This window comes from Mercurialis annua, linkage group LG1-X (genome assembly GCF_937616625.2).
Source record: "Mercurialis annua linkage group LG1-X, ddMerAnnu1.2, whole genome shotgun sequence".
Classification (NCBI taxonomy): Eukaryota; Viridiplantae; Streptophyta; class Magnoliopsida; order Malpighiales; family Euphorbiaceae; genus Mercurialis; species Mercurialis annua.
Window position 1 is genome coordinate 58,593,528 of NC_065570.1, and position 70,182 is coordinate 58,663,709.

General features: G+C 33.3%; 8 protein-coding genes and 1 long non-coding RNA gene across 14 annotated transcripts in view; 4 read left to right on the plus strand and 5 right to left on the minus strand.

Moving 5' to 3' along the window:
• The first annotated feature begins 579 nt into the window (after window positions 1–579).
• Window positions 580–4,452, plus strand: LOC126680244 (PKS-NRPS hybrid synthetase cheA-like). Its single transcript, XM_050375329.1, has 5 exons — window positions 580–799; window positions 1,473–2,824; window positions 2,913–3,136; window positions 3,215–3,580; window positions 3,662–4,452. Exons 1-5 carry the CDS (start codon window positions 725–727, stop codon window positions 4,264–4,266), a joined length of 2,622 nt encoding a protein of 873 aa, XP_050231286.1. The 5' UTR covers window positions 580–724; the 3' UTR covers window positions 4,267–4,452.
• A 270-nt stretch (window positions 4,453–4,722) lies between these two features.
• LOC126677896 (protein MAIN-LIKE 1-like) lies at window positions 4,723–8,222 on the minus strand. The gene is made up of 6 exons (XM_050372718.2): window positions 8,020–8,222; window positions 6,759–7,089; window positions 6,252–6,671; window positions 5,612–6,156; window positions 5,105–5,518; window positions 4,723–5,024 (listed from the first exon to the last, which is right to left on the minus strand). The coding sequence occupies exons 1-6, from the start codon at window positions 8,056–8,058 to the stop codon at window positions 4,872–4,874; spliced, it is 1,902 nt and encodes a 633-aa protein (XP_050228675.1). The 5' UTR covers window positions 8,059–8,222; the 3' UTR covers window positions 4,723–4,871.
• Window positions 8,223–9,714: 1,492 nt separating this feature from the next.
• LOC126673897 (uncharacterized) lies at window positions 9,715–17,719 on the plus strand. 4 transcript variants are annotated; one of them, XM_056104266.1, is made up of 16 exons: window positions 9,715–9,900; window positions 10,301–10,641; window positions 10,758–10,843; window positions 11,573–11,727; window positions 12,130–12,194; window positions 12,284–12,469; window positions 12,566–12,620; window positions 13,331–13,576; window positions 13,656–13,780; window positions 14,320–14,509; window positions 14,609–14,668; window positions 14,759–15,013; window positions 15,955–16,213; window positions 16,293–16,498; window positions 16,649–16,699; window positions 17,224–17,719. In XM_056104266.1, the coding sequence occupies exons 2-16, from the start codon at window positions 10,571–10,573 to the stop codon at window positions 17,512–17,514; spliced, it is 2,301 nt and encodes a 766-aa protein (XP_055960241.1). In that variant the 5' UTR covers window positions 9,715–9,900; window positions 10,301–10,570; the 3' UTR covers window positions 17,515–17,719. The 4 variants fall into 4 exon arrangements, with proteins under 4 accessions (XP_055960241.1, XP_055960242.1, XP_055960244.1 ...); XM_056104267.1 differs by having other exon boundaries at window positions 16,033–16,213; XM_056104269.1 differs by lacking the exon at window positions 17,224–17,719 and adding an exon at window positions 16,851–16,920.
• A 981-nt stretch (window positions 17,720–18,700) lies between these two features.
• On the plus strand, window positions 18,701–22,753 carry LOC126664938 (xylulose kinase 2). Its single transcript, XM_050357575.1, has 11 exons — window positions 18,701–18,818; window positions 18,981–19,635; window positions 19,737–19,825; window positions 20,533–20,597; window positions 21,098–21,153; window positions 21,372–21,492; window positions 21,570–21,644; window positions 21,724–21,777; window positions 21,857–21,951; window positions 22,034–22,208; window positions 22,332–22,753. Exons 1-11 carry the CDS (start codon window positions 18,760–18,762, stop codon window positions 22,562–22,564), a joined length of 1,677 nt encoding a protein of 558 aa, XP_050213532.1. The 5' UTR covers window positions 18,701–18,759; the 3' UTR covers window positions 22,565–22,753.
• An 8,880-nt stretch (window positions 22,754–31,633) lies between these two features.
• On the minus strand, window positions 31,634–34,884 carry LOC126656185 (receptor protein-tyrosine kinase CEPR1). The gene is made up of 2 exons (XM_050350695.1): window positions 32,412–34,884; window positions 31,634–32,163 (listed from the first exon to the last, which is right to left on the minus strand). Exons 1-2 carry the CDS (start codon window positions 34,882–34,884, stop codon window positions 31,769–31,771), a joined length of 2,868 nt encoding a protein of 955 aa, XP_050206652.1. The 3' UTR covers window positions 31,634–31,768.
• A 10,071-nt stretch (window positions 34,885–44,955) lies between these two features.
• LOC126673905 (uncharacterized) lies at window positions 44,956–46,754 on the plus strand. The gene is made up of 5 exons (XM_050368224.2): window positions 44,956–45,210; window positions 45,295–45,518; window positions 45,599–45,970; window positions 46,059–46,333; window positions 46,425–46,754. The coding sequence occupies exons 2-5, from the start codon at window positions 45,416–45,418 to the stop codon at window positions 46,752–46,754; spliced, it is 1,080 nt and encodes a 359-aa protein (XP_050224181.1). The 5' UTR covers window positions 44,956–45,210; window positions 45,295–45,415.
• Window positions 46,755–46,842: 88 nt separating this feature from the next.
• LOC126673915 (uncharacterized) lies at window positions 46,843–48,138 on the minus strand. The gene is made up of 3 exons (XM_050368236.1): window positions 48,100–48,138; window positions 47,242–47,652; window positions 46,843–47,161 (listed from the first exon to the last, which is right to left on the minus strand). Exons 1-3 carry the CDS (start codon window positions 48,136–48,138, stop codon window positions 46,988–46,990), a joined length of 624 nt encoding a protein of 207 aa, XP_050224193.1. The 3' UTR covers window positions 46,843–46,987.
• Window positions 48,139–52,064: 3,926 nt separating this feature from the next.
• Window positions 52,065–55,439, minus strand: LOC126657569 (receptor-like protein kinase 7). Its single transcript, XM_050352278.2, has 2 exons — window positions 52,739–55,439; window positions 52,065–52,654 (listed from the first exon to the last, which is right to left on the minus strand). The coding sequence occupies exons 1-2, from the start codon at window positions 55,275–55,277 to the stop codon at window positions 52,272–52,274; spliced, it is 2,922 nt and encodes a 973-aa protein (XP_050208235.1). The 5' UTR covers window positions 55,278–55,439; the 3' UTR covers window positions 52,065–52,271.
• A 9,824-nt stretch (window positions 55,440–65,263) lies between these two features.
• Window positions 65,264–70,182, minus strand: part of LOC126665468 (uncharacterized) — a 9,435-nt gene continuing 4,516 nt past the window's right edge. The window contains exons 4-7 of one of the 3 annotated variants that reach the window (XR_007637643.2): window positions 68,311–70,182; window positions 67,998–68,079; window positions 66,984–67,068; window positions 65,264–65,726 (exon numbers count right to left, since the gene is read on the minus strand). The exon at window positions 68,311–70,182 is cut by the window's right edge and continues 1,009 nt beyond it. This is a non-coding gene — a long non-coding RNA (uncharacterized LOC126665468). The remainder of the gene's footprint in view (window positions 65,727–66,983; window positions 67,069–67,997; window positions 68,080–68,310) is intronic. The other 2 variants (XR_007637635.2, XR_007637627.2) reach the window with 2 other exon arrangements.

Here is a 70,182-nt window from a genome sequence, read left to right on the forward strand (position 1 = left end):
AATTTTAGTTCTCAACATATTTCTATTTAAAAACATACCTTTATTTTTTTTAATTATGTTCAAATATAGTAATTTAATGTGTTTTTTTACTTTTTATTTTTATTTCATTAAGACAAATCCGTTGCATGTAAAATAAAACTAAAATTAAAAAAATAGAATTAAATTTATATAATATTTATAACCTAACCACAAAATAATTATTTATTTGGTATTTTTTTTGGTATGATATATATTATTATATTTTAAATTAAATTTGTGCCCCACCTCAATTTTGGGGCTGGCTTCGTCACTGGCCAGATTGTTTCTTTCTTGAGATGATTGATCGTGACTCGCTGCAATCTTACTTTTGAAACCGATTATGAAATCTGTTTTGAATCTTTAAACTTCAAATTTCACATTAAAGTTCTATTGATATGATATTATTAGGGGCGGATCTACGTTCAGGCTAGGGTAGGCTAGAGCACGGGCTGCCACCGGAAAATCGAAAGCTAAATCGACGGAGGTGTGGTTGAAACTTTTGGGTTGTGGTTTGTTCAGCCATGGCTGACTTTAGCCAGAGGAAGAAGATAAAGAAAGGGGTTTACTATTCGCCGCCCCAAATTACTGCCCACCGCCCCAAAAATTATCATTTTACCCTTATTGTAAAAAAAAAAAAAATTCTGAACCAAAAAAAAAAATTTGTTCTCTCAAATGATAGTAATCCGCATTTACTATTTCGATTAAAATGACGGATAACGCTCGTAATTCGTCCGGAAACGAATATCCACCATCCGAAACTAGCGTATCCGGATTTGCCGAGGTATTTTATCTATTTTACGTTCGTTTAAATTTTTTTAATTTTTTTAAATTTTTTTAAATGGTCCATCGCCCACAGATGGCGATGGACCATATGGGCCATCGCCCAACGATGGCCCATGGCCGCATGGTCCATCGCCATCTGTGGGCGATGGACCATGTGGTCCATCGCCATCTGTGGGCGATGGACCATATGGTCCATCGCCCACTGTGGGCGATGGACCATATGGGCCATCGCCCAAAGATGGCGATGGCCCATGCGGCCATGGGCCATCGTTGGACGATGGCCCATGCGGCCATGGGTCCCTCAGGGACGATTCCGTCCCTGAGGGACAATATTTTTCTTTTTTTTTTTAATTTAAATAAATAAAAAAAAAATTTAATTAATGAAATAAATAATTAAATGTCTTTAAATTAATTAATTTTTATTAGTTAAAGATCAATTAAATTCTATTAGTTATAATATAAGTTTAGTGTTTTAATTAAATTTTATGTGGACTACTATTTATTTGTTAGTGTTTTTAATTAGAGTTTCGATTAAATTTAACTTTTTTTGTTAGCGTTTTTAATTAGAGTTTCGATTAAATTTAACTTTTTTTGTTAGCGAATTTTTGTATTCACTAGTGTAATTTTAATTTATTTTTCTGAAAATTGTTACAATTATTTTCGTTTTGCAGGTTCATTTAGAAGATTATGGCAGTGACGGTATCGATTACAGTGAACGGTTTTTTTATGAAAACGGGTTTGAAAGTGATACCGAAGCAATAAATTGGGCAAAGGGAATTGCTATACAGATTGGGTTTGAGCTGGTTATTTCGTCTCACAAGAAAGGGGGGTTGGTAAAACTTTTGAAATGTTGTCGGGGTGAGAGATATAGAGGGTCGCACACAGATTTAGATTCTTTTGCACGAAAGAATACGAAGACGAAGGCCTGCCAATGCCCTTTCAAGATTGTGGTGAAATTTATTAATGGCACATGGACTGTTCTTGCGAAGTCGGGGATTTCAAGTATGCACAATCATGCGTTAGCTGTGTATCCTGAGGGACACCGTCAGATGAGCGGACTGAGCGCTGCGGCCAAAATGATTGTGCGGGATATGAGTGCGGCACAAGCTAAGCCGTGTGCTATTTTGGCGGCTGTTCAAGAAAAATTTCCATCTGACAACCCTACAAGAAGACAAGTTTATAATTACAGAGATAATTTGAGAAAGTCCAGCTTTGAGGATAGAGATATGGTAGGTCAGTTTTTTCATTTGGCTCTGACGCACAACTATTTACACTGGACGCTTTCTGAGGAGAGCACAGGTGTGTTGACCCATCTTTTCATGTCGCATCCTGACTCCGTGCGGTTAGTCCGAACTTACCCCTGGGTGATCGGTATGGACTCCACGTATAAGACCAACAAATACCACATGCCTTTCTTTGAGATTATCGGTATGACTCCTTCTAACAAGAACTTCTTAATTGCATATGCAATTATGAAGGATGAGACTGAGGGGAGTTACAGATGGGTGTTGGAAAGGTTGAGGTTTTTGATTGGCGACCACCTACAGCCGACTTGTATTTTTACCGATCGAGAGTTGGGGCTGCTTAAACCAGTGAAAGAGATATTTCCACATACCCCTCATCTGCTTTGTACGTGGCACATAAATAAGGATGTAGAAGACAAAGTGTTCAAACTGTGTGGGAGAGACACCGCAATAACTGATACTTTCATGAATGGGTCGTGGAAGAAACTTATTAAGGCTCAAACAGAGGAACAATACGTAGCAGCTTTGACCACTGTGAAAATGCGGACTAGAGCGTTTCCAGCTGTGATGCAATATCTTGACCGTACATGGTTGGGGCACAAAGAGAAGTTTGTATCATGTTGGACAAACAAAGTCTTACATTTTGGAAACACCACTACGTGTAGAGTGGAGAGTGCACATGCTCAGCTAAAGCAGTGGCTCAACTCTAGTACAGGTGCTCTAGACACAGTTTGGACGAAGGTGGACTGCGTTATACAGTCCCAGTTGACTGATATTAGGTATGTTTCTATAATAATTAATATTTTCTTAATAATAAAAAATAACGTTGACATTATCATTAATTTAGTGTGGTGTCTATATTGGCAGGAAAACACTCGAGGGCTCCAGACAGACTATAGGCGTCCATCGACGAGGTTATCCATACGACCATGTCTCCTACAGAGTGTCCCACTACTGTCTTGATTTAGTGGCGAAGGAACTAAGGCGTATGAGAGAGTTGAGTTGCGATGTTCTAGTTCGTTGTGGTTGTGTGCTGAGAACAACACATCAGATTCCGTGTGCATGTGAGCTGAAAGCGGTGATTGATGCAGGTACAATGCAATACTTTTTATTTCGAGAGTAATGTTCTTATTGAAAGCTAATATAAGTGTCGTATATAATATTGTCAGGTGTTCCGATTAGTCTGGACAGTATCCATTCATTTTGGAAGACGCTTGTTATCGGTGACGGGGTTGAAACATCAGAACAAGCCGATTATGCCGCTTTTCAGTCAGAGGATCATCGATACTTTTGCGGGGTTGTGGAGGAGGTGATGTCTCAAGATCCCTCTATTGTGCGCGACATATCTCATATTATCAACGAGCGACTTCATCCCGAAGAATCTGCTTATCTTGAACCAGAAGTAAAGAGCACAGTGAGAGGTAGACCGAAGGGGAGCACATCCACCAAGCGGAACCCGAGTGTTTGGGAGTACGGTCGTGGTCGTGGCCGTGCCAAGTCATCTCAAGGTAGGGGCTACAGTGCTCCTACATCAGGTAAATATATTTTTTATAACAATAATGCAGCGAAGTTAATATATTGTGTATAACAATAATGTCAATATATGTTTTATGCAGATTTTATTCCGAATTCAGAGCTTATTCCTGGAATCATACTGCCATTTGTCACGAAATATGTGGACGTGGATGGCGACGGGAACTGTGGGTTTCGCGTTGTCGCAGATTACATATACGGTGATCAAAACAAGTGGGGTTTCATAAGAAGAAGCATTGCAAATGAACTAGCCGGCAACCCTGGCCTATATGACGGTCTTTGCAGTGATGGGATCCAAGCGGCCATTTCACGTATTAGGTGGGAAGGGGAGGCATGTGGGCGCGATCACTGGATGCAGGTTATAGATGACTTGTTCCCCATTGCCACTCTCTTCAATGTAGCTGTCATTTTCATAAATGGCGCGACGAACTCACAGCCGGGTTTTGGTACGTGTACCATTCTGCCTTTACATTCATCTGATATCGACTCACGGCCACTGAGAGAGATAGTGATACTATTTTTGGGTAGATACGCTCATTTTGTTCGTCTAGATTTATGTGATAATTTTCCAGTCCCTCCTATTGCCTCGTTGTGGTTCACAAACAGGGATGCTACCGTTGAGTATTTGGAGGGATTGTACGTTCTCAGGAGAGCGCAATGGCAGAGATTGTTAGATGCTTCTGTTTGAGGCCGTATCACTTCTTTTACTTAGTAATACATTTGGTTGGTGTTGTTGGCAAATATATATGTATTTGTGTTTTACAGGAAGTCCCTGAAAATGGGTGATGCTACTATTATAGAGGAAATGCTGCCGAATTTTTGTTAGAATTTGTTGCTAAAAATACTCTGTAAATATAATATGTGTTTTTTGGTTGGTGTTGTTGGCAAATATATATGTATTTGTGTGTTTTACAGGAAGTCCCTGAAAATGGGTGATGCTACTATTATAGAGGAAATGCTGCCGAATTTTTGTTAGAATTTGTTGCTAAAAATTATATTTTTCAAAATAATGTGTTTTTAGGTTGGGATTGATGCTATATATGTATTACGCTAGTAGTATAGAGGAAGTGCTGCCAAATGTTTAGATATAAATTGTTGCAGAAAAAACCAAAAAAAAACATAACATAATAGAGTACTAAAAACATAACATAATAGAGTACTAAAAACATAACATAATAGAGTACTAAAGAGTACTAAAAACATAACATAATAGAGTACTAAAAACATAACATAATAGTACAACAAACAAAATAAAAAAAACCATAATATCATAGAGTACTAAAAACAATAATCTCAATCTGCCAGCCGCCAGTCTGCAATGAGTCGCTCCAAGTCAGTGGTCGACTCAGATATGCTCTGATCTATCTCCGGAATGGCAAACGGCGCACTAGCCGCAGTGATACGCGTGAGATTTCTCTGGCTCAGGGAACTGAAACGATTTACCCACTACAAAAGGAAAGTAAATTAAGATCAGTTAAACAATTAAATATATATATATATTAATTACTAAGTTAATAAAGACTTACATAATCAATGTTGGAGCGAGAAGGACGGCCTCGTGAAGCTGTAACGTCAGAGCTAAGGACCTGCGGGTGGGAAAATCGTGCGTACCACTCCAAGTACGCGGGATGGCAAGCTCCAGCAAGAACAGTGGCTGGCTCGAGCAACGTCAAAGGAAGCATGCAAGTCATAGGAAAACCCTGCCACCCGTCGACCGCACCAATCTGAGCCATCTCCACATTGTACAACTTTGAATTCCACGCCCTAACGGCCTTTTCCGGCCGAAGAATAGGCGACGGTATGCTCTGCACATACCCCAGCTGACGTACAAATCTGGCGGACATGTACGGCTCAACAATGTCCCTGTACACTATCCAACCCATGTAAGCAGTCCGCTGAAGGACTGCAGCAGGGCCACCACCAAAGGGAAGCCACGACACCTGCCCAAAATATATAAAATTATTAAAAAATAACATGTTAATTTAATTCAACTAAATATAGAAAATTGAACTATACAATTACATTCAACGTACCTCGTCGGCAGTCAAACTGTCTATGCGGGCACGCAATGACTGAAGCCGGATCTCTGTGCACTCTGTCCCGGATACACTCCAACTGAGTGCTCGAGGAGTGCCAATCTCTGTAATCAGCCTATCTCGCTGGGGTCTGAAACATGGAAAATACTCGTATATCCAAGCCTGGAGAAGTGTCAGACACCCAGACAAACCGTGACAGTCGCCTCTGGAGGCGATTCCTAACTGACGAAATAAATAGGCCAGTGTAGCAGAACCCCAAGAATAATCCTTCGCGTCTGCGACTCCATCCCTAACCTCCCAAAGACAGGCTGGTTTAACCCGGTGGCCAGTCTTATCGACGAAAAGAGTGCAACCTAGCGTCAGCCACATCCACGCTATTGCCTCAACCTCAGCACTCAAACCCCGTCCACAATTCCTAAAAATGGACTCAATCAGAACCCCTCCATTTTCATAATGCTTCGTCGAATTAGCTAACAAGTCATCCATAGAGATCCCTAAAATCTCTACACAGGAGGCAAGCAACAACTGTTTCCCGGGCTTATCTGAAAACATATTGCAGTCATGTATTATTTTAAGGAATACAAAAAAAATTATTAAAATGAATATGTAATTTAAACAAAAATATAGTAAAATTTACCTGAAACCACTTTCCCGTCCACAGGAATACGGAGAATAATCCACACGTCATGCAGTGTAATGGTCATCTCCCCGAATGGCAGGTGAAAAGAGTTAGTATCAGGCTGCCATCGCTCCACAAATGCAGAAAGGAGCGGAATATCCAAGTGACTGAACATAATATCAGGGAGATGCCCCAAACCACTCTCGGCTATCAGGTGTTTGACCTCGTCTGAGGCGTCATGATGCCATGCTGACAGCCTCTTACAAACTGCATGTCTACTCTGACACTTCAGAGTGCCTCGCTCCTCCTTCCCTGTCCATATTCCATAAGCGACATGTCCAAGGAAACTGGGAATAATACTCCCGTCCTCAGGTCCACCTGGCACTGGATCACTAACAGTCCAAGCAGGTATTTCAGTCCTGGCTCTTCTACTCGTCACTGAAATTACAATTACAACAATTAACATAAATTTAATATCTTTTAACTATTATTATTAAATTAATGAAATAATTAAATTTTATTTACCTGATGACGTTTCAGCAATAAACCGTCCATCTTTCCCCTTTTTCCGTCGAATGTTCGCGATTGGTCCTAAACTCTCGTCCTCAGAAGTCTCAAAATCAGCATCGTCTATCCGACGGTCTTCCATGTCATCATCCTCCATCCGATCATCCTGTATCTGATCATCGACTGGCGTCTCACTAGCTCCCTCAATAGCAGGAGTCCCCTTCTTGTGACGTCGGACTGAGGCACTCACACCACGCTTTCGAACATTTCGTTGTCCCGACTCCTCAAAATCAGATTCAGCTATAATAGGCTTACTCTTTCCCCTGCCACCATTACCGGGTCCTTCTTTCTGCAATTATCAATTTTACAATTAATAATATTAATTAAATTATACTATTAAACTTAAGCAAATAAAAATATATTAATAAAATTCTAAATTGTAAATATCTAAATTTATTTAGCCCGTAAAATTAAAGATTATTTCTTAAAATCTAAAATAATATCACTATCAAAATTAAATTTAATCTATATAATAAAATTTAATTAAATAAAAAATTATATTATACAACCTAAAATTATACTACTAAAATTTAATTTAACTACACCTATAACTAATAAAATTTAATTTAATTACACCTATAACTAATAAAATTTAATTGTATTTTTCAATTAATTTTTTTTAATTAATTTTTAGGTTATTTTATTATTTATTAAATCCATTAATTTTAATTTTTTAAATTATAAACAAAATTTAAAACGGTTTACGGCCCTCGGACGCCGGCGGGTCCAGGCCGTCGCCGGCGGGTCCTGGCCATCGCCGGCGGGTCCTGGCCATCGCCGGCGGGTCCTGGCCATCGCCGGCGACGGCCTGCACCATCGCCGGCGACGGCCTGGCCGTCGCCAGGCGACGGGCTGGACCATCGCCTGGCGATGGCGATGGTCTGCTGGACCATCGCCGGGCGATGGCGATGGTCCAGCAGACCATCGCCATCGCCTGGCGATGGTTTGCTGGACCATCGCCATCGCCAGGCGATGGTCCAGCAGACCATCGCCTGGCGATGGTCCAGCAGACCATCGCCTGGCGATGGCGATGGTCTGCTGGACCATCGCCTGGCGACGGCGATGGTCCAGCAAACCATCGCCATCGCCAGGCGATGGTCCAGCAGACCATCGCCATCGGCCGGCGATGGTCCAACCGGTCATCGCCAACGCCGGACGATGACCGGTTTCCGTAAAAAAAAAAATTAAAAAAATTAAAAACTGAAATTAAATTACTTACCGGAGGTCCCCGTCTTTTTTCTTTCGCCAATTCCGACATAAATCGGCTTCGATTATTGCTTGAGATTTTGTAATGGATTTTGGTTTGAGAGGAAGTTGAGAGGATGAGTTTTTTGTTTTTTGAGTTGAAAAAGGAGTAGGGGTAGTTTGGTCAAGATTGGGGCGGTGGGTAGTAATTTGGGGCGGTAAATAGTAGTCCACTAAAGAAATGAATCACTTTAGGGTTAAAACTTAAAAGTGGTCCCTTCTCTTTTAATTACTAAAGGGCCAAATTTGGCCCTTCTTTTCCTAAAAACAAACTAATGACCGTTTGGCCCATTGTATTTTAATTTACATAATTACAACAAGCAAAGCACAATTTTCATAAAAATAAAACTCTGAAATCAAACCTAGTTTTCAAATTTATTGTTTTTTCTATCAAATTATTTCACTGTCCATCAATTTTTTTAATTTAATTCTTTTATTTTTTAAATTAATTCTGTAACCTAATTTCTTAATTCTTTTAACATAATTTTCAAATATTTTAATTTAAATATCATTAATATTTTCAATTAAAAGTTTAATAATTCTAAAATTCGTCTAATATTTTGTTTTTCATGATCAATCCACATTCAATTTTGAGTAAGCTCTTTTTATTTTTATGCATTTTATTAATATAAAGTATTTTTATTTATATTTTTATATATTAATTATAATAAGATCTATTAGTTATTTTTATTTTATCAACAAAATCTATCTTGCAACACTTTTAAAAAAATGTATACATGAATAATACAATTGACTGGTGTTAAATGAGGTTAATATTTAAAGTTATTATAATATTTGTTGTTACTTTTTGTTACTATAAATTTTATGCATACGCTATTGTATACATTTATTATTAACATATATCGTTTAGCCCGGGCTGAAATTGAATCCTGGATCCGCCACTGTTATTGTAGCTAAAATAATGAAATTACATTGCAATAATTGTTGGTCCACACGCTCATCATGTTTGTTGAATCACATACATAATAAATATTGAAAATTAAACTTCACTGCATAATGCTTGCCTAATTAAAATTCAAATGTTAGTTTGATAATTCTATCATTAGTTTAATATTTATTTCATTCTTTTTTACAAATTTATCAATGTTTTATTTATATTTTCAATCTATTTTAAATACCTTTAGTTTCATGTTTTATTTTTTGTCAAAGGCTAAATTTTATATATCAAAATATGAAGAGTACAAGATTAAATGGCACCTCAACAATTTTGAGTGAACCATTCTAAAACAGAATGATGAGAACTGCTGAAACAGTCATCGACAAGAGCTTTTTTAGCCACCAAATGGGCTACCCAATTACATTTGCGGTTAAATATTGAAACCTAACCGGGAAACTAAGCTTAGTATGTCTTCCAATAAAGTAATATATTTAATAAAGTAATATATTTAATATTGAATTATAAAATTTTAAATACTTGTACTTTCATAGTTCCGACACATAATTCATTGGGCCTAGATTGGACCCAGTCATGCTTTTGTATGTTCGAACTACAATCCACAAAGTTAGCCCATATGATATCTGCATTATGCAGTGAAGTTGGCCTAAAACTTGAGTCAAAACAGGCGGGAACCCGACCGTCCAACTACAATTTGGTTTGAACCGGTTATGGGTTTATTATTTTGGCGCAAAACAAACAGACTTTTTTCATTGCACCAATTCTTCAAAATCAACCAAAATTTCCAACATAACATTGTTCTCTCTCTTTTTTCCTTGAAACAATTTGAAATAAAGCTTGAAAACCCTAGCATATCAGATTCATAAACTCCGTTATTATTTGACACAACATTTGCAGATCCAAACAGGTTTTGTTTCATTTAATCATTTTATGCGTAAGGTATTACATTTTGCTCTAAATTTCTTTTTCTTTTTCTAATTTAGGAATGCGTTCGCTGTTTTACCCTAATTTTTGTTTTTTAATCATGATTCACCTGCTTGCTTTAATTGAATTAGAATTTTTGTGCATTTACATATGAAAAGGCTTAAAATGGCATGTAGAGTAATTAGATTTATGACTGGTTGTATTTATTATTATCAATTTATAACAGCAGTATGGAAATTATGAATGGAGTGGAATAGTTATCATAATGTTGCAATTGATCGGCTTTAATTGTGTCTCTGCAGCTATCAAGTATCATGAATATTTTTTTTAATTGTTATGACATTTGGCTTTAATGTTGAAATTATGAATAGTTTTTTAATTGTTATGACATTTGGCTTTAATTGTGTCTCTGCAGCTATCAAGTATCATGGTTGATGAAGAGGCAGAATCTTGGGAGCTGTTAGATAGCTATAACCACGAATGTTATTCCAAAACCACGGGCTTTAAGAAAGATATATGAACGTTTAAAAGTTCATATCATAGCTTGAAAAGTAGGAATGCAAATTCTGGGAACAGTGATTTGTATTTAAAAATGTCTGGTTAATTGGCATGAATCATAGATGTTGGGCGGGAGAATCTGTTACTCAATGTGAATTCACGTCTATTTATAATTAAGCTGATTGCCATGTGCGAAACTGTTCAAGAAATTGCCATTTACATCCATAAGTTTCACAACCTTGACCTTTTTCAACAAGGGTATGTTCATTATTATTGGTCATCAATCTTGAATGACATTCGTTTTCTTTTTTATTCTAAACGGTTCTGCACTGGCGATTTTCATCCCCTTCATCATTTTTTACTTTTACCTTTAGATTCTATCAAATCAAGGTTAGCATGAGATGGGAAGACCATGAATATGCTTCTTTGGGAACTCCTGCTAGGGTTGTTCAATATGAAGGTAATATCACTAAAATTATAATATATTTGCCTGTTTGTCTGTCTTTCTTCTTTATAATTTTGAAGTTCCGCTGTTCTAGAGATTCTCATTGATCAAAAAGAAAAAGAATTAATAAAAAAAAAATGAATGTTTGTTACCTTTTTTTTGGTCTTCTCAAGGTTAAAATCACAAATTTACATGACATTTAAGTAAAATTTCTTTGGAAGCATTAAAATAAAAACATGTGGCTTATATTATCTAGCCACGTTATGTTCCTTTGAGTATAAAACAATAAAAAGCCTTTAGTAGACAAAAATTGTTAAAGGAAAAGGAAAAAGAATTGGTATATACTGAAAGAGTATCATAATAGATAAGCTATCATTGCTTTGGGATTCATTAGAATGGCCTTTGATTTTTGCACTATATTGATGAGGTAACACTTCCCATCCCTAAAATTCCCCCCAACAGCATAACCTAACATAATGAAATTTGAACCTAGGATCTGGGAGGTGTACCTTGGAGATTAAACCTTTTGCATTACCACTATCCAGATTCCCATGGAGTGACCTTGATGACTTGGAGAAAGAGCTGTTTAGGATGCCAGTGCTATGATCACTTCTTTTATCATTTTATGTAATTCTCATTTCTTACTGTTCATGTTTAGACATGTAATAAGCTTTGCTGAAATGATAGATTTAAGTTATTATTTACGACTGATGTTTATGGGACTATACTATCTCTCTCCTCCAGCTCATGATTTGGATTCGAAGGAAATTGGTGGGGCATGGAAGATAAATGACATAGACAATAGTTTTTTAACACAGCCTTTTCCAATTAAATACGCGAGGCAAGATGTTTGTTTATCAGTCATGGTCTCATTCGTTCTATCTCTTTGTAATAATAAGGTAATCCTTGCTCTTTAAGTGCATATAAATATATTTATATATGTTTGCTATATTACTTTGTTTGCTAATATCATGTCAAATGGATTTTTTTGCTAATTTTTTAAATTAAGAATGAAGAGAGTGCAAGAAAAAAATATGTACAGAATTTTCTTTCAGCTTCTTGAACACTATTAGTTAATCTTTCCAAGGTGTTCAGCTTCCAGGATTTTTGAAAGGCTATTTTGTCCAAAATGTGCTTGGAGGATCCTGCATTATTGTCCTCATGCAAATAGGACAACTTACATTTTTTCTTGTGACTGGATGGTTTATACTTTTCATTGTCATTATCTTCTAATTATATGTTATGAAGTCTTGATTTATCCCAGAAAAGAGTATTTGCTGATGTGGCTCATTTCTTTACAGGTTCCACCCACATCTGCTGTTATTTTGAAATTCGAGCTCATGCAAGCCCCCGTGGCAGAGGATAGGTGAATTTAAAGGAACATTGATTTGGTAGTTGTGCAGTCTTTGAGCTTTGATCTTGATATATAAATTGGATTTTATGTGTTCCATGCAGGCTTGAGTCTGTAGCATTTCTGGAAGCTTCTTCTGTTGCTGTTCATGAATTTAGAATTCCTCCTAAAGCTCTTCTGGGATTGCATTCTTACTGCCCTATCCATTTTGATGTATTTCATGCTGTGCTAGTCGAAGCAAGTGTTCATGTCAGTATACTTAAATCAGGCTATTACTCGAAGTTATCCAGGTTTGTCACATTTCTAGAATCTATTAGGTAATAAGTAACTTGAGTCTGATAATGGCAACTATTTCTTTAGTAACTTGCTGCATTGGATCATTGCAGTGATCCTTACACACTTGAAGATCTTGCTGGTGAAATTATTGATAGGTCCAATCAAGTACGCTTAAATTAATATCTTACATTGCATAATTTTGTCTTACCCGTTCTTGATTACTGTAACATTGTCTCTTTTCCCTATAATTCTTTGTTCCACAACTGCATTGTTTACCAATGAGAGTAATAAATTCTGTTATTGGCACATGCATGAAATTACATATGTTTTTGGTTAAAATCTGCAGTCAATTAGCATGAGGTTGCCTTTATGTCCAATGGCATCAGCCTTTACGCTTAATATTTTTAGCATATGGTCGCACTTGTGAACAGCTGCATATAGGATAGGATGGTACTGAATAAAGTGCTTACATGATCACTGCCAAGAGAGAAGCAGCAAAGCATCCAGCTGTTCAAAAATGTGAGGTCAGACCTTGAAATCATAGCTGCCAAAGAGCGGTAAAAAGAGGATCTGCTAACACTTACATGTCAGAGTGCACCATTATTGTTTCGTGAATCACTTTCGTTAACATAATTAACTAAAGATAATAATTTTCAAATGGTGAAGACTGAAGAGTTATCTGCTTACCACTAGTTTGTACTGTATGCTTACATTTTTGAATTTTCACATGATATTCATAAGTTCGGATGGAAGTTTAAGTTATTTAGGTATATTGGCCTTTCTTAAAAGAGAAAGAGAGAGAACAAAAAAGTGTTTTGGCTATCAGTTAAAACTTTTTCTCCATGTATTGAACTAATGCTTTTGTTCTTGATCAGCCAGTGGGCCCAGGAGCCTTTGCAAGCATGAATCAGATTATGGATGTTAAATCATTGTTAGTTTCTCGTGATGCTTTACTCGAAGAGCTACAGAGACTTAGCAAATCTATTGACCAAGTAATTGATTTAACTGATTTTGTATCCAAAATGAATAATGTGAAGATGTTCGATTCCATCTTGCGAGCAGACTTGGGTAATGTATATGGTGAACTTGGCGGGCGAGGCAAGCTACATAACAATTTTGAGGTTATGGCTTTATTTTCCCTGCAAATCGTTCTTGATTAGACTTTCAGGTCTTTGTTACTAAATTCTCTTCTTGAACCAGAAAGCAAATGGCACCCAAGGTGATAGGATACCCTACTTCTTAGCCAAGGAAGCTGTGGTGCAAATATTTCATTTATTGGGTGCTCAGTTGTCATACTTATGGAGCACATTTCTGCAGTTCCACAGGTTTGCTTTTGCTCTTGTTTAGCAGAATCAGCTATTAATTTTTTAGTTGCATGTGCTGATTATTTTCGAGTCTATTCTGTAACAATTTGTTAGTGCTAACTGTAATTTTATTTTTAATTATCTTACACAATTAAATCACTATTTTAGATTTCTGTTAGACAGTTTGAAGAAGATTTCTGAGAAAAAATGCATATTTCTTTTTCACATTTGAGCATGTAGTGCTTGTTGTTTGGTCGTGTTAAACACTGTAATGTCTCAATTACCACAAGGACCTAAGGCCTTCATCATGGATTGTCTTCTACTTAGAAGGTCTTTCATATCATATAGATATCTTTGTCTTGTTAAAGTTTTAATATGTCCCTGTGTCTACATCGACCCAAGGCTTTCTCATGTACTTGACTTATACTTGGAAGATCCTTCAAAGTAGAATTGATATTTATATCTTGACCGGAATTGGTAAAACTGAAGAGTTTAATCATTGATGGCATGACAATCTGTTTGCACTTTTTTTAACAGCTGCCCCTTTTACCCTATTCCAGGGCAAACAAAACAAAGATACTGGAATTTTTGCGTGATGCATGGGCTAAGGATCGCAGAGCTGAATGGTCAATATGGATGGTGTACTCTAAGGTTGAGATGCCTCATCATTACATAAGTAGTGGAAATCATGATTCTTCCCACCATATTGTTGACAAAAGAGTTTCAAATTTCTGGAAGTTAGCTGATGATGTACGTCCTTGTTCTACATGCTTTATCAGTATGGATTTCAACTGGAGGATACATTTATTCTTGGTCATCAACTTTTAGTTTCTTTTGTGTTGCATGCAGCCTGTCCAGATTGCAGCTACACGAGCTGAGCTTCATCGACGGAGTATTGGCCAAATGAAGGTGAGTTATTACTGCCAAAATTGACTGATTCATCATTGTTATCTTCCTTGGACTCTGGAGCTATGCAGAGCAGGTTTTCTGTCCTTGCAGATTAATACTCGGTCAATTCAAGACATGTATATTTTTGGAGATCCTTTGCGAATTCCTATAATCTTTGTGGAGCGCGTCATAAATGCACCACGACGTACCTTTAGTGAAAATTCTTACTTTAGAAATTTGGACATGTTAGATTCACCGGGCTTAGTCAGCGGACCTGGTACTGAAGCATTGAAGAAGTTTCCTCGTGGTATTTCACGAAAAAGAAGACGCGAGTTAAAAATTGTTGTCTTCGTACATGGTTTTCAGGTAAGTGTTGCTCTTCTAAAGTTCCATTTCTTTTTCTTTTTTCATTGAGTGCTTGTTTCTTCTCCTCTATCTCTTGTTCTCTGGTCTCCACCTTCCCTTTTGAGAGCAATGTTAAAATCACTCCAATTTGGAAGAAAATGTTTGGTGTTATAATTGTGTCTACTTTACTGTAAATTGCACTTGGTTGATTTCATATATTGCTTGCACCTTCTTTGAATTGTTATAAAATTGGAGTATTAAACAAGGAGTTTATTATAATTACATTTCAGTTGACATTTTAAGTTTATTTGCTGAAATGAATCTCTACTTTGTTGTTTAGAAGATGTGGACCTAATTCTCTTATTGAAAGGTGATTATATGCGTAATGGTATACATACAAATGCTGCAGTGAATTGCATTTGTTTCCATCAGAACACCCTAGAGAACCTTGGATCAGGTTTTTGGCTAGCTGAATTTTAGCTTCAGCTAACTTTGTTGCCTGAATAGCTTAACAGCTTTGAAACTTTTTTATTCATGCATTCAATGAGTTAAAGATGGTGAAAATTAATTGAAGCCGAGTCTCGGTTCACCTTGCATGCAGAAATTCTTGAAACTATGAAAATGAACTTTCTGTCATGCATAGAACTTGAACTGCCTGTAAGTTGTTTTAGGAGTGTTAGACTGATTATCATGAGTCACTATCCTTCTTCTTAGCTTTAAGGTTAATTAACTGATTGTTATTATATTTGTAGGCAACTACAATAGTCATCTTATCCTAAACTGAGTTTTATGTGTTGGAAATTCAATTCAAATAGTTTTTGAGGCCAGAACTTACATAAACTGTTTCGTTTGTGTTTTCTTCTGTCAAGCTCCTTTAAATATAATCATTGGTGCAGTTTTATATGCATTATAGTGTAAGCTTTAGATTAATTTTACTTTTGGTTGGAACTCCAATGTTTTAGGGGCATCATCTGGATTTACGACTTGTTCGAAATCAATGGCTTTTGATAGACCCAAAGATAGAAGTTCTTATGTCACAGGTAAATGAAGAAAAAACATCTGGAGACTTCAGAGAAATGGGACTTAGGCTGGCAGAGGAAGTGATCTCTTTCCTTAGAAGGAAAGTTGAAAAGTTCTCAAAATCTGGTGGTCTAAGAGAAATCAGGATTAGCTTTGTTGGGCATTCTATTGGAAATGTCATTATAAGAGCAGCATTAGCAGGTAAATGTTTATCGCGTTAGGATGCCATATGGTTTCATTTTCCAGTTTCGACACTAGATCTTTGTTTATGTTGCCACAGAGCGCACCATGGAACCATTCCGAAGATACCTCTACACATATGTTTCTATATCTGGTCCTCAGTTGGGGTATCTTTATAGTTCAAACTCTTTATTCAATTCCGGGATGTGGTTTATGAAGAAATTCAAGGGAACACAATGCATTCATCAGCTTACTTTCACGGATGACCCAATTTTCCAAAAAACTTTTTTCTACAAACTTTGTGAGGTATGAAAAATACTGTGTCAATTAATTTTGTTATAACAAGGTATTTGGCCTGATGCACGGTTTTTAGTTGCCTTTTGAGAAAATAAATGTGGTGGTGATTTGTAAACCAAGAAGTTGTAAATTCTAAAACACTTTTTTTCCTTCTTTCAGAAGAAGACATTAGAGAATTTCAGACATATAATACTGATTTCTTCTCCTCAGGTATTTCCCCATCATATTGTATCTGCAACCTTTGCTTTTTCAGATTTTTAGAAATGCTCAAGACTCCCTGTCTGCTAAGTCTGCCCACAAATTTTAATCACATAATGAATCCTATAACTTGATTTTTTTTAAGTTCGAACATTTTTTGCAGGTGCCATAGGTTTCATTTTCTGTATGTAGGATATAATAAAGGGAAAAGGGTCATTTATGTCCCTAAAGTTTGTCTACAGGAGCAAGTGGCCCCTAACGTCCGGAAAGGTTCAAATATGCCCTTAACGTCTTAAAAAGTGAATAAGCAAGCCGCGATTATGACTCATAAATGAGACATTGGGGGCCTGGTTGTGCACTTTTTAAGACGTTAGGGGCATATTTTAACCTTTCCGGACGTTGAGGGCTTACTTAATCCTTGAGTCAAATTTTAGGGGCATAAATGACCCTTTTCCCTATAATAAAACAATCATGAAGATTTCACAAAGGTGTTTATTTTGCTATATATTTATTATTAGGTAATTACATTTTCTCAGGATGGTTATGTGCCATATCATTCATCGAGACTTGAATTATGTCGATCTGCTTCCATGGATTACTCGAAAAAAGGCAGAGCATTCCTGGAGATGCTGAACAATTGCTTGGATCAGATACGGGCCCCAACGTCCGATCAACGGGTGTTCATGCGCTGTGATGTTAACTTTGACACCTCTTCCTATGGCAAGAACTTTAATTCATTCATCGGGCGGGCAGCTCATATAGAGTTCCTGGAGTCTGATGTTTTTGTACGGTTCATAATGTGGTCTTTTCCGGAACTATTTCGTTAAGGAACTTAATCCTCTGTGCTCGTTGTCAGTTCAGGCTGCCCCACCAAGCTTTAATTCAGAAACTACGACTTGGTCATAAATTGGATAAGTTAGAGACCCAGCATTAACTTAACTATTGACATGTTATTTAATTTTATTTTTGTCACAAGCCGGTGAAACCCATGTAACATGGACATTTTTCATGTATAGATGGACCGGTGCGATTGTATTCTTGGTTATGCTAATTGTAAAAGAATACAACCACAGTAGTTTAGGTGTATAATGTATTTGTTCTGTAACAGGCTAATAGTATGGAGTTGGCCTGCGTACAATTTTGTTTTGTAAAATCCAAACTACGTACGTGTTGATAGTAGTATTTGTTTTTGTTAAGGTTACGTATTGTATTTCTTATGACCTATTTATGATTTATTTTTTGATTGGATTAAGATTTAATCTTTAATGCGTGCCAATTCAAATAATTTATTTTTTGGATGTCATCTGATTTTTCATCCGTGGAAAAAGAAATGAGGGAAGAAAATCATAAGAATATTGTTAAATTCTGATATTAATTTCTAGACTTGATCATTAAAAAATATCACATCTTTCCGATTTTTTTTCGTTTATGGTCCAAACTTTTAAATTTTTTAATTTTAGCCAATTTTTTATTTTTCAGTTTCAATAATAGCCGATTGCTTAAATTAAAATGAGAAAAAGTTTAAATATTGCTTCATATTATTCTAATTTATCATTTTACCATCAAAAATTCTAATGCATGAAGTAATATGAAACGGATATTGAATATTTTTCCATTCAAATTTGAACAATTGACTATAATTGAAAATGAAAAATGGACTAAAATTGAAGATTTTGAAAATTTAGGCTATCAACGAAAAAGATCAAAAAATTTGAATATTTTTGGACTGTTAGACCTAATTTCTAATATAATTTGGTTATAACGAAGCCACGAAGATGACGGACTTCGAGAGTTTGAGGTTACATGTTGACTGAGGCAAACAAACAACATCAGATTATATTCCGAATTCTTATTTTTTTTAGTTAAAAACCTTTATTAAATTTCTATTTATCCAAACTAAATCCACCTAAGCAAAACATATTTTGTTAAACATCTTTTGTACTTATCCATAATCCATTGTTTATTCTCTTCTATTCTTAAATTCCTCATTAATTACTGTGTATTCACTAATCAAACTCCCTTCTTAATTTTTAAAGAACACTCCCAAGTCCCTCTGTTGTGTTTTTTTAGCAATGGATAATCTCTCTCTTCCCATTGGCTCCTTTTTCCTGGGATTCGACAGCTCTACTCAGTAAGTCTCTTCTTTTTTCACAAAATTAAACAAACCCAGTCGGCTAAATCAAGCTTTAGTTGATGGGTTCCTTTTATATTTTTTAATCTAATCTGTGTGGCACTTTAAATTTATTAAAATTCATATCTTTATTCCTGGTAATAATTTAATTGCTAATTCAAGGTCATTGAAGGCAACAATTTTGGATTCCAATCTGAACGTGATCAAATCAGAGCTAATTCACTTCGACTCAGATTTGCCTCATTATAACACTAAAGATGGAGTCTTTAGAGACGCATCAGATAATGGCAAAATTGTTTCACCCACCTTGATGTGGGTGGAAGCTCTTGACATTGTTCTTCAAAGGCTTTCAAATTCAGGATTTGATTTTGGGAAAGTTGTTGCTCTTTCAGGCAGCGGACAGCAACATGGTAGTGTTTATTGGAAGAATGGTAGTTCTTCAATTTTATCATCTTTGGACTCCAGTAAGCCACTGGTGAATCAGCTTGACAATGCCTTCTCGATCAAGGAATCGCCGATTTGGATGGATAGCAGCACCACCCTGCAATGTAGAGAAATTGAAGAGGCTGTTGGTGGAGCTTTGGAATTGTCCAAACTCACCGGGTCTCGCGCGTATGAGAGGTTCACAGGACCGCAAATTAGGAAGATTTTTCAAATACAGCCTGAAGCTTATAATGATACTGAGAGAATTTCTCTTGTTAGTTCATTCATGGCGTCTATTTTTATTGGTGCATATGCTTGTATTGATTATACTGATGGTTCTGGGATGAATTTGATGGATATTAAGCACAAAGCCTGGTCTACAACAGCTTTAGAGGTTTGCCTCCTTTGTATTCTGTTATGCTTTATGGTTGCCAAGTCATTTTTTCATATTAAGCTGTTGTGGTTAATGTTTAGTGGATTTAATGTCAAGCATAGGCCACTGCACCAGGCTTGGAGGAGAAACTTGGAAAGCTGGCTCCTGCCTATGAAGTTGCAGGTCATATTGCTCCATATTTTGTAGAGAGGTTAGCTGCTTACTGCAAAACAGTCCCATTTTTTGCATTCAGTACAAAAAAGAGTTATTTTTACCTTCTATTAGTTATTCCCATTAAAGCCCCCAGACGGCAGCATCCACTAAATCCGAACTTAATTTGAAAACTTATATTGAATCGGACGTTTTCGGAATTTTTCGTTGGACCTTTAGGCGGTTTTCAAAAAAAGATCCTCCAATAAGTCTATTGGAATTAGCTCTTGCCAAGGAATGAATTTAGTTTGACTATGGGAATCAAGGATTTTAGATCCCAGCGTCAATCTTTACTTTATCTGTAGATGTCTTCTTTCTGGTTGTTTTTGCAATTAGTAAAGTAGTTTTCCCGGTTAACAAACTAATGAAAGCATAAAAATTTGTCATGTAAATCTGAATTCAGCCTGGAAATTTTCTGTTTCTGATTAATTTAGCAGATCCACACCATGTTTGACCTAGCTACTGTAACCTGTTTCCAACAGTAGCATACTCCACATAAAGTATATTAAGCCGATTATGAAAATAGGCATTTCATATACTCCACTATCTCAACTTTTGTGGTTGTGTCTGAAAGTCATGAACAATTTCAACTACTTTGCACTAGTGGCTGTGTTCTCTTAATATTCTCTCCATGCATGTTTATTAAGAATTTTATCTTCTTTTTTCAAATATTGAGATGACCCCTGAAATTCGTTAATTTCCATGCAGGTACAAATTTAACCAGAACTGTTTGGTCATTCAGTGGTCTGGAGACAATCCCAATAGTTTAGCAGGTCAGTGCTTTCTTGATATAGCAAAAGGCCGATTGATTCTTTATGAGAGAAAAAATGTCTTTTAGTAACTAAGTATTGCATGGTTCCGCCGATTCCCTTAAAGAAGGCAACCTATTTTCTTTGATGGTAATCCTTTTCGTGAACTTGTTCAAAAGAATCAAAAACATATGCTAGCGATACTCCGTATTTTCTCTTATGCAAATGCTTTTATCTGATTCTAATATTTATATGAAGGCCTTCTATGAATTTTTAACAAATCCAAATAATTTTTAAGTACTTTAAACTATAATACTCTCTTATCACTGAGTTGAGTTGATCACACACGTAAAATTACATATAAAACTTAATACAAGCAATTGGTCAACCATAGAAATTTGATGTACTATCTGCCTCAAGGCATAATAATATTATCATTTTCCATAATTGTTGAAAAGTGAAGACTGCACTTTCTATCCCTTGTCTTAAGTATTTATGCTTTCATTATACATCTGAAACTGCAGGCTTAACCCTCAGCATTCCAGGAGACCTAGCTATTAGCCTGGGCACAAGTGACACTGTAAGTTATAATAGCAACCACAGCTTGCTACATTCTTACTTTTGCTAGTTTGATTAACATATTTGCTGATCTGTTTGGTTGACTGCAATGAAAGACAACTTAAGTGATTGCCTTTAAATAATGTATGTTAACAGAACAAATAGCATTGCCTTATGCAAGTATTTTATTGTTTAGTTGATCTATGTGTATTAAGTTTTTGGATATGCTTGTCAATGTAGGTTTTCGGTATTGCTAGTGATCCTCAACCTGGATTGGAAGGGCATGTCTTCCCTAATCCTGTGGATACCAAGGGTTACATGGTAATGTTGTGCTACAAAAATGGGTCACTAACTCGTGAAGGTACTACCGTCATTCATATGCGTTCATTCTAGCATTGTCATTTACTAGTCTTTACTCTGACAAAAATCTTCAAATAGATGTCCGTAACCGCTGTGCTCAGAAATCTTGGGAAGTCTTCAACAAGTTGCTCGACCAAACGCCACCTCTTAATGGTATGTGCAGAACCTTGTTAGTTCACTTTTGCTTCATATGCTCTGTTTATGCTCTATCTCATTCCGGTCTCTCCAACAGATGGGAAGATCGGCTTTTACTACAAAGACCATGAAATTCTTCCTCCCCTTCCAGGTCAGCTCTTAGTTCTTTTTGCCATCTTAAACGTATATTTCTCAAATAACTAACAGCTTACAGTTATATTTTAAACCAGTTGGCTTCCATCGCTATGTACTCGAAAATTTCAAAGGTGAGACTCTGGATGGAGTGAAGGAACAGGAAGTGCAGGAATTTGATTCTGCTTCTGAGGTCAGTACTTCTTTATGCTATGTTTGCATATGCTGGTGCCTTGCTGCTAGAATTTTCTTTAAAAAATACAATTCTTTCGAAGGTTCGGGCATTGATTGAAGGGCAGTTCCTGTCCATGCGAGCTCACGCTGAAAGATTTGGCATGCCTACCTGTCCAAAACGAATAATAGCCACTGGTGGAGCATCTACAAATCACAGCATTCTGAATTCAGTTGCATCAATATTTGGCTGTGATGTCTACACCGTTCAAAGACCTGGTAGGCAGTTATAGTTTTGTGTTGCAACCATAATCCCGGTGCTATGAGTTCCAAATTAATGGTTTAAACAGAAATCCTGAACACAGTTTAACTTTTTTTTTTTTAAATTTACTTGCTTGGCAGATTCTGCCTCCCTGGGAGCTGCATTAAGAGCCGCTCATGGTTGGATGTGCAATAAGAAGGGAAGTTTTGTGGCAATAGCATCCTTGTATAAGGACAAATTAGAGAATTCAGCTCTCAGCTGCAAGCTTTCTATTAACGGTGGGAGTTCAAAATTAGTTTCCAAATATGCATTGTTGATGAAGAAGAGAATGGAAATAGAAAATCGACTTGTTGAAAAGCTTGGACGGTGTTGAAGGAAGAACCACCGTGGTAAAGATATCAACTGGATGTCAAATAGTATAGTTCCTTCTGACTCAAGACATGAATTATCTTTTACATGTCAATAATTAGGGTTTGATCTTATTCTCAAAAAAATTCTCAGCAGATTCTCAGCTGCCCTATCAATTTATTCATTTTATTTAAGTAACCATTTAGATTGGGCATGAACATGATTAAGGTGCAATGACACAGTTCGAATGATCTAATTACGCTGAAACAAGAAATGGCAAAAGACATTTGTTACAAGAATATGTTATACATATAAAATTTAGGAGTTTAGTTTCAGAAGTGTTTCCAAAATTAAAACGAAACATCAAAAAGTACAAGCTAGTAAAAAGTTGCACAAAAAAGAAATTACTAAAATGAAGTATGAATTTAAGAAACTTATAACCACCTGCAGAAACAAAACCCCACACACATGATAACTAAAGAGGCAACCACCAAGTGAAAAAGCTTAAACCACCAGGTAGTAGATGTAGGATTAACAGTTGAATTAGTGCGTGCATGTGTCATGTAGGACCCCATTATGAAACCAATTAACTCTCTCCTTCAATAATTCATCAGACAAAAACATGTATTTATGCATCAACAGTCCTATTTCTAGCAATTTAAACTACAATGCCAGTATTAACAGCTATTCAGTATATGTTCCTAAGGAAAAGTATACAGAAGGTAAATGAAAATCATACAAATTGGAGACATACAGGCTCCAAACTATACGAGATGAATCATAACAGATTTAAGAGAGAAAATGTAACGGGACTATAACCAGAACGCGGAGCAACAATAAAGCCAATAAGGTACGAAGAATTATACATATAATAAGTGGATTCTGAAGTTACACGTACAGATTCCCAACGCAGGTACTCGCATTTGAACTCTTAACATTGATGTCCTTATAACAAACCAACCTCACATAAGGACGGTTGATTAAATACATGTATGAAGCTGACATGAGACAACTCAACATTGGCCAAGTTACAGGAGTCCTTAAAAGATACTACATAACAATAATAATAAAAGAGCACAAGTACAATACTGAAGTAACTTGAAAAATTTACTCAAAAACCATGAATTCGGTAAAAGTAAAGTTCAGATATTAGAATGTAGATAATACAAGAAACAAAATCAATAGCATTTCAAGCCATCATGAGTTAAATACAGAAATGGCCTCTAATCACATACAAAACTTCACTCATAGTTTAATTTCTACAGAATTCCTTACATATGTATGAAGGCCATTCAGTTCATAGATCATATTTCATATGCATACAAATTTACTCATTTAAGCATCTGAACTGTAATTTGATTACAGTCGACGAACTACTTCATCAAGCAAATAATTACTACACAATCGCAACATTTTTTTGCATCCAAATTTCAAATGAAAAACAACACACACATGAAAACTTTTCACAACAAACCATAAAACGCATCAAAAATCACCTTATTTAAACTGCCAACAAAACAATGGTTATGGCATGTCATGTAAGAATTGGTCCACTAATGATTGCAGCTAAAACAAATTAGAAGATGATAGAACGTGTAATGCTGGCAAACATATGAAACAATGATTTGAATAAAACAAGATGAAGCAAGACCAAGAAAAGTAGTAAAATATAAGTGAAAGAAAGCGACAACATAAAATTAAATAATTTTGCTTCTTCACCTGGCTTTTTCTCTAACGTATTACATAATCACAAGTGCAATAAACTCAAACACTCAACCACCTAAAATTCAAATGCCATAAAACAGTAATTAAGGAAAGTAAAACACAAATCTCTCAAAATGAATACTACTTGCTTTAATGGGAAAGAACATGAAATTACTGTTCTCCATCTGGCACATAAAACCTACATATCATTAAAAGGGCAAGAACATGTATTAAAGTGAACAAAACCATATGGAGAAGCAACAGAATGAGTATATTGAAACTATGGAAGAAGAAAAAAAAGCATACATGATGAGCAACATTTTAAGATACATAATGAAAATAGAAATAAAAAAATGCTGCATTTAATGTATTCTTAGCATTTTGATATGAAATAACAAATACCCATCATCACCAATGAATCATACGCTCCTTCTCCTCCTCCTCCTCTACAAATCATAATTTTTTTTTTTGAAATAGAGAAGAGTTAAAAAAACAAAAAAAAGGAAAGGTATGAGATTTTGTGGTGGAAAGTATGTATAAAAGTTTTTGCCTGGCTTCATCCTGTCTGCCTTAAAAAGCACCTACATTGCCTATCTGTGAATAAACCAAAATAACCTCGGATTTACAAAAGCAAAGTCGGGCTGATGATGCTGACCCAGGGCCAGGGTAGCTTCGTCATTCCACAAAAACCCCATTGCTTGAGCAACAGCCATTGCAGAAACCCAGTGAAGGGTACTTTATTTTTGTGTGTTGGTGTCTGGTTTTTGAGGGGGAGAGAGTAGAATGAAGAAGAAGAGGGTGGTTAAAGTTGTTATGTGTAAAATTAAGGGGTCTAAAAAAGGAATTTGATTGGTGAAGAGAGGCGGAAATGGTTTATTAAGATTTGAAGTCGGCGAAATGCCATTTTCAACTTTCTTCTTCTCTCTTCTCCTTTTCTCTCATTTAAATAAAACTCACCGTTTTGTCTTACTACTACCTAATAAACTACTAAAATTTCTTACCTACATGTGCATTACTCCCAATAGAATTTAACTTATTAATTATTTTTATTTATTGAACAAGTCAAATAATAAACTAGTAGTATATTTTTTGTTAATTTAATTATATATTTATCGTATAGATAGAAATTTAGAGAATTTTAAAAAGAACTATTTAAAAATTAAAAATTAGGGAATTTATAGATTTAAATTAATAGATTTATTTTTATTTTTAAAATATTATTTATTGTAAAAAGTACCGTTGATCTAGTAATGCAATCCTAATAATTGTAAATTTGAAAAAAAATTATCCGGAATAAAAAATGTTACTTAAAAGTGTGGTGTAGAAAGGGGAATGGTGAAAATAAATATTGATAGAAATTAGAGAGAGATTTAGTTTTTGGCTGGACTTAAAAGAAAAGGTGACGTAAGTGTGAGGGTGCAGTGCTGCAGAAATGAATGCCTGGGTTGACACTCCAGCCCACCTGCTCTGCGTCATTCAACCTACTCTATACTCTGTTGTCTCCAACATCTTAACCAAAATCCAAACGTAACTTGTAGCCGGCAACCAACCAACCATCTCATTATCATTATCATTATCATTTCACGCCCATTCCCACAAATTACACTCTACTTACCGCCACACCACAGGTTCAAAGTTGAAGCTTCTTACTAGAGGTGCGGATAAATCGAATGGCACTGTCCGCATCAAACTACAATTATAATTATATGTTTTCATTCTGTTTATAATTGTATAAATGTCTGGTGTTCCGCTTTTAATCCGGTTTCAGCATTTTCAAAATCAAAACAATTGAATGACAAAATTAAAAATTAAATATAATATAAATCCATACATTTGTATTTTTATACTATTTATATCTTAACTATAGCTGACATAAGTTAATAAATTTCGGGCAATATATAAATTTGCTAACAAACATATATGAGAGATTATTAGACGATTATTTTTAATGTTTAAATTAGTTTTAAAAAATATATATAAAAAATAAAAAAATTAACCGAACTGAACTGAGCTTTTCAATTTGATTTGATATAATCTGAATTTGTAATTTTGTTCGATATGAAAATTTAATGAATTTAATTGATTGGTTTGCCGATTATAAACCGACTAAACAGATTTGACTGATGGACAACCCCAGTTATAATAATACCCGTGTTTTATTAAAGTCGTTCATAAATTTTAAAGATAAATATCTATTTTTAGAAAATTCAAGCTATTTCAATTTTTTTTTACTTTATACTTGATATTTCTATTTTGAGCACATTTAAAAATTAAAGAATTTGTTTTTAGATAGTTTTATAATCTTTTCAGTTAATTAAGAGATAAATGCAGGGTAAATGTTTGGTGGTAAGCAATTGGGCTTTTTACTCAAATAACCAACATTCAAGTTTGATTTACTTTTATACTGACTCATGTTTGACATTTTAAAACTATCATACAAAAAAGAATTTATTACTTTTATACCATTCGTATAAATAGAACCATAATAGCACAAACCCTCATAAACAAGATTATTTTCTCTCTCCTGAGATTTCTCTCTCAACTCACCTTTTGTTTTTTCCATCAATCCGCCTCCGCCGTTCCATTTTTGTCGTTCCGCCTCCGACGTGTCGCCTCCGCCGTTCCGCCTTCGTCTCGCCGTTAGCTTTCTTTTATCGTTTTGATTTCAGATCTGAAATTTTTTGTTCTTTCTTTTATTTTCATATATGTAATTTGTTTATTTATTACTGTTTTTTAACCATTAAATATGTGTAAAGAGTATCTTTAAAGAATCTAATACTCATTTCATGTTATGTAGAATACTTTTGTGATTTTATAGAATAAAATTCTGTTATTTCTGCATTTTTTTTTGCATTTCTGCGTTTTTTTTATTATGCAAAACGATTTCTTGATGATGATTGATTGCTGAATTATTATAATGTTACAGTGTTGTTGATTTTATGTTGACCTTATGATATCAACTGATTTTTTTATATTTTAATATTGAAAAATAAGATAATATTGTCTGCGAAATCAACTAAAAAAATTAAATTAAATTAAATTAAGACTAGAAATGATATGGTAGCATCAAGGAGAAGACATATAATGATGTTGAATTATTGTAATATTACAGTGTTGATATTGTGTTGATTTTCGATTGATATTTTGTTGATTTTATCATCGATGAAGAAGACAATAATGATGTTAAATTATTGTAATGTTACAATGTTGATCTTATGTTGATATTGTGTTGATATTATGTTGATATTTACTTGATTTAACATTAACGAAAAAGAACACATTATATGTGAAATAAAATAAAAAAATTGATATCAAATTGAAAAAATGTTTAAAAAATAAAAAATAGTGCAAAAAAGATTGAAAAATTTAAATTAGTGAATTTATTACATATGTTGATTCCGTGTTGATTTCATGTTGATATTAAAACTGACGAAAAACATCAGCAGTAAAAAAGTCAAAATCCAAAAAAAATTAAAATTAAAATATGTGATAAATATTAAGTGTAGGAATACAATGGTGAAAAAAATAATTAAAAATGATGAAAGAAAATGATGGAAAATGTGAATTAATATAAAAAGTAAAGTTTTTTCAAAAAATAGTATAAAAGAAAAGAAAGCTGGTATGAAATGTACAAATTTAAAAGGGGTGGTAAAAAAGTAAATGTTGGAGAAAAAACAGTATTTTATATAAAAACCCCTAAGCAATTTGCAGTAGCAGCCTGATATGGGCTAATTTAGCTGTATGACCCAAAAACTGATTTACATTCTGGGCTTGTTAGATAAGCCAGGAGCAATGAAACCCATTATTATTCTGGGCCTTGATCCAACATTTATTGTTTGACCCAGCTTTACGTGAACTTCTTTTAGCTCAATGGCCGACTGAAACTGACAGTTGGTAAGATCATAGTTTATCCAAATACTGCGACCAAACTCCGCATGTGATAGGATCAGATCACGGGCAACAAACCCGAAATTTTCACCGTTTTGAATTTTCTTCTTTGTTCCAGCTCTATATTTTTTTATTTTAATTCAGTTAACTTTTAATCATACCTGACAAAATCAGATTATATTTCAATCCAACTAGTTATTTCTCTGAATTTTTTGATGAATTACTAATAATTGTCATCTCTGATTATTTGGTTTGTTTGCAAGGCACTGACCCCCAAGTGGCTCAAACAGGTAATTGGTCTTGTTAAATCTCTCTGATGTTTCTCAGTGAAAATTAACAATGTATGCTGTCAAAATTCAGTGGTGCAAAATTGTTACTCTCCAAGAATCTACTGTGCTTGTCTGTTTTTGCATTATTCATTCAAAGAGGGAAATTGCTTATGATAGCCAAACATGCCTTTATTTGGTGTTTCACTTTGATAACTATTCCCTTCAATGCACTTTTGTTTTGAGTTTATGGTCTCTCCACTCTAATAAACAATCAATATTCTGATGAATCTTATTCTTCAAACAGGACCCTCCAATCCACCCCCTCAACTTCAGACTCTGTAATTGCGCACTCACATTTTTGCATAGCAAAGAGTATAGCAAATAACTCTGTAGGATTTATTCAAGTAGGTGATACTGTGACCAACCAATAACATTATTCTCACTAATTCCATATTAATGTTTTTTTACTTACATTTGGAAATGTGTTCATACATATGTGCGGCTGATATGTAGAGATATTTATTGCTCGGATTAAGGTGTCCATAGTTTAGTCTAAGACCGGCGTTAGTCGGACTAGCGTTTGAGTTTAGGAGCCGTGATTGGGTAAAGATATCTATGTGTGATATTATATTTAATCGCGTAGACTTTTAGAGATTTTTATCTTTGTTTATAAAATGTGATAATATCCAGGAAAAATTCTAGTAAATTAATGGAATTGATTTCTAAAACTTATAGTAATTGCATATCATATTACATCACCTAGTCTAGTCATTTGGCATTACTTCAGATAAGAAAGCACAAAACCTAATGAATTATTCTAGAGAGTTGAAGAATCATGTGTGTAAGTTCTTATTTCTTTTGTTTATCTAAGAGAAAATTAGCCCATATACTGTTTTGGGCCAAAATATTGTGATTTTTACGGTGACCAAATTCATTTTAATTTTTTACGGTTACAAACTTTTTTTTTTTGATTTAACAATATATATTTTACACAAATAAGTTTATAAATTTGACAACTACTTAACTGTTAATTCAGCAAACCCACAATCAATTCGTTACTTTCCTATTTCTTAAGATTTTCTTAAGATTTTTGGAAACTTATATGCACTTTCCTTTTCCTCATATATTTTTCCTAGATTCTTGCCTTCAATCTGTAACTCCTATCATTAACAAAATATTCCCCATTTTGTTTAGAAATTAGGTTGAATATCTTCTGAAAATGACGTAAACAAGGGCTGCCAAAAAACCCACCTCCAACCGAGAAATCTCTTCATCTCTCTCAGCCCGCCTCCGACGCAAGCTCTCCGCCATCGCGACCGCCATCGAGTTCGTTTTTGCTGCAGCCCTCAGCTAACTATTTGTCTCAAGCCCGCCGCTGCCAAGCTGCCGCGGTACGTCCAAAAATCGCAGATATGAAGCCATGGAGGAGACGACAGAAACGTCAAAAAATCCGTTGATGTCAAGGTAATTGTTCTAAAAAATCCTTATATGTTATTGCTTTTAGAGTTCAGAATCCGGCATCGTCTTTAATTAAAATTCTTTTGATCTTATAATAAACAACAACCTTCAATGTTGTCATTCCTGCATTTTTAAAAAAAAAATTACTGTCAGTATCCATGTTAGTTAACCATTAGGTAACTATTAGTACACTATTAGTTAATTCATAACAGAAACTTTAATTCTGCAAGCATTTCTAAAGTTTTTGAATCGTCTTTGTTATTTTTTATATTGCAGTTTTTTTCTGCAAACTGATGAAAAAACGATGAACGAAGGCGGTTTGAGTTGAACGAAGAAAGCAGTCGTTGGAGTGGGACGAAGATAGGCGAATGATGAACGAAAGCGAACGATAAACGAAGGCGCGGTGTCTGGCAGCTGTTGTCTTTTTTTATTATAATTGGGATATTGGCAATGATGTACAAATAATTAAGGTTAACTATATGTTTTTTAATGGTTAATTAATAGTTAACTGACTTTTTATGAATTTTTATATAAAATATAAATATATATTGATAATTACTTTTTTTAATTACAATTAACTAATATGTGACTAATAGTTAACTAATTGTGCCTATTTAATGAGTAATAGCATACTATTAGTTAACTGCATGTTAATTTCATATTAACTTTATTTTTTCAACCTAATGTTAAGTTATTAAGAACAAATTGATATTTTTAATGATTCATAGTATACTATTAGTTAACTGAAAAGTAAAACCAATGTCTATATAAAGATCTTCCTTCCATACTCCGTCATATCAGAACTTTCAATGTTGTCATTCTTGCATTTATAAAATAAAAAATTTGTTAATTTTCATATGAGTTAACCATTAGGTAACTATTAGTAAGATTTTATTATTTAAAAAAAATCAAATCGTTTTTTTGTTGAAAAAATAATTACAGCTAGTTTTAAAAAAATTGTTATTTGTTTTTTAAGAATCATGTATTTGAATAATCATGTATTTGCCATTATATATGGGAATTACATTTGAATTTCTTGTTTTGCTGGATTTTTTTTATTTCTCAAATGCTTGTTGTTTTCATTTTTTTAATCATTTTATTTTTTTGGTTTCCCTTTTGCCGTTTATGGCATATAATTCAAATTATCAGTTGCTATAATTAAGGATTATTAAAGATTTTTGAATATTAATTGCTATATATTTATGCTTTGAGATTTTGTAGGAGATTTTGATTCTTGTAACCACTTCCTTCCTTTTTTATAGTTGACAGTAATCCTCAAATATCATAAAGTTATTTGTGCAATTTAGAAACTTAAAAAGTATGTCATCAACTTTTTTTTGGTCAACAGTAAAAATCTAATTAAATATAGCCATGTAGGGTACTTATTTAAAGAAGCTTTTATCTAATTGAGAACAACTTTTAGCAAATAAAAAGAGAGTTCCAAGTTGTGAGTGGAAGTTACTGGCTCGTTATCTAGGGATCCATTAAAATAGAGAGCAATTAATTAGGCTAAACCTAAAGCTTCTTCTCTCCTAACTTAAATAGAGACAAAGATGCCAATCAATCATGCCCTCACTTTAATAAAAATTGCAGAATCACAACTCCACTTCTTCAGTGCGAATCATAACCCTCATCGTCAACCCTTGGCCAATAATGTATCTTTTGCTTTTCTTTGGATGGCTCTCTTTCAGTAAGAAAATAGAAAGATAATAAACAAGAAAAAACAAAATTCTCAAAAGCTCACTTGTGGGTCAATGAAATGTTTATGCTATGCGTTAGTATAAAGCAGTGCTTTTATATATATATCAAATTACAAAAGCATGGAATCGTAAAAAGAAAGAATCTACAAACCACTTTTATATGTATACCATTCTGTAGATAGATGCTATATACTTATTGGTATATCACAATCATAATTCAATTTTGCTGTTTATCTTAGTGGAGTTTGACATCTGTTTAGTCTTATTCGATGACTTGGTAGAATCGAATCTGCATGGATCAGCTTCGATCAGTAGCTGGACAACCTCACTCATTGTTGGCCGAGGGGCCGGTGTCTTGCTGGTGCAGCGAATGGCGATTCGCAGAAGCTGTATCATCTCATTCCTGAAGGATCCTGATAATCTTTTGTCTAAAATCTCCATAACTTCTTCTTTGGTGTCTAGTTTCGTCGAAACCCAGTTTACGATATTCTTGTTTTCGCCGAAACTTTCATCTATCGGTTTCTTTCCGCTTATTAACTCCATCAGAACTACTCCAAAACTGTACACATCACACTTGGTTGTTGCTTTAGATGAATACGCATATTCTGTCACAACCATCAATATTAATATAAGGGAACATAATGAATACGTATCAATGTGGTGATAATTTATGTTGTACGGAAATTGAGATGCTGATGAAATTGCATATTTGTTTATCAAAACAGTTTATAAATATAAAATTTAGGAGTTTTAAAAGTATTTTCGGAAACATATATGACATCTTGAAACATAGGACTTGATAAGTTTGTATATAACATAAGTAATAATAGTTTAGATGGATGAAAATGAATACCTGGAGCAATGTAACCATAGGTTCCTGCAACAAGAGTACTGGTAGAATCTTTTCCTCTAGCTTGCAAGATTTTGGCTATACCAAAGTCTGCTACTTTGGCCTGGTAGTTAATATCTAGCAGGATGTTAGTTGACTTTATATCTCTGTGAATAATAGGAGTCAACAGATCATGATGGAGATAACCTAAGCCCTGTGCGACTCCAAGCGCTATTTGATGGCGAGTTGGCCAATCCAGATGGATCCAGTTGTTATCAAGCGCATCTCGCAGGTTTCCATTCGGCATGTACTCGTAAACCAACAGGCTACAATCGAAACTCGAAAAGTAGCAGTACAATTTCACAATATTCTTGTGCCTGATACTTCCAAGTGTCTCAACCTCGGCTTTTAACCCCTTATCCGGAAGCAGCTCGTCATCTGTTGCTGATTCTTTGCTTCTCTTGCTCCATAGCCTCTTCACAGCAACAACTTCTCCGGTGCTAAATTCAATCTTGTATACCATTCCGGATCCTCCTTGGCCGACTCTGTTTTTCTCAATCATGCCTTGGAGGATTTCTTGTTGGTTAAAACTTATTCGATGGAAGCTTTTCATCTCGTATGAGAAAAACGAAGAAGACTGTGTCTCGTCGAGTTCTGTTAGTCTATCATTACTCAGTTTACGCTTTAGAAACAACAGAGCTCCGATTATCAAGAAGACCACTGAAATTCCTATCACCCAAATTGAATTTAGTCTTTTTCGGTTATACTTTTGCGAGCAAATGGGGAAATTTTGACCTGATGAAACGTAAACTGGAACACAAAGACCTGGATTGCCTGAAAAGCTATCTAGTTGCCCGCTTTTTATTAGAGAGAGAGGAATCGGACCAGAAAGGCGATTGTTTGCAAAATTGATGAAATTTGGTAACAGAACACTTAGACTCTCTGGAACATTTCCGGTTAACAAATTGTTGGAGAGATCAAGAACATTGAGATTTTTTAAAAAGGAAAGTGAATTTGGAATGGAAGAATTCAGCTTGTTTCCTTGGAGCATCAGTAGATTTAGCTTTGTCAGATAGCCAAATTGAGAAGGTACTGGTCCAGACAGGAGATTATTGCTGACATCAATCTTTACCAGATTTATAGCTCCTGAGATTTCAAGAGGTAAAACTCCTGAAATCTTGTTGCTCTGCAAGAACAACTCTGACAAGTTTCTAGCTCTTCCAATCGTATTTGCAATTGAACCAGTCAAATTATTGAAACTCAAATCAACGATCGAAACATGTGGAAGACCCAATAGTCCATCTGGTATTGACCCTTTTAAACGGTTATGACTGACTCGAAACCGGATAAGTGTCTTGCATTTTCCGTAACTATCAGGTATTTCTCCAGAAAACATATTATCTAATACAAGAAAATATAACAGTTTACCTCGGTTGCAAATCTCTGTTGGTAGTGGACCCGACAGGCGATTTTCTGACAAGTCCAAGACAACCATATTAGACAGCTGCCCCAAGTTCTTTGGAACTTCTCCAGTAAGATAGTTATCGTAAACCGAAAGTATACGCAAAGTTGTCGATTTGGCAATAGCACTTGGGATTTCTCCTGTAAGGCTGTTATTGTAGAGCTGCAGAACTTCAAGCTTGGGAAGGCGGCAAACAGATTCCGGGATGTTTCCTGTCAGCTTATTGACCGACATGTCCAAGTCAACAAGCTCTGTCAAATTTCCAAGCTCTTCAGGTATTTTACCAGAAAGATGATAATTATAGTAAAGCTCAAGCTGTTTTAAGTTCTTCAGCAATCCGATCTCAGGAGGAATTGGGCCGGTGAGGAAATTCCCGCTTAATTCAAGATCAATAAGTGATGTCATGTTCCCTATTGTTGCCGGAATAGGACCATACAGATTACATGTCGTCAAGATCATTAATTTAAGCTTCGTCAGCCCGGAAATATTCTCCGGCAGTTGCCATAAGTTGAGTTCGACGTTTTCATTGAAGTTAAGTGTCTCAAGATTAGTAAGATGGGTCACCGACATCGGAAAATCGCCCAAGACATTGTATGACACATCGAGCACCCTGAGAGATTTCAACGGCGAGAAATCAGGAAGTTTTCCGGTGAGATTCAAGAAGCTAACATTCAGCTCTTCCAAGAACGAACAGTTGACAAAGCTATGAAGAAAGTCACCAGACAGACGGTTATGAGCTAAACGGATAACACGCAGCTCCGGCAAGTAAGAGCAAATACCATCCGGAAAACGGCCAGAAACAGACCAACCCGACATGTCAAGTTCTTCAACATACCCTTGGCTGTTGCAGGTAACTCCATTGAAATTGCAGCAAGATTTCCCTCCACTGAACTCCCAATCAGACAAGGCGTTTCCTGATAGAGAAGCTTTCAACAAACTGAAAAAGTGAGATTGGTTTGTATCTACAGCTTCCAAAGGATAGGGTAGAGAAGTGAGTGATAGAAAGAGGAAGAAAATAACAAATTTAGAAGCCATTAGAGAGTTGTTGCAGAGGAGGAGGTGAAGAAGTGAACAAGTATATAAATGAGATGATTGAGGGAATCATTGGATGAAACTGTGGAAGCCTTCATTATGAAAACTTTGTTGTATGTGCATATCTTTGCATAAAGAGGCTTTTTGTTTATACCCCACTAACTTATGTACAGAATAACATTTGTGCAACTTCTTTTTATCTCAATTTAGATGTTTGTCAATGAACTGCATTTCTTGCTAATATACCTCATCAATGGGTCGGATACCCACCGCCCCGCCCCATTTACACCGAATTTGAGTATTTATTTCTTAACAAAATTATAAAAGTAATTTAAAAGCAATTAAAATTTTCAAAAATATGCTTTCATGTATTCTTTTTCATTTTTGTACGATTCGTGTTTTTATTTTGGATTTATCATTCAAAAATACTTCAGTTTTTGATTTTTTTTTCATTTATGGGGCCTCACATTTTAAAATCTTCAACTTTAACCGATTCTTTAATTTTTAATTTCAATTACAGCCACTTGTTTAAATTGAAGTGAAAAAAAAAAGTTTCAATATACCCTTCATATTACTTTATGTTTTAAATATTTTATCATAAAAATGCAAATTGGAACAATAGGGAGCAATATAAAAAGCAAATTTGAATTTTTTTTCTGCTCCAATTTAAACAAATGGCTACAATTGAAACTGAAAATTAAGAAAAAAGTTAAAATTGAAGATTTTAAAAGGTGAGACCATAAACGAAAAGGGTCGAAAAGGTGAGATATTTTTGAATGATTAAGCCTTTGTTACACCTAAATGTTTTTATTTTGTACTCGAAGATAAACCGGCAATGATTTTTGAGGTATCTAACATGTATATGTGATATAAGTTTAGTAGAAAGAACAAAAGTGTAAAAAGTGAAGATTTTTATTTTTAGTTAGAAGATAAAAAAATTATGCTAAAGTGTATTTTTAAAAATAAACGGAATTTTTTTGAGTAAATCTATGGTGTTCTTTTTTATTTTTTTTATTAAGTTAGGTCCGAACCTAAACCCATATTAACTCCGTTCTGTATAAATTTATTTTATGGAACCGGGTTGGATAATACATTTTAGACTCGAGAAAACCTTGTTGTGACTATGAGTCTATGACCTCTTTCTCTTGGATGGTCAGAGCTCAAAGTTAAGCCATTTGATCATAATACTGTTTACACATGCTCATGCTGGTAATTATCTGATGTTTAAACTAAGCAACTTCTTTTATTTTTAGCATGTCAATAAGAAGATTGGTTTCCTATATTATTTTTGTACATCGTTGAGGTTCCAATCATTGGTTCATTTCTATCAAAAATGGGCTCAACTCTAATTTGTCTTTTAGATTTTGTGTCTGGAGAGTCCATCACGTCATCTGTGAATTAAACCAATCATATAATAACATCTCATTAAAATGAAGGTATTCTTATAATATCATTATTTAAAAGTGTATGCAAATAACAAACGAAATTACAAGAATACCCTCATATTAATGAGGTGTTATGATATGATTGGCTTAGTCCATGAATGACGTGATAGATCGAGTCTACATAAGAATTTCTCTTTATGTCTGTCCAAAAGGTGTGTGTAACTGGGAACGCTTGAACACTAACTAATTTGTCTTTGTGCTCAAAATAGGTAAAAGTTGTACTAGTTTCGTATTAAATATTGTTGGAGTAAATGGAAGATACTATTAATATATATATAAAAAAAAAGTATATAATTCCTGATCAGGTGGGACAGCACAAAGTGGGACTGATATTCTATCATTATATGATCGTGTTTGGGAATTTGCATTACAAGGGGCAGGAATCAATATTCCCAAATAATTGTTTAAATTAATACGGAGATTAAGACAATAGTTAAAAGAGATACATACACACAACAGTTTTGTCATCTTATTTTATGTTGTCTATGCAAGATTATAATTTTAAAAGCTTGTCATTCATTCATAACCAAATATTTAAATTGAAATTATGTTTGGTTTAACTGGTAACTGATAGTTGGTGACTAATAGCTGATGGTTGATAAATAATACTATTATTGGTGAAATATGATTAATTATTGATGTTGATATGCTATATGATCTTAAAGGTTAATAAGTGTTATTATATTGTATTTTATAATATAAATAAGTTATTTAATATTTAGTAAAAAAAATTAACATATTTTTTTCATAAAAATAACAATTAATTTAAAAATTATTTGCATAAATAAATTAATTAATTTTATAATCAAGTTAAAAAATATTTATTTATATATATTATAATATAAATCATTTATGAATAACTGAATCATTTAAAATAGATATACTTTTGTAAGGATAATTTTATCTAAATAATTAATAAATTTAAAACAACTTTAGTTTTTAAAATAAAATTTTTCCATTAGCAATTATTGGAGGTTAAAAATTCTAACAACAATTATTATAAATATTTCACCAAACACTTAAATTAAACTTTATGAAAAACAATAACTAAAAGTTGCACTGAAAAGATGAACCAAACGCCCACCAAAACTGTAAAGAGTCACTTTTCGTATCAATACAAAAGACAGCTGATAAATACAGAAAAATTTAAAATATTTTGAAAATAGACACTCACATTTTAGTCTCTTTTTAATTATATAATGATTTTATAAAATTATTAATTTTATTCAAATCTGCACATTTCACTTTTAATTGTATCTAATTTTATAAATCAAACTCTTTTTTCACTCGAAAAAATTTAAAAATTATCCTTATGACTTGTTTGAACTTTTTTTCACTTGAAACAGTCAAAATAAATGATTTATTTGAACTTTTTTAAATGAAAAAGAAGTTAATTTAGTACTTGTGGGTACCATTAAAAGTGAAAGATGCAGATTTAGACAAAATTGGCAATTTTATGAGATCAGAGTATAATTAAATAGGAGCTAAAAACTGGTGTGTTTTAAAACATTTTACCTAAAAATCATATTTTTCTATAACAACATACAATAAATCTAAATTTCAAATTTTTTAAAATAAAAATAAATTCGAGAACAATAAGTGCTCTGCAAAGTTAATCAAATTACCAAAAATGTTTTTAAATCGGACCAACAGGTCAAACCAAATTAAATGGGAAACAGTTAGCTATCTGGTCCAGTTATATATTAAAACATTTCAAAAAAAAAATTGGTTAAAGCCCGAGTTAAATAGGTAAAATTTGGTCTATCAATAAAATGAAACAAATTTGATTTTAATAAAACTACCTATTTTTAATATTATCTTTTGACACAAAAATTTGTTTTAAATTTTACGTATGGATGATTTTGTTTTACTTTTCGATTTCTTTCTTCAACACAACCGTATTGTCAATTTTGTTAGAGAGATTCAAGTTCAACAACAGAAATAAACAGGAATAGGCTTTTTGTGGAATAATGTGCAAAATTTTATTCTTTAATATAGATTTTATTTTTTTGCAATTTTCTATGTTACAAGAGCAGCATTATTTTCTATAGTTTTTATTGATAAGAGGGAGAAGGCACAAAAATGACCCTAATGTTACTATTTAGGCTTTTGTAGCCCCCTCGTATTTTTTGAGGCTCAATTATAACCCACATATTATTAAAATCTAAAATTTGCACCCCTCTCTACGACACTTTACTTAAAATATTAACATGAGAGGGGTGTAAATTTTAAGTTTAATAATATGAGGGTTATAATTGAGACTCAAAAAACATGAAGGGGCTATAAGAGCCTGAGTGGCAACATTAGGGTCATTTTTTAGCCTTTCCCCTTAATAAGATTTTATATCACGTGAGTTTTTTAAGTTTAATTATTATTAAAATTAAAAATGAATTAAATTGATTGAACTAGTCGAATTATAAAGGATTAATTGCAAATTAATACACAAACTTTACTCTAATTTACAATTATAACACGAACTTTAAAACTTGACAATGACCATACTAACTTTTATTTTTTTTGAAAAATTGGTATACAATCATGCAACAATATCTGGCTGTATATTACAATGTCCACGTTAGTGTTTTCTAGTTCGGTGTAGCAATTTGCCAAAAAATAAAAGTTAGTGTAGTATGCCAAATTTTAAAGTTCATGTTGTAATTGCAAATTAGGGTAAAGTTCATGTATTAATTTGCAATTAATCCAATTATGAACCACTTGTGAAGTTGGTTTGGTTTTGACTCCGGTTTTAAAAAGGGATAACTATAAAACTATCCTAAAAAATCACTTAATTTACAAAATATGTACTTAGTCAAAAAAATTCAATTTTACCTAAAATTAGATTTTTTTTTACATAATTTATGTACTTTTTTTAATATAAAAAAAATATTTTTGATACATTTTTAGTACATGTTTGATATATATTTGATACATTATCAATACATCTCTGATTCAATACGTAAAAAGTGAAAAATTGTTTTGTATTTTTGTAAAGTTTTTAAATATTAAATGTAAACTTTTTTAGAAGTGCGTATTTTTGAATTTTTTTTTGTAATTTTCCCTTTTTAAAACGTTGGAAATTAAATGCGCTTTTACTGCAATTAGCAAATCTTACGAAATGTCATATACAAATCATGGGCAGGGTACAGATTAATGTGCCAAGGCCTCTTTAGATAAATACCAAAAAAAAATATTCTCAAAAATACTATTTTAAAGTTTGTTTTTAAAAAATACAATTTATACTTTTTTTTTTTGCAAAACATACTTTTGTTATTCTCAAAAATATTTTTTCTAATCTCAGAAATACGATTTGATTAACCATCAGTATACTAACATGTGACTAACGATATATTAGAAAATAATTTATGTTTTATATGTACAATTTTAGTTTACTAAAAAATTATTAACGATATACTAAAAATTAATTAATTATAAGTTTATCAACGGTTTACTTACGGTTCACTGACGGTATTCTAAAAACAAAATTATAAAAAATATAAAAAGGCAATAGACCTTTTTACACAAAATACTACAACTTCAAACCATATATTCAAAATAAAAAATATGACACATTAACCAACGTGTCACGACCCAAAATATTGAGCCGCAACCGGCGCTAAGGAACGCGAGTGGTAGCTCCGGAACCCGTAGCAAGCCTCAAACCACTATTAATTTTTCGCAAATAATAAACAAATAACATAAAACAAGGGAAGCAAATACACATATATACATATAACCAATTATTTACACTAACTATTCGGAAACCTCGCGGGCTCTAGTTACCGTACCTTGTACGAACTGCCCTCGCGGTACTATATACAAAAGTTAGTGTAATAAAACATATCACCGGCATCTGGGGCCGTGAACAAAACATACTACTTATAGCCTACAAAAACATACAAATAAGACAACAAGTAATATGTATACTCAAAATTTACTGTTGTCTAGGCTACGATACCGTCAACACGGGACCACTACTGCAGCACTTACAGAAGTCAGAAAACTATACATACACAGCTGACTTCTGGACTTCAAAACTGGCTTCTAGCTAAGTCCACACACTAAACACCTGAAAGACATCAAATGTGAGGGGTCAGTATTTGGGAAAATACTGAGTGAGGTTACATTTTACTAACGCTATTAATATAAAAACTTAGCATCGCATCTCAAGAAAATAATAATATAAAATAAAATAATATATATAAACAGGTATTTGATCAGTTCAAAACTAATATCCTAGCATGCGACGTGACTTTCAAATAATCAAATCATACTGGTCCAGATAGTCCGACCCGGGAGTGTTCACACTGTACCTCGTCGATCGCGACTTATCTCTTAATCTCAAAGTGTGAGTCCAACTCACTAGATACGGGGACTCCAGACTACATCGTAGCCGAGTGCTCTCTCGTATCGGATTTATTATCCAACTTTGAATTTTATATTTATTCATAATCATATTCATATTAATGTTCATATCATATTCATATCAAATCATCTCTCATATACAACCACACTAGACTGACTCGATACTGGTGATCACACAGCCTATTGACACCCAATAGGTAGTTAGTTTCTTCGGATCGCATACTAGTTCCTCGTTTATAAACTTGATAAAAACTTATAACATTTAATCAAATCATATATAATGCGATGCATATAAACAACACGTATATATAAAATATAATATTAAATAACTTTAATATGTAATAGACGAAAGTAAAGTGCAACTCACAGAAACTGCAATTCAATCAATGACGTGGTCGATGTAATGATATGCTCTGGCTATCCCACGTCTACTGACCTCTCTACTTGCTAACACGTCTGATAGAATGTTTAATAGTTAGATATTAACCTCATATTTTTATACGTATAATACTTTCAAATTCTAGGGTTTTAGTTTTTATTCTTAATGTTATTCGCGTATTCGAAAATCTTTAGTCGAACTTACGACTTAACGAATACTACTCCTCGTATTCGAGTATCGTATAATATTCTTGGCGTTTTCCGTTATCATTAATTATCGAAAACGTCGAGCTAAAATCTTACATTTTAAATTATCGGGGTTCTTAATTAAATTTTAGGGTTTTAATACTCAAAAATATTGAAATCCCGCTCAATTAGGGCTAAAAGCCCATTTTGGTCCCCATGGACCCATTATGCGGGCGCGCAAAGGCACGGTGCGTCCGCACACTTCGGTGTGCGATCGCACACCGATGCAGCCCCCCCGGAAACTCGTTTTTCGGGCACCCTGTCGTGCTATCACTCGTCAGACATCTATAAGACTTCATTTCCTCCAAAACCTGTACTTTTGTTTTTCCAAAAACGCTTAAATCAAGCCAAAAACGTTAAATTACTAATCCTAAACTAAAACAGCCATAAATTCGAATTTTAGCATCGATTTTCGAGATATTACCTTGAAACGAAGCTTAGAACGGATAGAGCTCTCGATTCTGAAGAAATCGCCTCGAAAATCGCTCGATTCGGACGTCGAACGGAGAAACGGCGGCGAAACGACGGTATCGCTCGATAGTTTCTCAACTTCTCTGGATCTTTCTTCTTTCCTTCTGATTCAATTTCATTTCCTTATATAATTTGGAAAAAATTCCATTTAAGTCCTTGTTCTTTTTGTTTCTTACCATTTATCATTTAAACTTTTCTTTTGTGCGATTAATTCCATAACTAAATCAATAAATTCTCAAATTATAACTTATATGTATTATTTATATCCAATAAATAATACGAATCCCGATATTAATATTTTCCCGCTAAAACCTAAAATTTTCCATTTTTGAGACGTAGTGGCTAAATTACCACTTTAGTCCTTGCACTTTATTTTGGGGCTTTCTTGACATTTTTCCTTTTAATTCCAATTCTAACTTTAGAACTGAGATAAAATATTAAATTCTTCGCTATAGTTTTTTTCCAAAATCGACCTACTAATTAAACTTATTTATATAAATTTCTCGGCAAATTTTCCGATACCGCCACTCTGACAATTAGAAACTGGACACGTGGTCCAATTAGCTAATTAAATATTTTGGGGTATTACACAACGGTTAACCCAACGTCTACTAACAATGTACTAAAAACAAGGTTATTGGTGTACCAGTAGTACACCACTGGTTAAATAGCAACAAAATAAAATTCAACAACAGTTAACTAACGATTTTCTTAATAATATATTCAAAATAAAATTTATAACAAGTTATCCAACGGTTTACCTAATATTAACCATTGGTTACCCAACACCCAAAATATTACAATTCTCATAAGCATTTCTTCAAACACCTAGAGTGCAGGCTGTGCAACACCAAAAATCGAACTACCAGTACCACATCACCACCGCCGTTCACAAAAAAAATGAATTAACCAACACCCATCTATCTATACATCCACGACAATCCACCACCAACCGCCACAATGAACCCAACAAAACTCAAGAATCCAGCCATAGCAAAGAATAGAACAATCCTAACCGGAAACCAAATCGGGCTCGAGATAACGATCAATCTTTATGGTGTTACCTCACATGGATAACGATTCTGAAAATGATGTTGATATTACCGAGTCGAATACCATGAACTCGCGGATTTACCTTATCAACAGACCCAATCCACGCTCAGGGAGAAGGCGACATTCAAGGTGGCTGCTTCAGTGGTTGCCGCTTGGCTGCTTCAGTGATGGCAGAGGGCTTGCGTCGGAGGCGGACTTACGACGATTTCTGCTCTGTCAACGATGTATGGCGGCACGATACTGGTTTTTCTCTTCAGCGGGTCTAAGAAAGGAAGAGAAAATGGAGAATTGAGATTTTATGTCAGGGTTAGCAGTAAGATTACTGCTAAGATCGTATTTATCAAATTTAGAAAGTATTAAAAAAACATAAATCTCTAAAAAGAAAGTGAGCAGCGTATTTATCTAATTATTTTAGCTAATGATTGTATTTTTTTTTTCTCAAATTAAGTCATGTGCCAAAGGGGAAAGGCCCAACTCATTGCTTAGCCCATATACTTTGATTAATGGGAATCTCATATTTGATGAAAGTGCTCAACTGAATGATGAAAAAATGGAAAACGAAGAATAAAATATAGCCACTTTCTTTCTCGCAATTTCTGATTTGTCAATTCATTATAAACTGATTTGCTTTTCCATTTCATTTACCAACATGCTTCCTTTGAGTGCCTAATAAGCACATGAATTGCTAGGTATACATTTAGTGCAAATCATCAAATAGAATCGAATTAAAATTTATTTTTAATTTTTAAATTGAATTTTTACTAATAAATTATAATTCAAATGATATAAATATTGCGGAACAAACTGTTAAAGTCGTGCGTTCAATTTTTCTACAAGCGTTCCTTCTTTTCAGTTATCAAAATAATTGAATTTCTAAAAAAATAAAAAAAAACAAACCAAATTACACGGTTCAGGTAATTTTTTTCAAAAGATTTGATTAGGTTCATTTTTTATTACGATAAACCAAACTAAATTTATCAATTTGCATTAATATTCGGTTTGGTTCAATTTTGCATATCCCTATGAAGCACTAGTTCTAGATAACAGCCTAAAGATGATATAAATTGGAGCTTTTGGTGGGAAATTGACGTCCATTTTCTTCTAAATTGGATAAATAGTAATTATCCATTCAAAAAAGTTCACATTTATAGAAGTTTTGATCAAAAGCAACCAAAATGGCCACGTGTGGTGATTTCATGCTGCGGCAAGCCGCATCCCAGGCTCCCAGCATATTATTGCTTGCTTATTATTGGGTATTGCTATTCGCCGCCCCCTTTTGCTTACCACCGCACAGGCAAAAGACATTTTCTGCCCTTTTAGAAAAATTTCCAAAAAAAAAAACCAAGATTCTCTCAACTTATTCGAACACATTCGGAAAAATATGTAAAAAGCCGAGTAAAATAACGGATAACGAGTATAATTCGTCGGGAAACGAGTATCGACATTCGGAAACAAGTTTTTCCGGCTTTTCTGGGGTAATAATTAAATTTTTTAAATATTTTTTTAAATTTTTTCAAGGGGGACGATTGGATTTCACGTTCCCTCCAGAGGAGGGGACGATTGGATTTCACGTTCTCTCTAGAAGAGGGGACGTGAAATTCAACGTCCCCTCCTCTAGAGGGGACGCCAATTTTGGGCGTCCCCTCTTCTAGAGAGGACGCTCGAAGAGGGGACGTGGAGCTGGGCGTCCCCTCCTCTAGAGGGGACGCCCAACGCCGGCGTCCTCTCCTCTGGAGAGGACGCCGGCGTCCCCTTTTCCGGCCGCGACCGAAACGTCGCGGCCGGAAATTAATTAATGCTAAAAAAAACGTTGAAATTAACTTTTAATAATTACAGTAATTTTTTATTTCATATTATTACGACTTTTTATTACATATTATTTCGATTTGTTAAACGTAAGTATTTATGTTTTGCAGGTTGATTTAGAAGATTATGGCGGTGATGGAATTGATTACAGCGATTGGTTTAAGCTAGATCATGGGTTTGATAGTGATGTTGAAGCAATTACTTGGGCTAAGAGTACTGCTATAAAGATTGGATTTGAATTAGTCATTTCGTCACATAAGAACGAGGGGAAAAAGAAGCTTCTACGATGTGCTCGGGGTGAGCGTTACAGAGCTGTGGAGCACTTCAGAGATCGGTTTAAAGGTTTTCCAGGGTTGATACAGTACATTGAGGGGACTTGGCTGGGACACAGAGAGAAGTTCGTATCTTGCTGGACGGACTTAGTCCTACATTTTGGAAACACCACCACATGTAGAGTCGAGAGCGCACATGCTCAGCTTAAGCAGTGGCTCAACTCTAGCACCGGTGCTCTGGACACAGTCTGGACGAAGGTCGACAAAGTTATACAGTCGCAGCTGATAGATATCCGGTAACATTCTTCTCGAGTAATATTAGTACTTATACAAACTATGTGGACATTGTTATTAACATAAATGTTTTAAAATTACTGCAGCAAAACACTTGAGGACTCCAGACGGACTATTGGCGTACATCGACGCGGTTTTCCATTTGACAAGCTCTCATGCAGAGTGTCGCATTACTGTCTGGATTTAATATCGAAAGAACTAAGGCGTATGCGAGAATTGAGTACCGATGTCTACGATCGCTGTGGTTGTGTGGTTAGATCAACACATCAGATCCCCTGTGCATGTGAGCTGCGAGCGGTGGTCGATTCAGGTATCACGCACCACTTTCATTGAATACTAATATTAAAAATATTAATATTGTTATTGAAAGCTAATATGTGTTATTTGTAGGTAACCCGATCAGCCTTGACAGTATACACCCGTTTTGGACGAAACTTGTTATTCTCGGCGATGGGTTGGACACATCTGCGCAACCCGATTTTGCTGGTTTTCAGACTGAGGAACATCAGTATTTTCACGAGGTCGCCGAGGAGGTCATGACTAAGGATCCTTCAGTGTTGCGTGATATTTCTCGTATTGTTCGAGAGCGACTTCACCCCGAAGACTTAGGCTACATGGAACCAGAAGTTAAAACAAATGTCAAAGGTCGACCAAAGGGGAGCAAATCAACGAAGCGGGATCCGAGTCGTCATGAGTACAAGGACCGTGTACCTGGTCGTCCTAAATCTTCCAAAGCTCAGAAAAATCGTACATCCGCGTCAGGTAATTATCATCCACTAATATTCGTTATGTACGTCTACTGTAGTAGTATCCTTGTTATTTATAATAATATTTTTTTTATTTCCCGCAGCTGGTTTGCAAAATGCGGAGGTTATTCCAGGATTCCTTTTACCATTCGTTGACGAGCTTGTGGACGTGCGTGGAGACGGCAACTGTGGATTTCGCGTGGTGGCAGACCACATATATGGTGACGAGAAGATGTGGGGAATGACTAGAATGAACATTGCAAACGAAATCTCCGCCCACCCTTATCGATACGAGGGTATTTTCATTGATGGGTTGCAAGCGGCCATTACACGTATTAGCTGGGAAGGCGGAGAGTGTGGCCCCAGCTACTGGATGCAGGTATTTAATTGAATTATATAAATTTATCACAAAGTTATTATATTTTTTTAAAAAAATGATATTTATATTCTGACTTATTAAATGGATGCAGGTATTGGATGACTTGTTCCCTATTGCCACTATCTTCAATGCAGCTGTTATTTACATACAAGGCGGGACGCTACAACAGACGCGGTTCTCTTCGTTTACTGTTCTGCCTTTGCATTCCTCTGAGGTTCACTCACGACCATCGAAGGAGATAGTGATATTGTATATTAGTGGACGCGCACATTTTGTTAGGTTGAATTTGCAGGATAATTTTCCTGTCCCACCAATTCCCACGCTGTGGTTCCAGCACAGGGACCATACTGTTCAGTCTTGGCATACTTTATATGCTAATAGGAGAGAGCAATGGGATAGTTTGATAGGTATGGCAGATTGAGTTGATTGTAAAATGTTTATTCGGTAATTATGTTGATTGTGTGTTTTATTATTATACGTGTAATATTTTTGAACTCCACAGTACGTAATATTTAAAAATGTTCATGAAATTGCATAAAAACAAACACGTACATAATATAAAAAAATTCTCTAGAAACTAACATCTAAAGAAAACAAGTCCATAATCATAAAAAAGTACTAATAATATAAACATACAACATATACTAACAACACTCAGTCAGCAATGCGCCAAGCGGCCATGATTCTCTCCAAATCCGTGCTGGCCTCCTCCGACTCAGTCTCCAACTCCGGAATGCCGTCAAAGTCGCAGTGCTGTCTATGTTGGCCGGTAATCGTGCTGACTTTTTGGATGAAATGCTCGTACCTCGTGGTCACCAGTGTCATCCACTGTAATACCACAAATAGACAAGTAAATTCAATATGTTAAATATATGTAATATTCACTAAATTATAAAATGAAAACTTACATAATCGTTGTTGCTGCGGGGAGGATGTCGTCGTGGAACATCTCTGCCAGGAAGGACACGGGGGTGCGAATGGCGCTCGAACCAGTCCAGGTAAGCTGGATGGCATCCTCCAGCAATAACGTGGGCTTCCTCAAATCCCATTAACGGCAGCTTGTACATGACCGGAAAAGCGTTCCACATGTCAACCGCAATCGTCACACTCATGTCCACAGAGTACTTGATTGACTTCCAGGACCTAACAGCCCCTATTGGCCGACAAATTGGCACAGGTACAGTCTGCACATAACCCAGCTGTCGCAGCACCCTAGACGGCATGTACGGCTCGACAATGTCCCGGTACGCTATCCAGCCATAATATGCAGTGTGCTCTACGGTGGCAGCAGGCTCGCCGCCAAAAGGGAGCCATGTGATCTGTTTAATTTATTTCAAATAATTATTTATTTTAAATTTATTTTTTTTTAAAAAAAAAAATAAATTATATTAAATTACGGAACGGGCGTCCGGCGTCCCCTCCGGAAGAGGGGACGCCGGACGCCCACGTCTCCTCCGGAAGGGGGGACGCCGTTTCCGGCGTCCCCTCTTCCGGAGGGGACGCCGTTCGTCCCCTCCGGAAGGGGGGACGCCGAAAACGGCGTCCTCCCTTCCGGAGGGGACGCCAGCGTCCCCCGTCCCCTCCGGAAGGGGGGACGCCGTTTCCGGCGTCCCCCCTTCCGGAGGGGACGCCGCACGTTCCCTCCGGAAGAGGGAACGTGGGAAATCCACGTTCCCTCCTCCGGAGGGGACGTGAAATCCCGTTTTCTATTTTTTAAATTGTTTTTTTTTAAAAAAAAACCGAAATTAATAAAAAAAAATACTTACCGGAGGTTGTCGATTTCTATCTCGTTCCAAATCCGACATTTTCGTAAAATATGAATTTGTGAAAAGTTGAATGAGTTGAGAGGATTTAGTTTTTTTTTTATGAATTGGTTATCTATTGAAAATGTGAAAAGGGTAAAATTGTCCTTCGCCTGTGCGGTGCTAAGCAAAAGGGGGCGGCGAATAGCAATCCAGTTATTATTCTCTTTAAACTAAACAAACATAATTTATTTCACTTTAAATTGTAAAGTGAGAGAATAAAGATGTATAATGCATTTGTGAGTCAGTTCTTCTTTAATCTTACTTTATTTTATTTTACTTCCATAATACTCCCTCTATCCTTTTTTTAATTGCATTGCTTTGTATATTTTCAAAAATATTTATATAAATAATACAAATAATAGTCAAAATATATTAATAATTGAAAATTTTAAATGAATTAGAACATAAAAATCAATTTGAAATGACAATTTTGATAAGAAATGGAGGGAGCAATGGTTTTCATAATTCCGAAAAATAGTGTATGTAGAGTCAATTATTGTCTACTGTTTACTTAAATATCTCTTAACTACAAAGATATTCACCATTCACTCAATTGGCAATTAGAGAAGCTATAAGCTGTTATTGTTTAAAAGAATTCAAAAGGTTGATCATGATACCAAATTCTAAACATAGCACAACCAAAGTGGAAAAATAAAATATTGAAGGTAAATGCACTAACATGGTTATTTTTTGTCAAATATTACTGGTTATCAAACAGTGATTAATGATTCATTGCATAGTGCAATTTTTTAAAAATATAAGTTTATTTTTACTAAAAAATAAGTTGAATGGCTAAATTAAATCCTCTAATTGACATCACCATTTAACGGAAGAGAGAAATAGTCAAATGATCTAAAATTCTAAAGTGAATACATACTTTTAAAAAATATTATGACCTACCCTCATGGGTTTATAGTAATTATTCATATTTTATACCTATTTTTTTTATTTTAGATTTATATTTATATTATATCGATTTTGACTTTGACTTTGGCACACCCTAATAAAAATAATATAATTATTTAATCTGACATAATTTTACTAATATTTTAAAAAGCACAATTATGTTAGTAAACTAAAACTTAACTATTTATAAGTGATATTTAATACAACTTTTAAATCATTAACTTTTCATTATTTGTATAAATGTTTCAAAATTTATAACTGTAATTTTAAAATTAGAAATTTCTGATTATTTCAAAAAAATAAAATTGAAACTAGCATGTATGTATATTGCATATTTTATAGAGTAATTTATAAAATATTTTAAAATTTATCAGTTAGAGATGTGGAAAAAACTTGTTAGAATAACATTTTACGGATAGAGCATAGAACACGGATGTAATTTCAATACATTCATTTGTTCCTTCTTTTTGTCTTCGTAAGATTATAAATGATCATACAAATAATCATTTTTTTTTCAAATTATTATAAAAATGAATCATTTTTTTAACCGAAAAAATAAAGGGGTGTTAGTAAAACAAATCCTAACGTTCACTTTTTTTGCGATTTAAGTCTAATGTTTAAAACTTTACGAAACAAATCCTAATCTTTCCAATTTTTGCAAATTGTAACCTAAGCCGTTTTCCGGCCATTATTTGTTTATGTGGCAGCTAAATTATTGATATATTAAATACCAACTTTTTAAAATTTTGCAAATAAAATCCCAACGTTTCGCATTTTTGCAACTTAAAAAGATGACAAAATGGCTGAAATTAAAACTTGTGCTACAATTTGCAAATATTGAAAAAGTTAGGATTCGTTTCGTAAAATTTTAAACATTAGGCTTAAATCGCTAAAAAAATGAAACGTTCGAATTTGTTTCGCAAAAACTCAAAAATGAATCATATAAGAGGTAGCCTGAACTTAAAGCATTAAGCAGACAAGTTAAATTTCATCAAAGGTTGGAACTGAGGCGCATGGGTCATATGTTCATCTGGGCTGGGCTACTCCAAACAGAACCCATTCTCATTAAAGGTTGGAACTGAGGCATTTATGTCCTATGTTTATCTGAGCTGGGCTATTCATAGCCTAAATGTAATCACGTAAACCATCTTCATCTCCTTTCTGTTTTTTCCTTTTACACAAAATAAAAGGTTTATTAATTTTAAGTGTTAATTACATATAAAATTTTACATTTCCATTTTTACACACACACACACACACACACACACACACACACACACACACACACACATATATATATATATATATATATATATATATATATATATATATATATATATATATATATATATATATATATATATATATATATATATATATATATATATATTCTAATAATTAATATTTATGCAAAATATATTTTAAATTTTATAAATTAGTAAATAATAATTTTTTTAATTATTCAACATGCAACGAAGTTCGTTTTCGTAAAATTTTATTAATTATTAAAATTATCAATTTATTGAATATTAAATATTAGAGGGTCTATTATATAGTAGGTATTCTAATTTTTTTGTTTTTTAAAGGGTTCAAACTAGAACCGCCATTTGGAACCGGAACTGAGTTCCCCACGGTTCTAGGTCGGTTTTTGGCCCAATTCAGTGTTTGATCGGTTCTGGGATGATTCACGGGCTGAGTCGGCCCATGGCCACCTCTAGACGTGGAGACTAGAGGACGACATGACGTGACAAATCTGATGCCACAAGTAATTAATTGTATTTTGCATTGATATTAGGGAGCATAATTCATTGTTTTGCATTTTCCCCCATAAAATATGAGTTCTAAAATAGATTTTGAGCTAAATAATCAACTTAGCAACATGATTAATACGTGTGGCATCTGACTTGTCATGCAACATTATTCTTTGGTCGCCATGTCAACTATAAATTGCCAGTTTTTTTAAACAACGATAGAATTATAAAACATTAAAAGATAGTTAATGAAATTGATAACTTATAAATCGCATTCTAGAATAAAGATAGTGATTTTATACGCAATTAATCTTAATTTTAAATGGTTATAAATATAAAAAAATTAAAAAATATTTTAAATAATCTAATATATAATAAGATATTTGAATTATTATATCTACAATATTATTTATGCTCGCTTTAAAATAGTTACATAATTGTTTTAACATAATTTTATTTACTTGTATATATCTGTTGTCGGGCAGGGTTCTAAGCCTAAGCAACTATGCCCAAGGCCCAAGGGTTAGAGCTTCAAATTTTAAAGGGTATAATATTTTATAATAAATATTAATACATATTTGTATTTTGATTATTTATAAATGTCTTTTTAATTTTTACTTTGAAATCAGTTTTAATTTAAATATATGCACATTTAGTTGTTTCAACACTAAAAATATTATGTGATTTTGTTATTTAGAAACCAATTTAAATATTTAAATGTCTGCATATTTAATTTTATTCAACGCAAAATATTATGTGATTTTATTATTTATGACATAGAGACTTACCATTTCATCATTAAAATATATATTATGTGATTTATATTTTTAACCGTTTAAAACTGATCATGTTTATTGTAATTAACCACAAACATATAAATATTTACATGAGTGAAATTACCATGAAAATAGACTTGCTCATTGAATTGGGTACCCAACCAATTCAGCCTGTTTGGAACGAGTTTGAGTATTTATCTTTTTATCAAGCTCATCCTTAGTTCGAATTCGTATTAGGTTTAAATTTTTATGTTGTAGTTTAACCTTTTATTTTTATTTAAATTATTAGTTAATTCCAAAAAAAAAAAATCAGTGTGAAGCTATCTAAGTCTAATATATTAACACAATTTTTAAATGATAAATATTGAATCTGAACCGAATTCAGTTTGAACTTAGACTTGCATTTAAAGGAGTGGCCCTAGTTGAACCGGTCTAAACCCATCAAAGCCATGCCTGTTGCCCTTTGATTGAACATGGATACTTGAGAGCAAAGTAAGTGAAAAAAGAAGCCGACAAATTTTATTGAATTTTTGCTTCTCATTCACTGTCACTGGTACAATAAAGAGCTACGTCTCTTTGTAAGTTAAAAACACAAAATTGCATACTTGAGCTAATATGTTACAACTTACAAGCTATATATGTCTACTATGTTACATTACTGGTACAAGTTTTCAACTACTAGAATTTCCAAATTATAATCTCACACTCTATCAGTCACTTCTTTTTTCTTGCTACCACCATCTTTACTAATTATAATTCCCACCAGCTTGCATGGTTCTGCATCTTCTAGCATTTGAACTACACTTCTCATAGTGGGCCTTACTGTAGGAAGTCTTGCAGTGCACATAATTGCGATTCTCAGAATCTTTATAGCATCTTCCTTAAAAACTTCAGGAATTCTTGAATCTATTATGCTGAACACTCTCTCTTTACTCTTCAAGTTGCTCGACACCCAATCCACTATGTCTTTGTTTTCTCCAAATTCCGGCTCTATCGGCCTTTTTCCGCTCACGAGCTCCATTAACACTACCCCGAAGCTATACACATCGCTCTTCTCATTCACCTTGTATGTGTACGCATATTCTGCGCAAATATAAGAATATTGTTAATAACAAATACTAAATTCGTCTCTAGAATCGCAAAATAATATGACAAAAATTCACTTACCGGGAGCTATGTAACCGTGAGTACCAGCTATGACGTGTGTGGACTCTTTGGAGACATTAGCCTGAACAATCTTGGCTAGACCAAAATCAGCAATTCTAGGCTTCAAGAACTCATCCAATAAAATATTACTAGACTTAACATCTCGATGAATCACGGGTCTGTCACATCCGTGATGCAGATATTCAAGTCCCTTGCCTGCTCCTACTGCAATCTCATACCTTGTATCCCAATCAAGCTCCATCTTGTTCGACGTATGAAGCCGATCCCATAAGCTTCCGTTACGCATATACTCGTAAACCAACAAACTTGAATCTTCACTTGTAATGCTGCAATACAGCTTCACTACATTCATATGCCTAATTGAACTCAAAGTCTGTACTTCTGCGTCAAATTCTTTAGATTTTTCTCCTCTTTTCGCAATCATTGGAGTCGCGCTCCAGCTCTTTTTCCGGCCGCCGGAATCGGAATTCCAAATGTGTTTGACAGCAAGTTCCTTGCCATTTTCTAGCAACACTTTATACACATTTCCAGATCCTCCTTTTCCGATTAGATTCTCTTCTTTAATGGAATCAAGAATCTCCTCTTCGCCGAATGTTAACACGTGGAACGACTTAACATCCCATGATTCTTGCTTCAAAGAACGGTCGTGATCCTTTTCCTTTTTCTTTAAGTACAAGAAGTACATAAGTGACACCAGCAAGATTGCTGCTCCTACGACAAAGCAACTGATGAGTGTGCGGACATCTTTGGACATCCCGGATTCCGGGCTGCACCGATGAAAAGTGCTCACAGTTTGGCTGCAAAGCCCATTATTTCCGGCAAAGCTTCCGTTGTAAGCTTCTATTGACAGAGACTGAGGTATGTGACCGCTTAATCTATTGTTGGTTAGATCAAGAAGACTTAGCCTCAAAGATGACAAACTTTTTGGAATTTGACCTGAAAGTTGATTATCTGACAAATTAAGAGAATTTAGAGTTGGTAAAGATCCCAGAGAAGATGGGATTTCACCGGAAAGTGAATTATGAGCGATGTTTAAATCAGTAAGAGAATCACAAGAGCCTAATGACTTTGGTATTGAACCAGACAGCCTGTTTTTCTGCAAATAAAGACTGCTCAAGTGCTCCAGTTGTTCAATTGTCTCCGGTATCTTGCCGGAAAATTGATTGTCGTTCAACTTTATCGAAACCAAAGATATAGCTTCTGATATCTCCTCTGGTAATTCACCGGACAAGCGGTTATTTCCCAAGAAAAGCTGTCCAAGAGCTTTAGCATTCCCAATATCATGCGTAACCGGACCTTCGAAATCATTTTCTTCTATATCAATTATGTTGGCTTCAGACAATCCCCATATTCCGGCAGGAACAACTCCAGAGAGAGAGTTTTTACTAACTCTGAACCTCTTCAGCGTCTTGCAACTGGCGTAACTTGCCGGAATTTCGCCGGTGAGATTGTTTTGGAGCATGAGAAGTTCTTTCATATTCCCTTGCTGGCACATATTGGGTGGAATTGGACCGGTCAAGTAATTCTCAGACACATCAATGAAATCAAAATTAGCCCAAGAACCGAGTTGTTGAGGAAGTGAACCGGTTAATTTGTTTCCATACAAAGAAAGATTGACTAATTTCTTGAATTGGCCAAACTCCGCCGGAATTTCACCGGAAAGCTGATTATAGAACAGCTGTATCGACACCAAATTAGTCAAGAATCTCAATTCAGATAAATCTCCATCTAAATTATTCATCGACACATCGAACTTCTCGAGTTTTGTAAGGTTTCTAAATCCAACTGGTAATTTACCAGTCAAGTTGTTATTGTAGAGCTCGAGCTGCCAAAGATTCTTGAGCATTCCTATTTGCGAGGGAATTTCACCGGAAAGATTATTATCAGAAAGTTCGAAGTTAGTCAACTCAGAAAGCTTTCCGATATCTTGAGGAATCGAGCCACTGATGCTGCAGTTGGATAAGTAAAGCCAGGTCAACTTTGTTAGCTTTAGAATCTCGGATGGAAATGGAATCGGATCGAAAGAATTATCCCCTAAACTCAGTGTAAGCATATTAGTGATATTTTCCAATGATTTCCATGGAAAAACACCAGAGAATCCGCTTTGATTCAAGAAAAGATGCTCTAATTGAACCAGATCAGAGAAACCGGGAAATGGACCGGAGAAAAGATTATTGCCAAGGTCAAGATATTTCAAACTGCGGCACTTGTTCAAGTTACCTATGATTCTACCAGATAAAGAATTGAATCCAAGTGAAAGCCTTTCCAAAGATTGAAGGCTGCATATGGAATCAAGAGGGAGGATTCCAGATAAGTTTCGCTTCGAAAGTTCTATTTCTTTGACTGAATTATCTGGAGTACAGATAATTCCGGTGAATTTACAAACGGGAAGTGTTCTATCCCAAGAATCAAACACGTTAGTTTTTGAATTTTGAAGGGAGGTTTTGATGTTGAGAAGTATCTGAAGTTCGCCGCATTTGATAACAGAGAAAAAGCAGAGGAAACAGAGGAAAAACAGAGGAGAAGTGGCCTTAGACATGGCGGCCGGTGAACTGAAAAGCAGAGAAGAAAAGGGTAATGTTTTCAAGTGAAGGAGACTAAGAAAATGACAATTTCTTAACTAAGGTGGATGGCGGGCGGGTGTTTATATTTAGTCTCAAAGTTTCTGTGCTTAGTTCTTGTCATTACTTGCTTACTGTTGCTTTTTTTTTTTCATGTTTAAGGATACTAATTTCGTTTTTGTTATCATTGTCAGCGGATTATTACGATTTTTCTATTTTTGCTTGCTAATTTTTCCCATGACCTCATGTGCAATGCCAAATACTTATAGTAAAATTGATCCATTTTCCTAGAAATTTAAACTCAAATATTTTGGCTGTGTTTATAAATCAAATTCAAACTGCATAAATAAATTTAGTCTTCTATAAAAAAAATTAGTTCAAATGAAATTTATATTTTTATAATTTAAGGGTATATGTTTGATTCCATTTTTCTTTTAATTATTGAATAGCTTATAAACTATTTCTTCATTTCTATTTTAAGGCTCTTTTTTGAATATTTTTTTTGAACATCTTATTTCTATTTTTAGAAACATTTTAAATAAATTATCAATATTCTAAACACGATTTATAAGACAATTATCAGTAAAAATATTGGTATAATTTTATGTTTTCAATAAAATGTGTTTAAAATAGGACTGTGCTTGCTGCTTGAAAACAGCAGGGGCGGTGAGATCAGATAAGTGCAAGGACAAGAATAATGTTCAAGAAGAGATTAGTATTTGCAGAGGCTACAGCACAATCCATTGAACTTGCATCTTGTAACAAAGAATATTCAACCATTGAAATAATGGTTTATTAATGAAATTGAAATAATTACAGAGCTATGACTGAATTGGAAGTTAAGTCAAATGTTTGGGGAAATGAAAGACCAATTGATGATCGACTGTTGAACCAATTCTACGGTTAGTATGGTAGCACAGACACATTTTATTTTCTACCGCATCATTAAAGTTATACCAGGTACTTAATCAAGAAAATGGTAGAAACTATAAAAACATGACACTAAAATTCAGTTTGGTAGTACCGCTCGATTTTTTTTTAATTGTACATTTAGTTAAATATATTTGCTTTTAATTAGCCAGTGCTCATGTAGTACAGTGATAATAGGCACAGATATCTTGGTAAGAGATCTCGTATTTGAGCCTTACTCTGTTCTTATAGCACAGTGGTAATAGACACAAGCATTTTGGTAAGAGATCTCGTGTTTGAGCTTCACTCTGCTCTTGTAGCACAGTGGTAATAGACACATGCATCTTGATAAGAGATTTCGTGTTTGAGCCTCACTCTCCCCTCTCTAATTATTAAAAAAAAAATTGTCTTTAATTATTTAATTTTTTTAAAATTTTAATATAATTGTAGCTATTATCTTCTATATGAATCAATTTACAATACATTTAATAATTAAAAGAGATTTATTAGTATTTGTTTTTATAATTTAACCCACTATCTTAATACAATCTTCGCTTAATGGACAATTTAAAAAATGGAAGAAATATTTCTTTTAACTTCAAAAACAATTGGTGATTTTTAGAAGAAACTGAAATTTTAGTTTCTTCTGAAAATTGGTTTGCTGAAAACATATGTTAAAAATTACAGATTCATTTCAAGAAGTTGTGTCAACTTAAGTTTGGTAAAATTACTATAGTATATATAGTGGAGACATTTGAAGTTTGATAGGGAAACGATTTTGCTTTAAATTGGATGATAATAAAGCAATTAGCAGTAACTAATAACCATGTTTGTGCTGACAGAATAATTTGGTGGAGTAAAATGCAATTTACTAATTCAGGCTATTTGATTAATGTTAAGTGTCCAATCAACCTCAAACACGTCAATTATAGTTAATCAAAATATTAGTATTATTTTATTTATTTATCTTAGAAGGCAAACCAAAGCCAAATATAATTGGAACAAAGGATCACTTTACCCCCCGAACTTGGCGCAAAGTATCAAAAACGTCCAAATTAGCGAAACCGGATCACTTTTACCCCGAACTTGGCAAAACCGTTTCAAAAACACCCCTATGCTGACGTGGCACCCTAATTGGAGAGTGAGATTCTAAATACTCATTAATTCTAATTAAATACTCATTAATCATACTAAAATACTAATCTTAATTAATTCAGGGGCTTTTATGAACTTTTTTCAAAAAAAAATTGAATTTTTTTTTACAATTTCCGGCGAGGAGGAGATCCTCCTCGCCGGAACCTGCTGCTCGTCTCAGACGAGCATGTCGGTGCTCGTCCGAGACGAGCAGAACCTTGCTCGTCTGAGACGAGCAAGGATGTGCTCGTCTGAGACGAGCAGATCTGTGCTCGTCTCAGACGAGCACAGATCTGCTCGTCTGAGACGAGCACAGATCTGCTCGTCTCAGACGAGCACATCCTTGCTCGTCTCAGACGAGCAAGGTGGTGCTCGTCTCAGACGAGCAGGTCTCTGCTCGTCTCAGACGAGCAGGTTCTTGCTCGTCTCAGACGAGCAAGGTGCTTGCTCGTCTCAGACGAGCAAGAACGGAGGAGCTGCTGCCGGCAGCTCCTCTGAGACCCATGGGTCAATTTTTTGACCCATGGGTCTGATTTAATGTTTAAATTTTTTTAATTTTTTTATTAAAAAATATAATTTTTGGGGATTAATTTGGAATATAAGTAAAAGTTGGAGGATTAATTTGTAATTTTAAGTTTGAAATTAAAAGGATGAAATTGTTATTTTTTTAAATTATTAGGTATTAATTTAAAATGTTTAAAAAAAATTAGGACTATTTTAAACTTTTTTCAATCAAAAACCACCTTAGAAAACCAAAACCCCTATTAAAACCGGAGAGTGAGGTACACTCTCTAGGGTGAGAGTGGGGAGGGGGGTTTTTGTACTAAATTTGATAAGTTCAGGGTAAAAGTGATCCCGTTTTGCTAATTTGGACGTTTTTGATACTTTGTGCCAAGTTCAGGGGGTAAAGTGATCCTTTGTTCAATATAATTGTTAAAGCGAAGCTGAGTAGAAACTGTAATAAAATTACCCATAAATTAAAAGAAAATAGTAGTATAAATGAATAAATTATATTCGGTATTGTATTTTAAAGGAATATTCTATCTATCATTGAGTAATGAAATATCAGCACTTGAAAGATATTTTTAAAAGTAAAAGATATAAAATTAAGTTATTTAAAAAAAACATAAGTTTTTTAAATTTTTTTTGGGCCACTTAAACCTTTGATATTTTAAAATTATATAAAAACAATTTTAATTTTTTGAAAAGAGCATTTAAAATTTTTTAATTTATTTTTTAAACACTTATTCTCTCAAATTTTTGGTAAATATTTTAAACATTCAGATTATTTTTAATTATTTTTTCTATATGATCATAAAAGACATATAAACAACTAATGAATATTTCTAATGGTGATGGATCAACGGGGTTATTTATTCTATTTTTAAAACAAAAAAAACTTGACTGTTTTCAAAAATAACTTAAGAGTTAGTCTGTATTTTTATAAAAACTAGAAAAGTTTTTCTTAGCTTTTAAAAAAAATCAAAATTAAAGCCACATAATTGTCAAAGCAAAGGCAGAGTCAAGCCGCCGATGCTGACTTTAATGTGCTAGGCCAGTTCAGCAAGCACGTGGATAATGTTATCGTAGAAGATTAGAAGGCATACAGAAACGAAGAAATTGGTGAATCCAAAATAAAAGACTACTTAATCATGCCCCCTATCATTCACTTCCTCCAACCAAATGACAAAATCAATATTTTCCCATACTCATCTCTATTACTCCCTCGGAACAGATAGATGATTTAGAAAAATTAAACATTACAAATAATTAATTAAATAGAGAAAAATACACCATTCGTATATTTTAAATTTTAATTATAGAAACACTAAATTTTCCATTTCAATAGAATTATTGTACAGATTATAAAACATACTCTCTCCGTTTTAATAGAGTTGTCCACTTTTGTTTAAAAAAACAATCATTGTTTATGGATTTTATAATTTTTTTTTTACTTTTCTTGTCATACTCTTATTTAATATATAGTCCACTTGCAATTTACTTTCAATTTACTTATTAGTGAATTTTAAATAGGGGTAATATAGAAAAAGTAAGTGTAAAAGTTGTTACTTTTTGAAAGTGGAAAAATTTTGGGACAAAAAAATTTCTCAAATTGGACAACTCTATTTGAACGGAAAGAGTAATTAATATTATGAATAATATTTTTCTTGTTTTTTTGTTGTACACTTATATAATATAGCCACTAGTTTCTATTTATTTTTTAAATATCAATAAATACCAACTCATTGATGAGTTTTAAATACTGATAATGTCAAAAAAAAATTAATATTTATTATTTATTAAAAATTAGACAAGAGTGTTGGAATAAAAACTACAAAAAATGGATAATTCTATTGAAAGAAAAAGAGTATAAAATTTTAAAAATTATACCTCACACCTGACCATTTAAATATTTTTTATTTTCTTTAAATTTTTATTTACAAATATACTGTCAAAAAAAATCAAAAAATATCAATAATACATCGTCAGATCTCGGTAACCGGTTGCCGAAAATTGCTGGAAAATGTCTGTCTACCGGCGGTTAAGGCAATAACACGTGATATGCTCAATATTATCCATAAAGTTATTGATTGTATAGTGTGATATTTTTTAAGTTTTTTTTAAATATTTTGGTGTCTTGTAAGTGTTTTACTTATTGTGTATTTTTGATTTTATAAAATATTATTGGTGTCTTTTAAGTGTAGTTTACGTGTATTTTTGGTATTTTTTCGGTGTATTTTCAGCATTATTAATACCAAAAAATAAATTAAAAGTAAATCCAAAGTAAACCGGTTAATTTCAACTTACTTTTATTGGTTTTTCCTGTGTATTTTAATTCAGTATTTTCACAAATGTTTTTTTCAATACCCGGAGAAATTAACTTTTCTTACCATTATTTTTAGGGTTAATTTCATAAAAAATCACGACCTTTACACAAATTTTCATTTTAATCACGACTTTTAAAAATTGCCATATAAAACCACGACCTTTCAATTTTTTTCAAATCTATCACCAAAGTAATTTTTGGTGTATTTTTGATGACGTGGCCACCATAATCCGGTAGATTTGAAAAAAAATGAAAGGTAAAATTCACCGGAAAAATAGTCGGTGATAGATTTGAAAAAAAATTAAAGGTCATGGTTTTATATGGCAATTTTTAAAAGTCGTGATTAAAATGAAAATTCGTGTAAAGGTCGTGACTTTTTATGGAATTAACCCTTATTTTTATAAATAATTTTTTTGGCATGTTTGAAAAAAAATTCCAATTATATAAGTTAATTTAACTTTATGTAATTTTTTAGAAAATATAAAGAATACATAATAATTAATTGCGTAAATAATAATTGAAATCCTATATTTAAGATTAATAAAAAAAATAAACAGTACCTATCTAATGGACTATGTAACTTTTTTACTAGTTATTAATTACTATATTTCAATTTTTAAAAGCATCTATAAATGTAGAGATGTAATAAATATACATACAATTGTTATACTTTACAAATGATGTATAAAACAAAACATAACAATTTTCTATAATAGAAAAATATTACTATGAACATATGAGTTAATTTAATCAGATAAACTGAGCTAATTTAATTATATAATAATTTATATTTTAAATGATTTTTTATTGGGATATATATATAATTATTGATTGTTTAAAATAATAATTGAGTACACAATAAAACAAAATTAAATAACAGTTATGTATCTGTGGAATCAAACTCAAATCAAAAATTGATATTAATTTAAAATTATAAGAATTATTAATCAATCTGATTTAATTTGAATAATGAAATAATTCTTTTTAATTGATATAAATTAAATTATAAAAATGAATCAACTTATCTATTTGATTAGATTTAATTTGATTTGATTTGTATATTTAAAATATTAATTCAATTTAATTTTTGACTTAATTATTTTTTAAATCCAAATTTTTACATCTTTTATCAATTACGACCAAACAATTATATTCCTTTTAAAAGATTTTATATAATTTCGTGTGAAATTTTAAATTTTGATTTTTAAATTTAAATATATGCGCTATTAATTATGATCAAATACAAAGATATTGTCTAACTTTTAAAATGAATTATTATGAAAGTCTGATCGTAATTAATAAAAAATGTAAATATTCAGATTTAAAAGATAAAATTTAAATAATTTTTTTGATATAATTAATAAATTATGAAAAATAAAAAATTTAATCATAATCAATAAAAAATTAAATGTAAAAGATAATTTAACCTTATTTTTTTCTTCAATATGAAGATGATGTACGCCATAGTGGAGAGTGTCTTGGCCTATAATAAAAACTAAATAGAACAAAAACAATACACCTTTTATTTGTTTTTTTAGTTGTCACTTTAAACTAATATATTTATCCATTAATAGTTTTCATTTAAAAATTTCTATGTAATTTTTATAATAATCTTCCAAATTTAATTTTATTATTAAATCACTTCATTAAATACTCCCTCCATTTTTATTTAGTTGTCCATTTAACCAGATGAATTTTTCCATAATTAGTTGTACATTTAGGATTTCAAAATAACATTAGCTATTATATTCGAAATCTACCTCTTCATAATAAATGACTATATAATTTAATTTATAAAATATTTATTACATAGTAGGTTATGTTAGTATTTACTCCTATAATTTAAGACAGAAAACCTACTTTTTTAATATTTACAATTTTGGTTAAATGGACAACTAAATAAAAACGGAGAGAGTATTATTTTAGTGTTTAATTGTAATTTTTATAAATTTAAAAAGTAAAAAATGTATCTTTATATTAAAATATAAAGTAATAATATTTTTAAAACTAAAAACATGGTTCTTTTTAAAATTGTTAGGAAAATTTTAATAACATCTATATATAAGTATAAAAGTGAACCCATTAGGTTCATTTACTTAAATAACCTTAAACTATAAAAGTTATCTCAAACATAACCACCATAATTGAAATACTGTGTAAACCTATTTATGTAATTTCATCTTTGCTCTAATATAAATGTCCATTAAGTTCATGAGAATTACGGAAATACCGAGGCGAATTATTATTTTTGATTTAACCCATAAAGTTTATTTCCTTAACTATCCCTATAAATTTTTGTCTTTTATCAAAACAAAATGCTTAGTCATATGTCTTTTTATGGAAAGTTAAAATAATTACTAAGACACGTGACATTTTTGTGTGTATTGTCTATATTAACTCTATTTGTTTTTCATGTTAAATCCTAATTGTATTGCCCTTATTTGAAAAAATAATTATCTGAATGACATACTAATTTACTTTTGATTCCTTTTATTTTTATATCCATGGTTTGTACTTTATGTCTAATAATAATAATTGTATTACCCTTTATTGAAGGAAAAAAATTGATTGTTGGTGGAGCTTTTTGCTTTTATGTTTAGTTAATTTCTGAATATTGTTATTTGTTTGAAATTATGTTAGACTTGGACAATTAGACTTTAATTTTTAAAAAATGATTTAAACTTTATTAATTATTTATATTTTTTTCTTTGAACTATTTATTTATTGAAAAAATATTTAATGTCTAATAAAATTTATGAATTAATTTGGAAAGTGTAAAAATTAGTGAGATGCTTTTTAGTCTTTAATTATTATATTAGTATATATTTGGAGTTAAATTAGATTTGACATTATTAATTTTTTTCGCCTTTTTTATTCTGTCTGTACTTAAAAGTATTTGACTTTTTATTTCAAAAACAAAATTGGCGTTTTATAAAATTTATGAAATTATTTATTTTAACAAAAAAAATCCCCCTTTTTTATAATTTGATATACAATATCAAAATTCGAAATGACATGTCAAATAAAAAATAAAATTCATAAGTGCATAAACATTTGGGGTTGAATTGATAAAGTATAACTGAAAATTAAGTTTAAAATAAAAATAAATACAAAAAAATCACTATTTTTGAATAAATTGTTAAAAAAGTTGATTTTCAAGTTTAAAGATTTTTTTTGATAATTTTAAAGTTTAAAGATGAAGCTGGTTATTTATTTTTACTTTTTTTAGCGTGTATGAGCACTATTGGTTAGAGAGTTGTGATTTTTGACGATTTTATAATCGCTTTGAAAATTTTGATTCCATATAAAAAACAATGTTATGATGTTATCGAAATTAATGATACTATGCGGATTCAAATGTGGATTTTATATTAAACTTTTTTTTGTACTCCCTCTGTCCCACTCTAATTGACAAAATAACTAAATTACAATAACCAATACAAACTAATAAATGACGTAGATAGTTACTTCCATACCCCTCTATTGATAATGGAGTTAATTAATGCTATTAGTATATTAGTCAAATTCTCATTAAATATTCATCATTTTCCCATAAAAAGTTTAAATTTAAATGAGGGTAAAGATGGAAAGTTAAAAGAAAAAATTATAGTTATGTTAGTTTTGTTAATTAGAATGGGACACCAAAAACTCCATATTTTGTCAATTAGAGTGGGACGGAGGGAGTATTAATGAAAAAAAAGATACTCTCTCCGTTCCAATAGAGTTGTCCAATTTGAAAAAAAAAATTGTCCCAAAACCATTGTCCACTTTCAAAAAGTAACTAATTTTTACACTTAATTTTCCTATATTATCCTATTTAAAATCCACTAATGAAAGCAAAATTGTAAGTGGACCATATATTAAATAGGGGTATAATAATAAAAGTAAGGAAAATTTTACAAACTCCATAAACAATAATTGCTTTTCTTAAACTGTGTGATAAAGGCAAAGTGGACAACTCTATTCGGACGAAGGGAGTATATTTGACTGAAAATATATAAATATAAAAAGATTAAATTAAAAGAGGATATTTTAACTAATCTGTTGCATTTGGTATTTATATATTGTTATCTAATTTACTATTATATAATACTTAATTAATGAAAAACTATTTTATTATTTTATCCGGATTGTTATTTTTAAATTTTTCTGAAAAAAATATAAATTCCGAAGCAAAGCAAGAGTTTTGTACTAATAGATTATTATTATTAAACTATTTAACTAAACCTTTAATATTATAAAAAATTCATCATATTTTCAAATGGAGATGGTGTGAATAGGGATGAGGATAAGGATAGCTTCCTCATCCCCATCCCATTATCATCTCTACATATATTTGAATGGCTTTAGAAAAATCTATTTCTACATTTTTTTCTTAACTAAAATTAATCATAACTCACAAACTTTCATGTCACTCTATAAATTTTATCTGTTTCAACGACGCTCAACAACTCTAACTAGCTCTAACAATTCTAGATGCTCTAATAGTTTTAAACTCTAATAGAAACGCTCAAGACACACTAACAATTTCAGACGTTTTAGTAGTTCTAGCCATTCCAACGGTTTTAGCAGTTCCAGCTATTCTAGATGCTTTAATAGTTCTAGCAATTCTTGTGGGTCTCATGTTCCAACGGTTTCATATACTCTAGTGGCTCTTGTAGTTTTAGCCACTAAAATCTTTTCAGATGCTCAATGCACTCTAGCAATTTCAGACGCTTTAAACGCTCTGGAAATAAAAAACACTTTGGCAGTTCCAGACACTCTAGTAGCTCTAGCTATTTCGGTGGTTCTTGCCATTTCAGCGGTTCTTGATGATCCAATATTTGCAAACGCTTCAACATCTCTAGAAACTCCAGCAATAGAAAGGAAAGGTAGCCAACAATGCCTATTTTTTTAAAACTTATAGAATACAACCATATGATAGGAATATTTAAAATACAATACAAATAAAAAAAACAAATATAAACAAATTACTATAAATTAACCAAATTCTATAAATAATCATGATACTCTGTATATATTTTGGAAAATCACTAGTCTCATTTTTCTTCTTTGCAGTAGCAGGTCCTACAACATAAAAAATTTAATATAGTGCCTCTGAATTTTTGTGATCAAGAGAAGCGATAAATTTTTCAAATTATTCAACCATCTGGGGCACAATTCCTTATGGCCTTACTATTACAAGCGCACCATCCTCCTCATAAGGGTCAACTACATCTTTTTCAAAATGATGCGAGTTCTTAGAGTCATTGTCACGACCCAAATTTATGAGTCGCGACCGGCGCTAGGGAATGGGAGTGGTAGCTCCGAAACCCGTAGCAAGCCTAAAATCCTGTGTAAATTTTTCGTAAATCAAATCATTTTTCATATATCAAAATACATGTGACCCCATTTTACAAAAATATCAGAGTTAGAATGCGCTAGACAAATACATAGAAAAAAACATCTAGACTACTGCGGACCGCTAGAATGAAAACCTTCTTTCACTTCTTGTGCAAATGAGTTCCGAGAATTAAAACTTCGGAAGCTTGACTCTTCAAATCATATCATACTATCCCTGAAAAATGGGAGGAACAACGGGGTCAGTATAAAACTGAGTGAGTTCACCAAAATTACACGCAATATCACATAAAGGGTTAAAATCCATTGAAAATCCATTCTATATATCAAAAATAATCTTTTGACATCATATTGCGTATCTTCTTTACTTTCCTTCATAATTCTTTGTTTATTTCATAAACTTATAGTTTATAAGTATTTGTCGTCCTTGATTTCTTATTATGATATTGATATTTTTCTTTCTCATTTTGTTGCATTAGTTTTCGACCGAATCTTAAATCTAAGTTTATATTATCATGATTCTAAGTCGAACTAAATCATTGGCAAGTCTCTTGTGACTTGATCCTTATGGTTGGTTCCCGAGATAGTTCAACCGAGTTACCCATAACCATATGGTACAGTCCCGAGATAATTCAACCGAGTTACTTGTACCATTTCTCAATCCCAAACGATCGATAAGAGTCCCGAGATAATTCAACCGAGTTACTCCTTAGACACGGGTCCCGAGATAGTTCAACCGAGTTACCTTCGTGTCTGCATTCGGACTCTGCACCCTGCAGGTCTTTTGAACTTAACTGTCGATTCATATAATTCCTATTGACATTTAATAGGAGTGGTTGTTCACATTGTGTCTCGATCTTGTTTCGTATTAATTCTCGATGTATCGCACTTACTTTTATTTCGTATGAGTTCCGAAGACTATCATCGAGAATGGATGAAATACAGGTCCCGGAATAATTCTACCGAGTTCAACCTTGTATCTCAGTTCTTATTATTTTGTGTACCATAGTACAATTCTCATTTTACGTTTTTGTATTTTTCGTTCTGTTGTATTGATCCTTTATGGACCATGGCATGCACATTACAATCTACAAGCATACATCTATAACACACGCACGTATGGGTATTTATTATGTTTGATAGTACATATCGGAATGTACTATATTTCCTTATTCATATTTGATCTGATACTTGTATATTATTCGATATTCGATTTATTAGTACATATAGGAATGTACTGAACTTTTCTTATTTGTATTTGGTTCAATTCACGTTATTTTACTTTACCCATCCCCGGTACCTTAACATTTATGTTATTATCAAATTAACACATTACGATAAAACATCATTTTCAAAACATACATACGTGTACAATTTAAAAACAAACTTTTCAAATATATAAATATTCATATAGCCTTTCGTAATAAAATACGCGGCTTTATGAATATTGACGAGTAATTTAAAGTGTACTCACCACTTGCTATCCATAATCTTTAAATAAACACGAAGACATCTCGATCCGTTCCCCTCAAGCCTTGTCGATAGTCGCTTCGTCGAGTCTACGCAAATTCGATAACACTACGAATTAATAAAATTTCTAAGTATAACTAATTTATCAAAAAGCTAATTTTCTAGTCTACTTCGGCTAACCAAATTCTTATCTAAAAATAGTCCGACCCCAAAACAAAATTGACATTCTTAAAGTTCGGAATGTCGCCTACAACTTTTATTTAGGTCTCGGAATGAAATTCGCACCCGAAGGTGTCGGAATCTAGCCCATAAGGTTTTTACATAGGGCTGTCCTAAAACTGCAGACCTGCTCTGAGCAATAAAATGTTTTGCTCAATTTGATTATTTTAGAGGCAGAATTAGAGAAAACTTAAACCTGGACAATTGTAGGTAACATCTCAAAGTTTTCGTGCCAACAAACGGAACTTGATTCCGAGTTATAAAACTCGAGATATTGCTCTCACAATACCTCTATTCTGCAGTACAAAATTCTGCCAATCGTCAAACTAATTTTCGCCGACTCGTTTCGTAATTATTTCGTGTTGAAACTAAACCTAACAATTTCAGACCTCTAACACCAATTCAATCCAGCCTCTAAATACTTCAATTGTCAATCATAATTCATAGCTAAGTTTCATCAAACTAACACAACCTAAATAATTCATTAATATCCAATACTATCATCATTTTTTTTCATCAAACTTCACCATCACTTTAATCAATTAAACTCAACTTGTTTCAGCTCTAATTAACTCACATCAAAGAATGAATCCAACATTTGATCATCACTTCATCCATCAAGTTTAGGGGCCGAAACCCTTGCCCATCTTCAAGTCAAATTGCATTCAATCACAACACAATTTCAATGGTTAAAACACCAACTTATTAACCATCATCATTATCATAGAAAAAGTAAATCCTAAGCCATCAAACTCATCCAACATATCAATCAAAACATAGATAAATTTCAAAATTCAACCTCACCTTGGATTGTTGATCATGGCCAAACACTTCAAGCTCAAATTCACCATCAACTTTGCTTCAATTCAACTCAAGAACACCTATAATCATCAACACATAAAATCCCCAAATCAATCCTCAAAACCCTTAACATATACATCACACACAATTCAAAACTTTCATCCTACATCAAAACAACCATTAGACTTAACTTAAATCATCAATTTACTCATCATACACATCATTTCCACCATTGGAATCATCATCACCATTTTAACTAATCAAACCCGAAACTTACAGCCCTAACCCTAATCCCAAGATGTGATTATTACCTTGAACAATAGGGCTAGATCAGTAGCTCTCCTTCTTCTCGTTCCGTGGCCACAAGAATCGTCCAATTTCGTTGAGAAACGAAGAAGTTATGCTCCTTTGAAATTTGGTTGATGATCTTCCATGGAGAAAGGATGGAGTACGAAATTTGGGAGCTGAAAATGATAAGCTTGCTGAGTTTAAACTCATATGCAAGTGGCTTAGATAAATGAGACAAAAGTCTCCTTTAGTCCTTGAGTTTGCCACCTCCTCAACCTCTAACTTCTAACTTTTCTTTCGTCCAATTTAGTCCACTAATCCTTTAATTATTCGATTCTCGATGAATTCCGTATTATTTATTTTCCAAATAAATAATATTAGTATCATATCTTATAATATCACTTTTCAACAATTTATTTTGGCAATTTTGGCCAAAAACGCTCAAATTTCTATTTTGAGCTAATTTGCACTTTTTCTCACTTTTTCGTCCAATTTTCATATTAATGACTATCGATAACCACTTTATCGATATTATTTTCTTATCTTGAGAAAATAGAGTAAAACATAACTTCCTTCGGAAGTTTGTGGTTAAAAGTCCACTTTAGCCCTTAAGTGGCTAATTTGCACTTTAACCCTTATTCTTAACTAACCGTCAAACTTTCTTCTAAAACGATTTCGTACACTTACGAAACTTGACGATCATTTATTAATAATATTTCACGGACCTTGACGTGAATATTATTAACTCTGGCTTTCCAACTTATTTTATCTCATTCCATTTTTGTCCCGATTAAATCCAATTCATCGCATAATAATTTTCCATTTAAATTATTATCCTACGATAATTCCAATAGACCCTCTTCGGTCTAAGTCCTTATTATCCAATCCTAATCTGATTTTCTCGTTCTTAATCTTTACGATTATGCCTCGTGGCACTACACGTAATACCTCAAAAATTTAGGTTATTACAATCTTCCCCCCTTATAAAAATTCGTCCTCGAATTTTCATAATCTTCTAATATCACTTAACCAATCCTTGTTCAAACCTTATCATTCACTTCCTTCCACACTTCCGCTGCGATACTCTGATTAGTTATTCACTAACTGTTGACTTTACAATTAGGTTTATACGGTCATCTCGATATACTTATCGAGTAACTTCTTATGCTAACAATCCTAACCATCTTGTTACTTCTTGATTCATAACTATTATGAATTAATTATCTTTATTCGACCTTTTTGAACAACATATGTTTGTTCGTAGGGTTCATATCCCCTGACGTAACTAACTTCTATGTTCGATTTCCTCGTCCTAGAGGTAAACGTGCTTCGAGTTTAATCATGGCCGCTATCACTTTACATGTTTGTAAAGTAGCGTCGTTGTTCTTGTATTTAATATACAAGACCGACATTAGAGATTTGCAATTCAAATCTCGACACGTTGCGATTCGCATTACACTACTCGTCGTTCTATATACTTGTCGTGTTACATACATATGTTTTCATATAGGCCTAACAAGGTGATCAGTCTTGTTCTATGCCTCTATATACAGAGTCTCTGTCTGAGCTTACTTACGTTGGAAAACTCATCCGTTTAAAATCACGATACTTTTCATTTCTCAAATCATGTCATAATTGTGCGCCGGTGTGATGACTTCTCTCATCACAAGAGTTGCAATGATACTCCTCTTTTTCATTTTCAAACATACACAATGTATATGATGCATGTCCTATTAGTGAATGCAATATGGATGTAGTGATGCAATTCTATTCGTGTCAATGCGATGTTGTTATGAATCGTGTCCGGGCACAATTATGTCTTTTCAAAACATCTCATTCAAATCAAATACTTTTCTTCTAATAAAACGGGTTTTATGTAAGTTTCTTTGACATCA

What these genes read in the sequence shown, in the direction of transcription:
- LOC126680244 (XM_050375329.1), top strand. Translation starts at nt 725, where the DNA reads ATGACGGATAACGCTCGTAATTCGTCCGGAAACGAATATCCACCATCC. An exon ending in TCCCAGTTGACTGATATTAG is followed by an intron (nt 2,825 to 2,912) that starts GTATGTTTCTAT and finishes CTATATTGGCAG; the next exon opens with GAAAACACTCGAGGGCTCCA. An exon ending in CTACAGTGCTCCTACATCAG is followed by an intron (nt 3,581 to 3,661) that starts GTAAATATATTT and finishes TGTTTTATGCAG; the next exon opens with ATTTTATTCCGAATTCAGAG.
- LOC126677896 (XM_050372718.2), bottom strand. Translation starts at nt 8,058, where the DNA reads ATGTCGGAATTGGCGAAAGAAAAAAGACGGGGACCTCCG. An exon ending in ACAGTTTGACTGCCGACGAG is followed by an intron (nt 5,519 to 5,611) that starts GTACGTTGAATG and finishes TATTTTGGGCAG; the next exon opens with GTGTCGTGGCTTCCCTTTGG. An exon ending in CTCGCTCCAACATTGATTAT is followed by an intron (nt 5,025 to 5,104) that starts GTAAGTCTTTAT and finishes TTCCTTTTGTAG; the next exon opens with TGGGTAAATCGTTTCAGTTC.
- LOC126673897 (XM_056104266.1), top strand. Translation starts at nt 10,571, where the DNA reads ATGTGCGAAACTGTTCAAGAAATTGCCATTTACATCCATAAGTTTCAC. An exon ending in TCTGGAAGTTAGCTGATGAT is followed by an intron (nt 14,510 to 14,608) that starts GTACGTCCTTGT and finishes TGTTGCATGCAG; the next exon opens with CCTGTCCAGATTGCAGCTAC. An exon ending in TATAAGAGCAGCATTAGCAG is followed by an intron (nt 16,214 to 16,292) that starts GTAAATGTTTAT and finishes ATGTTGCCACAG; the next exon opens with AGCGCACCATGGAACCATTC.
- LOC126664938 (XM_050357575.1), top strand. Translation starts at nt 18,760, where the DNA reads ATGGATAATCTCTCTCTTCCCATTGGCTCCTTTTTCCTGGGATTCGAC. An exon ending in CAATCCCAATAGTTTAGCAG is followed by an intron (nt 20,598 to 21,097) that starts GTCAGTGCTTTC and finishes CTGAAACTGCAG; the next exon opens with GCTTAACCCTCAGCATTCCA. An exon ending in CCAAACGCCACCTCTTAATG is followed by an intron (nt 21,645 to 21,723) that starts GTATGTGCAGAA and finishes TCTCTCCAACAG; the next exon opens with ATGGGAAGATCGGCTTTTAC.
- LOC126656185 (XM_050350695.1), bottom strand. Translation starts at nt 34,884, where the DNA reads ATGGCTTCTAAATTTGTTATTTTCTTCCTCTTTCTATCACTCACTTCT. An exon ending in CTATGGTTACATTGCTCCAG is followed by an intron (nt 32,164 to 32,411) that starts GTATTCATTTTC and finishes TGGTTGTGACAG; the next exon opens with AATATGCGTATTCATCTAAA.
- LOC126673905 (XM_050368224.2), top strand. Translation starts at nt 45,416, where the DNA reads ATGCGAGAATTGAGTACCGATGTCTACGATCGCTGTGGTTGTGTGGTT. An exon ending in GCGAGCGGTGGTCGATTCAG is followed by an intron (nt 45,519 to 45,598) that starts GTATCACGCACC and finishes TGTTATTTGTAG; the next exon opens with GTAACCCGATCAGCCTTGAC. An exon ending in AAATCGTACATCCGCGTCAG is followed by an intron (nt 45,971 to 46,058) that starts GTAATTATCATC and finishes TATTTCCCGCAG; the next exon opens with CTGGTTTGCAAAATGCGGAG.
- LOC126673915 (XM_050368236.1), bottom strand. Translation starts at nt 48,138, where the DNA reads ATGTCGGATTTGGAACGAGATAGAAATCGACAACCTCCG. An exon ending in ATAGAAATCGACAACCTCCG is followed by an intron (nt 47,653 to 48,099) that starts GTAAGTATTTTT and finishes TAAATTAAACAG; the next exon opens with ATCACATGGCTCCCTTTTGG. An exon ending in CCCGCAGCAACAACGATTAT is followed by an intron (nt 47,162 to 47,241) that starts GTAAGTTTTCAT and finishes GTGGTATTACAG; the next exon opens with TGGATGACACTGGTGACCAC.
- LOC126657569 (XM_050352278.2), bottom strand. Translation starts at nt 55,277, where the DNA reads ATGTCTAAGGCCACTTCTCCTCTGTTTTTCCTCTGTTTCCTCTGCTTT. An exon ending in TCACGGTTACATAGCTCCCG is followed by an intron (nt 52,655 to 52,738) that starts GTAAGTGAATTT and finishes ATATTTGCGCAG; the next exon opens with AATATGCGTACACATACAAG.